Source organism: Blennius ocellaris (genome assembly GCF_963422515.1).
Source record: "Blennius ocellaris genome assembly, chromosome: 19".
Taxonomy (NCBI): domain Eukaryota; kingdom Metazoa; phylum Chordata; class Actinopteri; order Blenniiformes; family Blenniidae; genus Blennius; species Blennius ocellaris.
The window spans coordinates 6108760-6166259 of NC_137668.1; the positions used below are offsets into that span (position 1 = coordinate 6108760).

The 57500-nt window shown below is 45.0% G+C and overlaps 2 protein-coding genes across 2 annotated transcripts in view; both read left to right on the forward strand.

The window, feature by feature from the left end:
• Positions 1-1296, forward strand: part of phex (phosphate regulating endopeptidase homolog, X-linked) — a 22587-nt gene extending 21291 nt beyond the window's left edge. Inside the window, exons 21-22 of the mRNA XM_080515410.1 lie at positions 328-404; positions 504-1296. Coding sequence (XP_080371536.1) covers positions 328-404; positions 504-606 — 180 coding nt within the window. The 3' untranslated portion in view covers positions 607-1296. The remainder of the gene's footprint in view (positions 1-327; positions 405-503) is intronic.
• A 13549-nt stretch (positions 1297-14845) lies between these two features.
• On the forward strand, positions 14846-49729 carry ptchd1 (patched domain containing 1; the record flags this gene model as incomplete). The annotated part of the gene is given in 5 exon segments (XM_080514666.1): positions 14846-14875; positions 14877-15299; positions 37535-38249; positions 47801-48531; positions 48626-49729. Coding segments are annotated over 5 exon segments (3003 nt in total).
• Between the last annotated feature and the right edge of the window lie 7771 nt (positions 49730-57500).

Below are 57500 nucleotides of genomic sequence, written 5' to 3' on the forward strand. Positions count from 1 at the left end.
GCGTCTGTTGTCTCCATGGCAACAGACTCATCTCCTCCATGAGGTGCCTCTCTCATCCGCCTTGTGTGGGACTTTATTTCACAGTTCGGGGATTTATTTGGAAACAGCTGTAACTTTGTCTCCATGGAAACTTGGGGAAACCCAATTTTCTGAAAACACCATGTCACCGTGAAAACGGCAGAAATACAAGTAAAAAAAAAACAAATGCTCAGACTCCGTCTCCGTGGAAGAAGCGAAGAGATGGACGACACCGATGTATCAAATCAAATATCAAAAGCGGAGGTTGTGCTGCTGAAAAGCACCTTGACGTGACGTGTGACTCTGCAGGTGAGGTGTAACAGCTACAGGCCAGAAGCAGCTCGAGAGCAGATCCAGAGCGGCGCTCACAGTCCTCCAAAATACAGGTACATCACGCACACACACACACACACACACACACACACACACACACACACACACACACACACACACACTGGTTAACCCTCGCCGTGCCCCCCCTGCAGGGTAATCGGCGCCATGAGTAACTACGAAGAGTTCCGGAAAGTCTTCAACTGTCCCGAGTCGTCGGCGATGAACCGGGGAGCCAAGTCCTGTCGGGTGTGGTGACCTTTGACCTTTGACCTCTGACCTTTGACCTCTGACCAAAGCTAAAGTTATATGCTGGAGGTTTGTTTATGTCCTGCTGATTTGCAGGGGTTTACACTGAGGGAGCAACGGAGCCACACACACACCCACACACACACACACACACACACACACACACACACACACGCACACGCACACGCACACGCACACGCACACACACAGTGATGGATAGATGCGTTCGGGTGAGAGCAGAAAGTTTACACGATGGAAGAAGTTTCTTTCCAGTTTACACTCGTCGCAGTAAACACATCTGTTCTGACGGACCAGTGTGGAGGTTTTGTGACCTCTATGCATACTGTACATTCAACTAGATAGATTAAAGGATTTATATATATATATATCAGTGTAAATAACTCCGGATGAACCGAAGGAAATCAGCCTTCCTCTCCCGTCACTGTCGACCCAACATCACGTCACGTTCAAGTCTTTTATTCCCTTTTTCTTGTTGTGTATTTTGGAAAGAACTGTGTTGCAGATGTAAACTGTGTATCAGGAATATATTTATAACGATGTGTCTGTGGACTCTTGAGGAACTCGCTCGTGTCAAACGTTTGAACAATTCTAAAGCGTTTGCCGTTACTGAAAGTACAGTGTGATGCATTTTTTCAAGGCGTCGGCCAGGAAGGTGGAACTTGAAATGTTGTTTCATGATTAAAAGACGAACCTGACTCCTAAACAGTGTTTATGCTTTGTTTGGCATATTTAGCAACTTTTAAAGAATTAAATCACTATATTGTCTGACAACAGCACTTAATGTGTTAAATGTATATGACCTTTTATAGAAAGCGATATCTTTTAGGAATTAGATCCAAAACATTTATACATTTTGGTTAAATTCAATTTCATGTTGGACGGATTTTGCTTGTTTTTGACAAATATCAAGGTTTGGAAGGTGGAAGGATGGACAGAAAACGTAACTTAACATTACGCCCTCCAAAGCTCTGAAGTGGTTAAGGACTCTCACCTCGCAGTGAGAAGATCCCTGGTTTGAATCCCGTTTGAATTGGTGCCTCGAAATTTCCTCTGTGGGTGAACGTGTGTCTGTTTCTCTGTGATTGAGATGCAATTGGTAACTAATAACACGATACGCAGCCTCACCTCTCTGCCACAGTTGATAATGCGCTGCATAATATATATATAATCAATAAATGAATGTGATGACGTGGACGTCTACTAGTTCCATTTTTAATCGTCAAACGTCACAAAAACTCAAATGGGTATGAAATGGAAAAAGTATGCTATTAAATGTGTCATTAATTCATTAAAAAAACATAACTATCAATCTCTCTCTCTCTGTCTCTCTCTCTCTTTCTCTCTGTCTCTATCTCTGTCTCTCTCTCTCTCTTTCTCTGTCTCTCTCTCTCTATCTCTCTGTCTCTATCTCTGTCTCTCTCTCTCTCTTTCTCTGTCTCTCTCTCTCTCTGTCTCTCTCTCTCTCTTTCTCTGTCTCTCTCTATCTCTCTGTCTCTATCTCTGTCTCTCTGTGTCGCTCTCTCTCTCTCTCTCTCTGTCTCTATCTCTCTCTTTCTCTGTCTCTCTCTCTCTCTCTCTCTCTCTCTCTCTCTCTCTCTCTCTCTCTCTCTCTCTCTCTCTCTCTCTCTCTCTCTCTATATATATATATATATATATATATATATATATATAATTACATTATGAAAGGATCTTGTTAATACAACTTCAATAATGTAATTACCAGCCAAAAATGTAGGAATTAAATACTATTAAATAATAATAATGATAATAATAATAATGATAATAATAATAATATTAAATACGTAAATGATTGTCATTAAAATGTTATTACAACATTGGACCAAATATTGTCTGACACTTTTGTCACGTTATTATTTTCATTTCATTTCATTTTATTACTTATTTCATTCATTTAAAACAACGCAACAACAGCATTTCATATGAATGAAAAGGAGCAGAAAGAAGTCAAACTTATAATGTCTGCCCCTTATCAACACTAAATCATTTACAGTTCCAGTTCATTCACATGCAGCCGTTTTTTTTCCAAAACATCAAACACAAAATTGATAATTTAACAAGTTTGTTAAATACATCAATGGATTTAGAAGTTTTAATTTTACAATCAACACTGTTCCACAGACCGACTCCTTCCACTGAGATGCATTTTTCCATTACGGCCGATTGAAACTTGGGTTTTGTAAAAACCTCAGTTCCTTTCAGTTCATATCTACTTTTTCTCTTGGCCAATCTGTTTTGCAATTTGTTCGGTAAAATTTCCAGATGAGCTTTAAACATGGTTTTTAGAAGGTTATACTCCACTAAATCTTTAAATTTCAGTGTTTTTAGTTGTCTAAATAAAGGATTAGTATGGTCTCTGTAGCCACTTCCACTGGCGACTCTAATCACTCTTTTCTTTAGAAGAAAAACTGGATTTATGTAGGTTTTACAGGCATTTCCCCACACTTCAATACAATAGGTCAAATATGGAACAATCAATGAGTATACAACAACATTCCATTTAGAATTGCCAAACATTACTGGCTTCAGTTGATTTAAAATGTCTAAAACTATTATTGGATGTATTACATATCAAATGGCCAAAATGATGACTGTATTTTGTTTAAAACGACTAAAAGTGGGATGTTATTATCTTGACTAGATTCAGGATGACCCTAATTATTACTTTATTGCATCATGACATTCAATATATTTCTCTATCGACTTTATTTCATTTGCAGTTGCCAAAATTATTACATCATTGATTTTATTACATTAAAAATGGCCATAATTATTACAATGTTGGCTTTACGATGTTAATTACTATGTTGCTATTATGGTATTTGTCATTATTACATTATGATGGATGGAAAGTATATAATTTGTGTCTTTATCACATTTACAATGGCCAAAATGATTATATTATTGTCTTCATTAGAATTAAAATATCATGTCACATTGTTGGCATCAGTTCCATTTAAGAAAGCCCGAGTGAGTATATTGGTGGCGTTATTACATTGAAAGAGCCCCAGATTATTACATTGGTGATGATTATTACTGTAGGAATGACTAAAACTATTCCATTACTGTCTTTCTTAGATTTGAAATGACCAAAACCATTACAATATTGGCTTTATTACATTGTAATTGGTCGATTTATTACTCTCTTGGTTGTATTACATTTAAATTGGCGGAAATGATTGCAGTATTTGATTTAAAAAGGGATGCATTTCTATGTTATTTGCTTTATTACATTTAAAAGGACCAAAGTTATTATATTATTGTCATTACTGGATTAAAAACTGGGCCAGATGAGTGCTATTGGCTGCATTTCATTCAAAATGACCTCAGAGTCGGTTGTTTTGGGCTCCAGCACCCTGTAACAAAGTGTTATAAAGCACGATAAAAGAAATGATTCCCTTTCCACTGGTGAGTCGAAGAGACGGACTGTCCGGGACGACTGATGGGCGTAAAGAGACGCTATCTGATCCATCGATTTCCCTCCGCGCCCGCTCTTCCACTCACACGTCACATCTCCGTCATCCACGTCAGCTGTTCCCATGGCAACGCCTTGTGTTTTTACAGGCGCCTCTCGAACCTGCGGGGGGGTAATATTAATGACTCGTATCTGTGGCAACGCCGGCTTCTGTCTCATCAATTCACACCAATTAGCGAGCGAGAGCAGCCCGGTGGCCCCGGTCGGCCCCGGCTCGGGACCTTCTGGACCGGGGGCTCAGCCGGGCTGATTACGGAGACCAAGATGAAGAGTGAAGGAGATGGAGGATAATGGGCGGACTTCTCCTGTTAGTAGATGTGTGAGCCCGCTGGCAGCCGCTGCGTCGCGCCTCCAGTCATCATCAGTGGCGGCTTCGATCTGGACAGTAATAAATAGACAAAACGGTGGCGCTCACTTCCGTTTCTCACTCGCACCGTCACGTCTGGACGTTTACATTTAAACATTGAGGTCCAGGTGACGAGGCGCAGGCCTCGTGGTCGACACAAACGTGTTTACCCGGCAAAGACTTCAAGTGAAAATGCTAAACTTTTGTTGTTTTACGATTCTTTGTTTACGCGGCAAATGTGCCGGGAGCCGCTGGAAACACAACGGCTCCCAACGTGGAAAGCGTTGGGGAAACACTCGGGCTCTGCCGCCGTGGCGGAGACGAGACGTTCTGCCGACTGTTTCTCTGCTTTGTCAGAACGTTGCCATGTAGACACCAAACTTTCCTGAAACACAAAATGCAAAAAATACGATGCGTTTTCACTAGAAACGGTGTCTTGTCAACGGGGCCTTAAAGTCAGATGTCAGCTCCACTTCTTTTCCTGCAAACAGGAGTTTAGTGAAATAGTAACCAAGCTGTTCGTCACAAGGTTGTGGCATAAACGGGGCTTTGATGTACCTTTGCACAGAAGACTGCTGTGTGTTTGTGTGACTTTTATCACTGTGGATGTTGCAGAGTTCCATTTGGTCCCATAGGGGCAGTGATTCCCAGACCAGAGGGGGCGCCAAAGAGTGCTTTTGCAAAGAGTTCTTTGTTTTATGGGATATCACTTTTTTTTTTTATAAAAAAAATTTATTTAATAATTTTTTTAATTTAATAACATGTTTTTATTTAATAAAAAATTTTTATTTAATAAAATTTTTTTATTTAAGAAAAATGTTTTACTTAATAAAATGTTTTTATTTAATAAACATTTTTTATTTTATACAATTTTTGTATTTAATACAATTTTTTTATTTAATACAAATGTTTTAATCCTTCACCAAACACAGTTTCTTCACTTTTTGTGCATAAATTTTCTCTATTTCAGAGCAAACTGACCTGATTTCCACTTGTGAATCAGGTGTGTGTGTGTGTGTGTGTGTGTGTGTGTGTGTGTGTGTGTGTGTGTGTGTGTGTGTGTGTGTGTGTGTGTGTGTGTGTGTTGGCAGAGCCGTTAGTAACCAGCTCCCGCCACTACCTCATGGAATCGTGATAAATCTACTCCAGCGTTGGACGTAAAAACGACATCCGGGGTGTTTTGTCGCCTCCCAGTCGCCCCGGAGAGTCAAAGACTGAATCCAGCTGATCAGCAAGGGGGGGGGGGGGGGGGGAGAAAAAAACTAAACACTGAGAACAATAAGATTGTAATCTGTAAAAGCTGGTGTTAAATGGTCAAATGTGTTTCCTGTGCTCCACCTGAAGCCATTACGGCTCCTCTCGTGTCAAACGTTTGCTGTGATAACGATCCACAGACCTGCAGCCTGGGTTTATTATTAGACATTTTATTGAACTGAACCCACCACCGCTTCTCTCACTTTAATATATTTATGTCAACGTCCTTTGTCTTCCCACAAAGGGTCAATATTTGTGTTGGCTCGCGCTGCACTGGCCACAGAAACACTGCAAGCCTCCAGTTTTGTCCTCACAGCTTCATGTGAGGCCAACGCAATAAAGCCAATCATGTGACTATTTTAAATTGAATGTTTGAATAATTTTAAGTGTAACAAAATCAAGGTAATAATTTTAACCAGGTTAAATGCAATACAGGCAACGGGATAACAACTTTAGCCATTTATATATAATAAAGCCAGTAATATAATAAATGTAATCATATTAATCACAGTGATATGATCATTCTGTTAATTTAAAATATAATAAAGTCATTAAAATAATACATTTTGGCCATTTTAAATGTGATGAAGCCAATGATTTAGTGAATTTTAAGCAAGTTAAATATAATAAAGCCAATAATGTAATAATGTAGGCCGTTTAAATGCAACTAAGCCAATAATATATACATTTTTAGGCATTTCAGATTAAATAAATCCAATAACGTGAATATTCGAACCATTTTCAACTCAATAAAACCAACAGTCTTTTTAGCCCTGCAATAAAGTGAATAATATAATATATGTTAGGCCATTTTAAGTGGAAATCCACACTTTATAAATGTGAAAATATCAAAGGTAAAATCATAACAGTTAAATGTATGTCGTCTGAATGTTTGATATTCATCTTAAAACCCCAACTTCATCGTTTTCACTAAAGACCTCCCAGTCCGCTCTTCAGGTTCCTGAGCTGCCCTTCTCTTTCCGTCCCACAGGGGGCAGCAGAATCCATCTCAGGACCCTTTTTTGTTTTCAGAGCCATTCAGATTCAATCCAGCCTCTTTCTGGATTCACACCCTCGCCTTTAAAGCTAATCAGGTTTTCCTCGCGCGTTGCTAGAATCTCCCAGTGTTCCGGCGGCTTTTCTGGCTCTTCCTCCTCCTAAACATGTGAAAAGAAAAGCAGAGTGACGGTGCAGCGCCGTCTCCTCCTCCCACCCCTCCGCTCCGCTCCTGGCCTGTAATTCTAATCAGATCTCGGGGAGGCCACGTTTAGCGCAGCATCCTGCCCTCATGAGCTAATGTAGCGGTGACATTTCAAAACGATAAACGCCACCGCGGGAAGGACAGAAATAGAAAAGACCATAAAGACGGTGGGATTAAAAGGACGGAGCTTCACAAACACCCCCAGAGGCTCTGAATTACCACAAATACCTCACTGGAATCTTCACAAGTCAACAGTTCTTAAGGGCTGCCTCATCATTTTCCAGCAGATTCAATAACAAGCTGATTATCATTATGATTGGTTTATCTTCAAGGTAACTTGTCCTCAATGTAACTCTACAAAACACACACACACACACACACACACACACACACACACACACACACACACACACACACACACACACACACACACACACACACACACACACATACACAGGGTACCGATTCTTTTCAAGATGCACATTTCAATGATTAAATGTTTTATGAGAGGGAGTGCAGAGACGTGGCCTCAAACTCAAGGAACCAGAGGGAAACCTCAAGTATAGAAAGCACATCTACAAAAATAAAAAGATAAAAAAAAAATAATAAAAGTCTTCCAGATGAGCAAGTTGGACCTTAAAAGGAGAAATCTGAGTTGGTAACCCGACTGGACAGTTTTACTGACAATGGCTGATCCTCAATATGTGTTCAATATCTTTGGATTGAAAGGATTTTCCTGAAGATATATGAACTGTAGATAAGAAGCTTTATTGTGTAGGTGTTTCTCCTGATTCACAAACAGTGTTTGACGTGGTCGTTCTCGACCACTGCTCCAACTGGAGCGAAATGGAATATGAGCTCCAGCTCAACATTTAATTAAAAGTCATCTAGAATCTTCTTAATGAGGCGGAAATCAACTAACCTGTGGTGTTCCACAGAGCTCAGTGTTGGGACCACAATTATTTATATTTTAACATTAGGACAATGTGAAATGAGTAAACATTTCTTACATTTCAGATCTCTTTTGTTCAGGAAATTATATGAAATATTTGGTTACACAAGCAAAAAGTGAAATTGGTTGTGTTTAAGAAAAAATTGTTTAATATTATTGAAATATCTTTAAGTGAAAACAAAATTTATGGTGTGTTTTAGTGATGAAAAAGCTTAATAAAATGTTTTTTTTAAATTAACAGTCAGCAGTTAAATTAGATGTTTTATTCTTTTTATTCTGCATTTAAGCAGAAGTTAAATGCTTCTTTTTCTTTTTTTTTGTACTTTTATACATTATTTAATGGTGTGTTCATGAATTATTTTTATATCATTTATTTTTGATATTTTACCTAATTAAATTATTTCCTCATCACCTGACATGTTCTCCAGATCATAGCGTCATTGAGGAGTCGGTATTTAAAAGGCAGAAATGCAGTGGATTCAGCGGGACTGTATTTAAAAAGTGTAAAAAGTGTTGCAGCGTTTCTGTGACTCAACACAAGTTTGGTTTTTGGGTAAAAGTGAGGAAAAGGTCTCACTTTGCACGTTTCCGCTCCCTCTCTAACCAAAAACCAATTCAATTTCACAAAGTAAGCATCGGAGCCATGGCAACTAATTTTCATTTCATAGCAGAAGTGCAAAACACTCTTTTCTTGTCGCCTACAGGTAAAAGTAATGTTCCCACACTCTTTTTTTTTATACAAATGTCACATTGATTTTAGAGTTTACCAGCAATTACAAGGAAACACACGTCTCTCATTTCTGGGCCATTTGGAGGAACGGCAGTGTTTAAAAGCTTCAATCTGAAAGGTGAACATTAGCAAACTGAATGGGCTCCATCCTGGCATTTGTGCATAATCACTGGCACTGACATTCAAAATACTTTCCCTGCATTTCAGGTTTGTCCAAGGTTGACAAAAGTGTCAATCAGACACTTGGAAGACGCCAATCGGCTTGTGTCAAAAGTTCAAATGTTCGCCCGCAGGCAGACGAGAGAGCGCTGGTGATGTCAGCGCTGTGGAGATTCTTTAATATTAATGAGAATATCAAAAATAAGACAGACTGTGGATTATGTTCTGACATTAAAATGACTCAAAACACTGTAGTACCAGTGCCAGCCTATAGGTGGTGCAGGAGAAACATCCAGGAACAACAGTGGAGAAGAAGACAGAGGATCAGCTGGTTCAACCGAATGGAATCAGCAGCTTCAGCGTCACCATCTGAAACATGGAGTCTTCTTCTTCTTCTTCTTCTTCTTCTTCTTCTTCTTCTTCTTCTTCTTCTTCTTCTTCTTCTTCTTCTTCTTCTTCTTCTTCTTCCTCCATTTTATGACAGTTTGCAGCCATAAACTTGCATTACCACCATCTGCTGGTTCTATCTATCTGTCTCTCTGTCCACCTATCCATCAATCTATCCCTCCATCCATCCATCCATCCATCTAACCCAGGGGTGTCAAACATGAGGCCCGGGGGCCAGAACCGGCCCGCCAGAGGATCTAATCCGGCCGCCATGGGATTATTATTATTTTTTTTAAAGTATAAAAATGGAAACTGACAGATCTAAAAACACTAGCAAAAATGATATTCAAAACCACCCTTGGTCAGAGTTTCACCCCCGACATTAATGCATCTGTGGAGGTCACGCAACGCAACACCTTTCACAATAAAGGTGTCCAATTTATGTGAAGTGATACTTTAGACACGTAAACTCAAAACAATTTCCAGATGATGACAAATTGTTTTAATCCTGAATAAAAATACGATATCCAGATACAGGTGACTGAGGCTTTTTTTTTTTGGCGAATATAATAATATCTGATTTCCTTAAATATGTACATTTCAGAATAGACTGATAAATTCTTGCAGATGCAAAAGGATCAAAAGAAGGAAAGACTTTGCATTTGTCCATATCTGCAGTTTAACCTGTTATGTTTGATTTGTTGGGCCTCCAGAGGTCAGATCAGGTGGATGTGGCCCCTCAACTGAAATCAGTTTGACCCCCCTGATCTAACCTCTCTCATCGGCAGCCAGTGTTGCCAGACCAGATTGACAGTTTCCAGCCCAATCACATCTCAGAACCCGGCCATTCCAATAAAGACCAGCCCAAACAACGAAGTTGCACGTACCATGAACCAGCCCAATGTAATCCTGTCCCGCCTGACGTAAACAAAAATAACCCAGTTGGGCCGAAAACCGCCCAATCTGGCAACACTGTCGGCAGCTTTTTTTGTCCCCGATAACTGTTCTGGCTTCTTCTTCTTCACTGGATTTCAAGCGGCAGCAGGCATCCATGAGGTGACACTACCGCCCTCTGCTGGTTCCACCTTCCCTACCATCCCCATTGCTCAGCAAAAGAAAAAAATAAAGTTTAACTGCTTGGCAGTAATGCTGAGCCTTGCTACATGCTACATGCTACATGCTACATGCTACATGCTAAACAGGGCGGTGGAGGTTCGCTACAGCGCATCGCCTTCGCATATCGTTTACGTATGGAGTATAAAATAGTCCTTACATCATTTAATAAAAGAAATTGGTAGTATTAGTACTTGTACTGGTCCATTAAAAAAATAAAAATAAAACCTGGTACCTTCAGGGGTAGAAGTTGATGTCCTGAGTAAATCTGTGCGTCTCCTTCAAGCTGGCAGCCATGTCCTGTCCACCATAACTGGGGATGGATGGATGAATAAATAATCCAGGAGGAGGAGGAGGAGGACTGGAAGTGAAAGGACAGACTCCTTATTAATGGATGGACTTCACCAAAACAGATGGACCAGGGGACCTGGGGATGTCCACCATGTCCACTCGCTCTCATTATGGAGGGACGACGTGGAGACAGACGGACAAAGATGACGGGGGATGAAACGCAAAGGGCAGAAAGAGGTGGAAAGAAAGAGGTGTGCGTGCCGGAGTGGACGGCCGGGAGGATTTTCTCCTCCGTCTCCCTCCGTCTCCCACTCCGCAGGGGCAGAAAATAGCTTTTCATAAAGGATTTCAGTCTGGCCACCTTCCTCCTCCACATTATTCTGATTCCTATAAATCATTTAGCGACACTAATTAGTACTTGTGTGATCAGGAAACTGCCCCCCCAGCCCTACACTCTTCCTTCTTTCTCTCTTTTCTTTTTTTCCCTTCCATTTTCTGCTCTGCTCCTCTTCCTCCCCGGGGACTCGCTTACTCATTCCTTCCTCCACCACTCATCTCTCTCCGGGCTGCTAATGGGGATTAAAGGGCTAATTGAGGCCTAATTGAATAATGGATTAAAACATGTGTGCGGATGTTGTTCCCTTTGTGTTTTTCCATGTTTTTCAACAGTTTTTTAAATTTTTTTGTATTATTCTTTGCGGGCGGCCGCCGGGTTTCACGGCAGTCGCTTGTTCACGTCTCCACCCAGCCGCCGACGGCTGAGTGGCTTAATCAAGACCTTGGAGACGGTGGTTATTACGAGCGACGCGCTGATGGATGCTCCTCGAGTTGAGCGTCAGATTTCGTCACTTTGAACCGCTCTCGACTTTTCCTCCCCACAAAACAGCGTCAACACTTGTTCATCTCACGACGTTGTAATAAAACGGCTGAAAACCTTTCGTTGGTGTTCATATTTCTAATTCTTTAAGCAAAACCAGTTAAGCTTGGCAGTACTTTAAACTATGAAAAGAAAGGAAATTGCCATTCATTCACTGGGGAACAGAACCACGACGCTCAGCAGTTTTCTGTAAGTTGACATCATTTACCCAGAGACAGTGTGATCCTGGTCAGTTGCTCAACATAACGCATCACTCATCGTCTCCTCTGCAGGATGTGCTTCTACTTGACTGATCTGAAAGAGGCTGCAGGAAGTTACTGGAATATTTTGAGCCTGAATGTAAAATGTTCCTTTTTTTTTTTTTTAATGAGATTTTTTTAGATTTAGATTAGTCGGCTGCACTGAAAAAATCTATTCTGGCCCTTTGGGAATTTTATATATTTTAAATTTGGCGTATTTGATAGATTTTACAATGTACTTTTACAATCCTGCTCATTATTATTATCTTTCATCCGAACTTGTACCGACTGGTGTTTCTGAGCCTCTCTGAGCTCGTTTGTTTGTTTGTTGTTGTTGTTGTTGTCTACTTTACATCGCTACAAGCTTCTGTGGATGTCTCAGACTCTTCATCTCCGGTAAATAAACTATCTGTAACACTGTGCTTAACTTCAACAAGGTCTCACTCATCGTTTGTTAATTATAGTATAATAAAAGGCGAGTTATTTTCTTGTTCACCTTTGCTTATATCTGCGTGACGTCATTGAGACTGTCGTCGTTTTTCCAGAGAGGAACGGGAAACATGTTGCTTTTGGGCCGTCAGTTTACACGACGATGCTCAGAGTCACTGAAATTTATGGTAAACGCCTGACTGCGTCTCCATGGAAACGGGGGGTAAACACAAGTCCCCTGAAACACTACTGTTTACGAGAGTGTAGAGTAAACAGTCGTTCTGCACATGCTCAGTCGAGACGATCAGAACAAAGTTTCCTCCAGTGTCATGACTTCCCGTCCATATTCTCCTCGACTTGGTACTTTTATTTTGACAGTCACCGATATTTATGTATTGTTTACATAGGTACAATGATGTTATTCAGGATTGATTTATAAAGGTCTCCAATGAGACAATGTACACAATATGATATATAGAAATATAAATGAAACATAGAATGTCCACTATACAACCTCTCTAACCTCTACAATACATCATACAGAGTTGATGACGCATGATTATTGCACAGTAAAATAGTTATTTGAGTCATTGCACACGGTCCATAAAAATATCATCATTAGTAATGCTATTTGCAGCGAATTATTTTTGCTCAATTCACTGAGAAATTAGCCGTCACATAGTGATTTCAGTGGAAATCCTGTATTCCCTCCGCCACACGTTAACCCTCCCTTGTCCCTGTCATACATGCTTCAGCCACTAGGTGTCACAATAAACATTATCATGATGCTACGAGCACAACAAAACCAAGTTATCAGAAATACACAATACATATTCAATGTATTCACCAGTTTTGGAAGACAAAAGTGAAACTTTGAAATACTCTGAAACTGACTTCATGTTGGATTTTTCTCTTTTTTGTATCCACATTAATTGAATTTCTCAGTTATAAAGATTAAAAAGATGTTTTATTGACATTGATACGACTATTTATTCATCCGATGTCGTTTCTGATCATCTAGCATGTCCCTCTTTATATTACTGTTCCCTTCTTTGTCGTTTGTCATCGTTTTTTGTGGCCTAAACATGATTAGTCTCTGGCTGTATTCTATTAGTGATGCAGTTTCATGGACCATCGATCAGTTTGATCATCTTCCCGTCCTGGTCTTGTCTTTGTCCCGTCCAGTCTCCACTGGCTGTAAATGTCAGCGGTCAGTCCTTTGAGCCCGAGCTGCACGGACGACGCCGTAAGACTGAAGTTCGGCTGATTGATGACGAACGTGTCCTTTTGATTTGATGTGGCTGCTTTTGCAGGTTTAATCAATGTTGTGCAGGGCCGGGTGATATTTGTCACTGATGTGCTATTTTCATTTGGAAGGACCGGTGGATCGGTGGGTTGGTGGGTTGGTGGGTTGGTGGGTCGGTGGGTGGGGGTTTTGGTTCTCAAGCATTCTGGATTCTCCATATCTGGCTCCTTAGCCATTAGCGGCCATGTGCAGACGGAGCAGCGCCGCTTTGGCTATTTGATTTCACACGCAGACACAGAGAGGAGTGTGATCTTCATCCGTCTGCACTCATTATTATCTCCTCTTCCTCTTCCTCCCCCCTCCCTTTTCCTTTTAATGTCACTGTATCAGACACCTCCACACCAGAAGCAGATTGGGAGTCAGCAGGTATGTGTGTGTGTGTGTGTGTGTGTGTGTGTGTGTGTGTGTGTGTGCGTCTGTGTGTTTTGGGAAAGGGGGATGGGTAGCATCACCGTTGTCATAGAAACCAGAGCTTGGTTAAAAAAACCCACACAACAGTAATTTGTCTGGTTTCTATGGCAACGGGCTACACAACAGCACGAAAAAGTGACGCCTCATGCGCAGCGTGGAAATGCGCACGGTGAGAAAAGTCGCACCTGATGAATGACGTACACATTAAACGTTAAACGCATTTAGCAGAAGAATTGCGCGTTTCTATTTTCAGAGTTCGGCGCGTTTCTGCGCGACTGTTCATCCCGTCAACACTTTCTCGAAAAGCGCCTGTGGATTCCTGGAAATCTTCCTCGCCGTGAGTGGCGTTCGTTTCTCCTCCGCATCGGAGCGCCGGCGGAGCGGCGGAGAGGCGGGGCCGGGAGGGCGGCGCGAGCCGGGGAGACGACACAGAGAGAGAGAGAGAGAGAGAGAGAGAGAGAGAGAGAGAGAGAGAGAGAGAGAGAGAGAGAGAGAGAGAGCCCAGTTTGAAAGCCGGTAATTAGATAGAGGCGGCGCGAGGAGTGAAGAAGTGAAGAAGCGACACGGAGAGGAGCGGCTGTATGTCGCAGAGGAGACCGGCACCGGCATCCGCTTCTGGGAGTGCGCGTGCACACCGCGTCACCTTATACTGCGACTTCCATCCATCCCTCCCTCCCTCCCTCCCTCCCTCCCTCCCTCCCGGCTCGACCACCAGCAGCTTGTTGCAGGGTGGAGCTGGACGCGCGGCGTCTTAAAAAAAACAAAAACCCCACCTCCGTCACCCGGCGAGCGTCTCGCGGCGAGACCCGTCTCCTCCGGGGGGGGGGGAGACGTACCGGGGGAGGCTGTTCCGCTCTTCTCAAGTCGCATGAGTCCCCCCCACATCCGTGCCGCGGGGCGCAGGACGCAGGAGGATGGCACGTGGAAGTCAGGCGGAGAAACGCTCCACGTAGAAGGCGTCGTCCCCCCACCTTGAGTCCGACCCCCACCCCCTCCCACCCCCACCCGGGGAGGGGACGGGGAGCTCCGGAGCCCACCCATGCGTCCCGCAGCCCCCGATGCTCGGCGGTGCTCTGGGGCTTTGCGGTCGGTGGGAGAGGCTCGAGCCGCCGCGGCGGCGGCCGCCGCGCGCCGGTACCGGTAGGATGCTGCGCCAGGTGTTGCACGCGGGCCTGAGGACGTCGTTCTACGCGCTGGGCCGGTTCGTGGCGGGCCACCCGGTGTTCTTCGCCTCCGCGCCCGTGCTGCTCTCCATCCTGCTGGGCGCGAGCTTCAGCCGCTACCGCGTGGAGGAGGACGTGGAGAGCCTGCTCGCGCCCAAGCACAGCCTGGCCAAGATCGAGGGCAACCTGGTGGACAGCCTGTTCCCCGTCAACCGCTCCAAGCACGCGCTCTACTCCGACCTGCAGACCCCGGGCCGCTACGGCCGCGTGATCGTCACCAGCCGGAAGGGCAGCGTGCTGGACCCGGTTCACCTGGACACGGTGCTCCAGGTAGGCGCGCGGCCGGGCGCACGGCGCGTGGCCCGTGACGCACATTCAAACACCCTCCAAACAACCAGCGGCTCTTCTTATATGTCATTCTTACAGACGTAAATACTTATAATCTTCAAAAAATATAGGTGTGATTAGTCATATAAATCTATATGATTCCTTAAGAATTCATCACTTGGAAGTTTTTAATAACGTTCAATCTATTTTTCATTAAAAATACGTGTATTATGCATTAGGAGGAGACGCCGAATCTTCAACATCAATAAGTTATTATATCTCGTCTCCACCCTCTTATTGGAAATATAACTTCATCTTGTGCCACTGATGCAGCTTTTAATTTAAAAAAAGGAAGAAATGGGTTATAAATGATCAAACACTTTTAATGGGGAAAAGAGACATAAACGTTCTTCCTCCAAGATGCATCTCAAAGATTGAAGTCTTTGAAAAATAGAAATAATTATTCATAGGAATCCATATGATGGCATCAGAACTTTTGAGTTGAACTTTTTAATAACTTTTCACTCTTCCATCAAATAATTCTGTATTATGCATGAGCAGATGATGCTTAATCTCCGTCATATCATTATACTGTCTCCATATTAAACCCACTTGTTGCTGAGAAATGTGTCTTTGTATGTGTGCCAACGATGCCAGTTTTGATACCAAAAAAATGAAAGAAAATTGGTAAAAATGATAAAGAAATAAAAAAAACCCCATTCAAATAAATCTATATGATTGAATAATAAGCATTTGGATTGAAATAACTCTACTTTTTTAAATTAACTTTTAACGTAATTTTCATTCTAAATGTATTGTGAATTTTCAACATTATTAGCTACAGTATATTCCTACATATTGTCTCCATATTAAACCCACTTATTTCTTTGAAAACCTTTATCTACCTGCCACACATATGTATGTGTGTGTCAGTGATGCCAGTTGTAATCAAACAATTGGGTAAAACATTGATCAAACACACAGGAACGGGTTGGTTGAGGTCATTCACTCAGATTAAATGAAAAGAAGTTGAAGGGTTAAAGTTATTTCTGAGTATTTTCTGTGGACTTGTCACTTTATAGTCGGATTTAAACCGACTGAAAATGAGTAAGAGCAACATCAAATAAAGTGAATAAAGCATGAAAATAAACATGGATAATAAATCGTACACTTTAAAGAAATATATTTGGACCGACAATCATTCAATCATTCCTGAAACATTTCCTAATATCCAATCCAATCATATATTTGCACATTTAGAATCAAGAATTAAACAAAGTTCTCTCCAGCTCATCTCTGCAACACACTAAAATATAATATAATGAAATAGTCAAGAAAACACACACAGCATTAAAAATACAATGAAACATCATGCATGAGTCTAAATCCTGCTTAAAACAGGAATAAAACTGTGATTTAAAAGCCACATCCTCCTGTGTGTTTTGTGGTTTCAGGGGCTATGAAAAGAGATTAGTTTGCCAACTTTACTGGCTTAATAACCTCTTTTTTTTTTCTTTTTTTTTTTTTTACATTTTATTGACAGTAATATCAAAGCAAACTTCCTTCTCATTACATTGGATACATACATGGAACATTTCTGTGACTAAAAGCTTTTAGGTGAGGTGCAAACGCTGAATACGGAGCAACAGGTGGAATCAGTCATTTAAAACAGTTTTTCTTTCTTTGTTTAGCTTAGTTTTTTCAGTGTCACTCACTAGTATATTCTCGTGTATGTGTGTATATATATATATATATATATATTTCATACTTCACAGTTTCATAGATCTTATGGCTTTATTTTTAAAAGTGATCCTAATTTTTCATATTTAGGATAATTAATTGACCAACCCAGCTTTATGGTCTTACAGGGACTTACAGTGGACGTTAGATAAAAGGTTTTAAAAGAGTCTCCATTCAAATATGTGTAAGTATGCGTATATGTGTATAATATGTTCATAAGTCTTGTTATCGCAGCAAATTCAACACAATTGATGAAAAAAAGTCTATAAGAAGGTAAAAATTAAATCCAACTTCCTGAATTCAACACTTTTTACTGCATGAACAATAACAAATACATTACAGAAATATGACTTTATTGGGAAAACAAGCCTCGGGAATCCAAAAAGAATATGAGAACTAACGTGTAGCAACGGCCACAGCAGATCTTTTTGGAACCATTTGGTCTGTTGAGGTGAGTTGAAGTGTTTTTCTTGGCTGCAGCGTCAGCATCAAACTTGTTTTTGGTCCATAAATTGCTGTATAGCACAGTGGTGGAAATGGCTCCGTGTCACGAATCCAATGAAAGTTTGAAGACAATGTTGGGGGAAAAAACTGCAGAAATTGGAGTCTTGTTGAAACATCACAGGGAAAATGAAGATGTGAGAAAACATTCAAAACGCCTCATAGCCGAATGAAAAAGTGGAGGAAGCTGAAGTTGTAGAATTGTACAACAACAACGAAGAAGATTATTCCTGTTGAAGCCATGTGACCCTGAAAAGGATAAACGGTATAGAAGATGAATGGATTTCTGTTAAAGGACACATCGCTGGCTTCACACATCAAGGATAACAGGGACATTCTTACACTGAGAAATATGACATTTATAGCATTTTTTTAAAGGCGTGAATAGAAAAATCTTGTTACATTGCTTCAACCTTCTTTAAAAGACTCTGCTTAATGTATGTCAACACATTTCCAACAGACTTACTTTGAAGCTACTTTGAAAATACATCATATGTTGTCATATATGTTTTTCATTGAAAGCATCAGAAGGAGCTCCAGAAACATCTCAGTTGTTTTTTTTCGCTCGCCGAGATTAAACCAAAGCTGGACAGGCTGAGGTCACAACTGTGCCACAGGCCCTTTGACCTTTTAGCGGAAATGATGTAGCGTTATTAATACAATCTGAACTGAACTGGTGTAGCCGAGGGGTCGGCAAGCTTCAACACTCAAAGAAAACACGTTTTCCACTGGGTCACAGGTCCTGGGACTACAGCGTGGTGACGCAAGCGTTACTCGTTGTTCACAACCCCGCCTCCATTTTAACCGTACTCTCTGTGGTGGGACCGTGGGCTTTGCCTTACCGTACCATCTCAGCCCGATTCGCTCCGGCACATACTGCGGGGTGGAACCCAGGCTCATGGAGCCATAGCAGAAGACTGAAGGAGCCACATGCAGCTCTGGAGCCATGGGGGGGGGGGGGGACGACTCCTGAGTTAGCCTCAAAAGCAGGATATGGGCAAGTGTAAAGAGTCTGGACTCATCAAGTGTAATTGGATCAAACGAAAAGCATCTCAACACTGGGTACACTTAACACCTTGACTTAGTCTCATTCCCTTCAAATCTTGTTCTTGGGATGCTCTGGTTTTTGTCTTTCCTCGGTCCTGACTCTGTCTTTCCTTGGTCCTGACTCTTTCTTTCCTTGGTCCTGACTCTGTCTTTCCTTGGTCCTGACTCTTTCTTTCCTTGGTCTTGACTCTGTCTTTCCTTGGTCCTGACTCTGTCTTTCCTTGGTCCTGACTCTTTCTTTCCTTGGTCCTGACTCTGTCTTTCCTTGGTCCTGACTCTTTCTTTCCTTGGTCCTGACTCTGTCTTTCCTTGTTCTTGACTGTCTTTCTATGGTCCTGACTCTGTCTTTCCTTGGTCCTGACTCTTTCTTTCCTTGGTCCTGACTCTGTCTTTCTTTGGTCTTGACTCTGTCTTTCCTTGGTCTTGACTCTTTCTTTCCTTGGTCCTGAGTCTTTCTTTCCTTGGTCCTGACTCTGTCTTTCCTTGGTCTTGACTCTGTCATTCCTTGGTCCTGACTCTTTCTTTCCTTGGTCTTGACTCTGTCTTTCCTTGGTCTTGACTCTGTCTTTCCTTAGTCCTGACTCTGTCTTTCCTTGGTCTTGACTCTTTCTTTCCTTGGTCCTGACTCTTTCTTTCCTCGGTCCTGACTCTATCTTTCCGTGGTCCTGACTGTCTTTCCTCGGTCCTGACTCTGTCTTTCCTCTGTCCTGACTCTGTCTTTCCTCTGTCCTGACTCTGTCTTTCCTTGGTTCTGACTGTCTTTCCTCGGTCCTGACTCTGTCTTTCCTTGGTCCTGACTCTTTCTTTCCTTGGTCCTGACTCTGTCTTTCCTTGTTCTTGACTGTCTTTCTATGGTCCTGACTCTGTCTTTCCTTGGTCCTGACTCTTTCTTTCCTTGGTCCTGACTGTCTTTCCTCGGTCCTGACTCTGTCTTTGCTTGGTCCTGACTCTGTCTTTCCTCTGTCCTGACTCTGTCTTTCCTTGGTTCTGACTGTCTTTCCTCGGTCCTGACTCTGTCTTTCCTTGGTCCTGACTCTGTCTTTCCTTGTTCTTGACTGTCTTTCTATGGTCCTGACTCTGTCTTTCCTTGGTCCTGACTCTTTCTTTCCTTGGTCCTGACTCTGTCTTTCTGTGGTCTTGACTCTGTCTTTCCTTGGTCTTGACTCTTTCTTTCCTTGGTCCTGAGTCTTTCTTTCCTTGGTCCTGACTCTGTCTTTCCTTGGTCTTGACTCTGTCTTTCCTTGGTCCTGACTCTTTCTTTCCTTGGTTTTGACTCTGTCTTTCCTTGGTCTTGACTCTGTCTTTCCTTGGTCCTGACTCTGTCTTTCCTTGGTCTTGACTCTTTCTTTCCTCGGTCCTGACTCTTTCTTTCCTCGGTCCTGACTCTATCTTTCCTTGGTCCTGACTGTCTTTCCTCGGTCCTGACTCTGTCTTTGCTTGGTCCTGACTCTGTCTTTCCTTGGTCCTGACTCTGTCTTTCTTTGGTCTTGACTCTGTCTTTCCTTGGTTCTGACTGTCTTTGCTTGGTCCTGACTCTTTCTTTCCTTGGTCCTGACTCTGTCTTTCCTTGTTCTTGACTGTCTTTCTATGGTCCTGACTCTGTCTTTCCTTGGTCCTGACTCTTTCTTTCCTTGGTCCTGACTGTCTTTCCTCGGTCCTGACTCTGTCTTTGCTTGGTCCTGACTCTGTCTTTCCTCTGTCCTGACTCTGTCTTTCCTTGGTTCTGACTGTCTTTCCTCGGTCCTGACTCTGTCTTTCCTTGGTCCTGACTCTGTCTTTCCTTGTTCTTGACTGTCTTTCTATGGTCCTGACTCTGTCTTTCCTTGGTCCTGACTCTGTCTTTCCTTGGTCCTGACTCTTTCTTTCCTTGGTCCTGACTCTGTCTTTCTGTGGTCTTGACTCTGTCTTTCCTCTGTCCTGACTCTGTCTTTCCTTGGTTCTGACTGTCTTTCCTCGGTCCTGACTCTGTCTTTGCTTGGTCCTGACTCTGTCTTTCCTTGTTCTTGACTGTCTTTCTATGGTCCTGACTCTGTCTTTCCTTGGTCCTGACTCTTTCTTTCCTTGGTCCTGACTGTCTTTCCTCGGTCCTGACTCTGTCTTTGCTTGGTCCTGACTCTGTCTTTCCTCTGTCCTGACTCTGTCTTTCCTTGGTTCTGACTGTCTTTCCTCGGTCCTGACTCTGTCTTTCCTTGGTTCTGACTGTCTTTCCTCGGTCCTGACTCTGTCTTTCCTTGGTCCTGACTCTGTCTTTCCTTGTTCTTGACTGTCTTTCTATGGTCCTGACTCTGTCTTTCCTTGGTCCTGACTCTTTCTTTCCTTGGTCCTGACTCTGTCTTTCTGTGGTCTTGACTCTGTCTTTCCTTGGTCTTGACTCTTTCTTTCCTTGGTCCTGAGTCTTTCTTTCCTTGGTCCTGACTCTGTCTTTCCTTGGTCTTGACTCTGTCTTTCCTTGGTCCTGACTCTTTCTTTCCTTGGTTTTGACTCTGTCTTTCCTTGGTCTTGACTCTGTCTTTCCTTGGTCCTGACTCTGTCTTTCCTTGGTCTTGACTCTTTCTTTCCTCGGTCCTGACTCTTTCTTTCCTCGGTCCTGACTCTATCTTTCCTTGGTCCTGACTGTCTTTCCTCGGTCCTGACTCTGTCTTTGCTTGGTCCTGACTCTGTCTTTCCTTGGTCCTGACTCTGTCTTTCTTTGGTCTTGACTCTGTCTTTCCATGGTTCTGACTGTCTTTGCTTGGTCCTGACTCTTTCTTTCCTTGGTCCTGACTCTGTCTTTCCTTGTTCTTGACTGTCTTTCTATGGTCCTGACTCTGTCTTTCCTTGGTCCTGACTCTTTCTTTCCTTGGTCCTGACTGTCTTTCCTCGGTCCTGACTCTGTCTTTGCTTGGTCCTGACTCTGTCTTTCCTCTGTCCTGACTCTGTCTTTCCTTGGTTCTGACTGTCTTTCCTCGGTCCTGACTCTGTCTTTCCTTGGTCCTGACTCTGTCTTTCCTTGTTCTTGACTGTCTTTCTATGGTCCTGACTCTGTCTTTCCTTGGTCCTGACTCTGTCTTTCCTTGGTCCTGACTCTTTCTTTCCTTGGTCCTGACTCTGTCTTTCTGTGGTCTTGACTCTGTCTTTCCTCTGTCCTGACTCTGTCTTTCCTTGGTTCTGACTGTCTTTCCTCGGTCCTGACTCTGTCTTTGCTTGGTCCTGACTCTGTCTTTCCTTGTTCTTGACTGTCTTTCTATGGTCCTGACTCTGTCTTTCCTTGGTCCTGACTCTTTCTTTCCTTGGTCCTGACTGTCTTTCCTCGGTCCTGACTCTGTCTTTGCTTGGTCCTGACTCTGTCTTTCCTCTGTCCTGACTCTGTCTTTCCTTGGTTCTGACTGTCTTTCCTCGGTCCTGACTCTGTCTTTCCTTGGTCCTGACTCTGTCTTTCCTTGTTCTTGACTGTCTTTCTATGGTCCTGACTCTGTCTTTCCTTGGTCCTGACTCTGTCTTTCCTTGGTCCTGACTCTTTCTTTCCTGGGTCCTGACTCTGTCTTTCCTTGGTCTTGACTCTTTCTTTCCTTGGTCCTGAGTCTTTCTTTCCTTGGTCCTGACTCTGTCTTTCCTTGGTCTTGACTCTGTCTTTCCTTGGTCCTGACTCTTTCTTTCCTTAGTCTTGACTCTGTCTTTCCTTGGTCTTGACTCTGTCTTTCCTTGGTCTTGACTCTTTCTTTCCTCGGTCCTGACTCTTTCTTTCCTCGGTCTTGACTCTATCTTTCCTTGGTCCTGACTGTCTTTCCTCGGTCCTGACTCTGTCTTTGCTTGGTCCTGACTCTGTCTTTCCTCTGTCCTGACTCTGTCTTTCCTTGGTTCTGACTGTCTTTCCTCGGTCCTGACTCTGTCTTTGCTTGGTCCTGACTCTTTCTTTCCTTGGTCCTGACTCTGTCTTTCCTTGTTCTTGACTGTCTTTCTATGGTCCTGACTCTGTCTTTCCTTGGTCCTGACTCTTTCTTTCCTTGGTCCTGACTGTCTTTCCTCGGTCCTGACTCTGTCTTTGCTTGGTCCTGACTCTGTCTTTCCTCTGTCCTGACTCTGTATTTCCTTGGTTCTGACTGTCTTTCCTCGGTCCTGACTCTGTCTTTCATTGGTCCTGACTCTGTCTTTCCTTGTTCTTGACTCTGTCTTTCCTTGATCCTGACTCTTTCTTTCCTTGGTCCTGACTCTGTCTGTCTTTGGTCTTGACTCTGTCTTTCCTTGGTCTTGACTCTTTCTTTCCTTGGTCCTAAGTCTTTCTTTCCTTGGTCCTGACTCTGTCTTTCCTTGGTCTTGACTCTGTCTTCCCTTGGTCCTGACTCTTTCTTTCCTTGGTCCTGACTGTCTTTCCTCGGTCCTGACTCTGTCTTTGCTTGGTCCTGACTCTGTCTTTCCTCTGTCCTGACTCTGTCTTTCCTTGGTTCTGACTGTCTTTCCTCGGTCCTGACTCTGTCTTTCCTTGGTCCTGACTCTGTCTTTCCTTGTTCTTGACTGTCTTTCTATGGTCCTGACTCTGTCTTTCCTTGGTCCTGACTCTTTCTTTCCTTGGTCCTGACTCTGTCTTTCTGTGGTCTTGACTCTGTCTTTCCTTGGTCTTGACTCTATCTTTCCTTGGTCCTGACTGTCTTTCCTCGGTCCTGACTCTGTCTTTGCTTGGTCCTGACTCTGTCTTTCCTTGGTCCTGAGTCTTTCTTTCCTTGGTCTTGACTCTGTCTTTCCTTGGTCTTGACTCTGTCTTTTCTTGGTCCTGACTCTTTCTTTCCTCGGTCCTGACTCTATCTTTCCTTGGTCCTGACTGTCTTTCCTCGGTCCTGACTCTGTCTTTGCTTGGTCCTGACTCTGTCTTTCCTTGGTCCTGACTCTATCTTTCCGTGGTCCTGACTGTCTTTCCTCGGTCCTGACTCTGTCTTTGCTTGGTCCTGACTCTGTCTTTCCTCTGTCCTGACTCTGTCTTTCCTTGGTTCTGACTGTCTTTCCTCGGTCCTGACTCTGTCTTTGCTTGGTCCTGACTCTTTCTTTCCTTGGTCCTAACTCTGTCTTTCCTTGTTCTTGACTGTCTTTCTATGGTCCTGACTCTGTCTTTCCTTGGTCCTGACTCTTTCTTTCCTTGGTCCTGACTGTCTTTCCTCGGTCCTGACTCTGTCTTTGCTTGGTCCTGACTCTGTCTTTCCTCTGTCCTGACTCTGTCTTTCCTTGGTTCTGACTGTCTTTCCTCGGTCCTGACTCTGTCTTTTCTTGGTCCTGACTCTGTCTTTCCTTGTTCTTGACTCTGTCTTTCCTTGATCCTGACTCTTTCTTTCCTTGGTCCTGACTCTGTCTGTCTTTGGTCTTGACTCTGTCTTTCCTTGGTCTTGACTCTTTCTTTCCTTGGTCCTAAGTCTTTCTTTCCTTGGTCCAGACTCTGTCTTTCCTTGGTCTTGACTCTGTCTTTCCTTGGTCCTGACTCTTTCTTTCCTTGGTCTTGACTCTGTCTTTCCTTGGTCCTGACTCTTTCTTTCCTTGGTCCTGACTCTGTCTTTCCTTGGTCCTGACTCTTTCTTTCCTTGGTCTTGACTCTGTCTTTCCTTGGTCCTGACTCTGTCTTTCCTTGGTCCTGACTCTTTCTTTCCTTGGTCCTGACTCTGTCTTTCTTTGGTCTTGACTCTGTCTTTCCTTGGTCTTGACTCTTTCTTTCCTTGGTCCTGAGTCTTTCTTTCCTTGGTCCTGACACTGTCTTTCCTTGGTCTTGACTCTGTCTTTCCTTGGTCCTGACTCTTTCTTTCCTTGGTCTTGACTCTGTCTTTGCTTGGTCTTGAGTCTTTCTTTCCTTGGTCCTGACTCTGTCTTTCCTTGGTCTTGACTCTGTCTTTCCTCGGTCCTGACTCTGTCTTTGCTTGGTCCTGACTCTTTCTTTCCTTGGTCCTGACTCTGTCTTTCCTTGTTCTTGACTGTCTTTCTATGGTCCTGACTCTGTCTTTCCTTGGTCCTGACTCTTTCTTTCCTTGGTCCTGACTGTCTTTCCTCGGTCCTGACTCTGTCTTTGCTTGGTCCTGACTCTGTCTTTCCTCTGTCCTGACTCTGTCTTTCCTTGGTTCTGACTGTCTTTCCTCGGTCCTGACTCTGTCTTTCCTTGGTCCTGACTCTGTCTTTCCTTGTTCTTGACTGTCTTTCTATGGTCCTGACTCTGTCTTTCCTTGGTCCTGACTCTTTCTTTCCTTGGTCCTGACTCTGTCTTTCCTTGTTCTTGACTGTCTTTCTATGGTCCTGACTCTGTCTTTCCTTGGTCCTGACTCTTTCTTTCCTTGGTCCTGACTGTCTTTCCTCGGTCCTGACTCTGTCTTTGCTTGGTCCTGACTCTGTCTTTCCTCTGTCCTGACTCTGTATTTCCTTGGTTCTGACTGTCTTTCCTCGGTCCTGACTCTGTCTTTGCTTGGTCCTGACTCTGTCTTTCCTCTGTCCTGACTCTGTCTTTCCTTGGTTCTGACTGTCTTTCCTCGGTCCTGACTCTGTCTTTGCTTGGTCCTGACTCTTTCTTTCCTTGGTCCTGACTCTGTCTTTCCTTGTTCTTGACTGTCTTTCTATGGTCCTGACTCTGTCTTTCCTTGGTCCTGACTCTTTCTTTCCTTGGTCCTGACTGTCTTTCCTCGGTCCTGACTCTGTCTTTGCTTGGTCCTGACTCTGTCTTTCCTCTGTCCTGACTCTGTATTTCCTTGGTTCTGACTGTCTTTCCTCGGTCCTGACTCTGTCTTTCATTGGTCCTGACTCTGTCTTTCCTTGTTCTTGACTCTGTCTTTCCTTGATCCTGACTCTTTCTTTCCTTGGTCCTGACTCTGTCTGTCTTTGGTCTTGACTCTGTCTTTCCTTGGTCTTGACTCTTTCTTTCCTTGGTCCTAAGTCTTTCTTTCCTTGGTCCTGACTCTGTCTTTCCTTGGTCTTGACTCTGTCTTCCCTTGGTCCTGACTCTTTCTTTCCTTGGTCCTGACTGTCTTTCCTCGGTCCTGACTCTGTCTTTGCTTGGTCCTGACTCTGTCTTTCCTCTGTCCTGACTCTGTCTTTCCTTGGTTCTGACTGTCTTTCCTCGGTCCTGACTCTGTCTTTCCTTGGTCCTGACTCTGTCTTTCCTTGTTCTTGACTGTCTTTCTATGGTCCTGACTCTGTCTTTCCTTGGTCCTGACTCTTTCTTTCCTTGGTCCTGACTCTGTCTTTCTGTGGTCTTGACTCTGTCTTTCCTTGGTCTTGACTCTATCTTTCCTTGGTCCTGACTGTCTTTCCTCGGTCCTGACTCTGTCTTTGCTTGGTCCTGACTCTGTCTTTCCTTGGTCCTGAGTCTTTCTTTCCTTGGTCTTGACTCTGTCTTTCCTTGGTCTTGACTCTGTCTTTTCTTGGTCCTGACTCTTTCTTTCCTCGGTCCTGACTCTATCTTTCCTTGGTCCTGACTGTCTTTCCTCGGTCCTGACTCTGTCTTTGCTTGGTCCTGACTCTGTCTTTCCTTGGTCCTGACTCTATCTTTCCGTGGTCCTGACTGTCTTTCCTCGGTCCTGACTCTGTCTTTGCTTGGTCCTGACTCTGTCTTTCCTCTGTCCTGACTCTGTCTTTCCTTGGTTCTGACTGTCTTTCCTCGGTCCTGACTCTGTCTTTGCTTGGTCCTGACTCTTTCTTTCCTTGGTCCTAACTCTGTCTTTCCTTGTTCTTGACTGTCTTTCTATGGTCCTGACTCTGTCTTTCCTTGGTCCTGACTCTTTCTTTCCTTGGTCCTGACTGTCTTTCCTCGGTCCTGACTCTGTCTTTGCTTGGTCCTGACTCTGTCTTTCCTCTGTCCTGACTCTGTCTTTCCTTGGTTCTGACTGTCTTTCCTCGGTCCTGACTCTGTCTTTTCTTGGTCCTGACTCTGTCTTTCCTTGTTCTTGACTCTGTCTTTCCTTGATCCTGACTCTTTCTTTCCTTGGTCCTGACTCTGTCTGTCTTTGGTCTTGACTCTGTCTTTCCTTGGTCTTGACTCTTTCTTTCCTTGGTCCTAAGTCTTTCTTTCCTTGGTCCAGACTCTGTCTTTCCTTGGTCTTGACTCTGTCTTTCCTTGGTCCTGACTCTTTCTTTCCTTGGTCTTGACTCTGTCTTTCCTTGGTCCTGACTCTTTCTTTCCTTGGTCCTGACTCTGTCTTTCCTTGGTCCTGACTCTTTCTTTCCTTGGTCTTGACTCTGTCTTTCCTTGGTCCTGACTCTGTCTTTCCTTGGTCCTGACTCTTTCTTTCCTTGGTCCTGACTCTGTCTTTCTTTGGTCTTGACTCTGTCTTTCCTTGGTCTTGACTCTTTCTTTCCTTGGTCCTGAGTCTTTCTTTCCTTGGTCCTGACACTGTCTTTCCTTGGTCTTGACTCTGTCTTTCCTTGGTCCTGACTCTTTCTTTCCTTGGTCTTGACTCTGTCTTTGCTTGGTCTTGAGTCTTTCTTTCCTTGGTCCTGACTCTGTCTTTCCTTGGTCTTGACTCTGTCTTTCCTCGGTCCTGACTCTGTCTTTGCTTGGTCCTGACTCTTTCTTTCCTTGGTCCTGACTCTGTCTTTCCTTGTTCTTGACTGTCTTTCTATGGTCCTGACTCTGTCTTTCCTTGGTCCTGACTCTTTCTTTCCTTGGTCCTGACTGTCTTTCCTCGGTCCTGACTCTGTCTTTGCTTGGTCCTGACTCTGTCTTTCCTCTGTCCTGACTCTGTCTTTCCTTGGTTCTGACTGTCTTTCCTCGGTCCTGACTCTGTCTTTCCTTGGTCCTGACTCTGTCTTTCCTTGTTCTTGACTGTCTTTCTATGGTCCTGACTCTGTCTTTCCTTGGTCCTGACTCTTTCTTTCCTTGGTCCTGACTCTGTCTTTCTGTGGTCTTGACTCTGTCTTTCCTTGGTCTTGACTCTTTCTTTCCTTGGTCCTGAGTCTTTCTTTCCTTGGTCCTGACTCTGTCTTTCCTTGGTCTTGACTCTGTCTTTCCTTGGTCCTGACTCTTTCTTTCCTTGGTCTTGACTCTGTCTTTCCTTGGTCTTGACTCTGTCTTTCCTTGGTCCTGACTCTGTCTTTCCTTGGTCTTGACTCTTTCTTTCCTCGGTCCTGACTCTTTCTTTCCTCGGTCCTGACTCTATCTTTCCTTGGTCCTGACTGTCTTTCCTCGGTCCTGACTCTGTCTTTGCTTGGTCCTGACTCTGTCTTTCCTTGGTCCTGACTCTGTCTTTCTTTGGTCTTGACTCTTTCTTTCCTTGGTCCTGAGTCTTTCTTTCCTTGGTCCTGACTCTGTCTTTCCTTGGTCTTGACTCTGTCTTTCCTTGGTCCTGACTCTTTCTTTCCTTGGTCTTGACTCTGTCTTTCCTTGGTCTTGACTCTGTCTTTCCTCGGTCCTGACTCTGTCTTTGCTTGGTCCTGACTCTGTCTTTCCTCTGTCCTGACTCTGTCTTTCCTTGGTTCTGACTGTCTTTCCTCTGTCCTGACTCTGTCTTTGCTTGGCCCTGACTCTGTCTTTGCTTGGTCTTGACTCTGTCTTTCCTCGGTCCTGACTCTGTCTTTCCTTGGTCCTGACTCTGCCTTTCCTCGGTCCTTACTCTGTCTTTCCTCGGTCCTGACTCTGTCTTTCCTCTGTCCTGACTCTTTCTTTCCTTGGTCCTGACTGTCTTTCCTCGGTCCTGACTCTGTCTTTGCTTGGTCCTGACTCTGTCTTTCCTCTGTCCTGACTCTGTCTTTCCTTGGTTCTGACTGTCTTTCCTCGGTCCTGACTCTGTCTTTGCTTGGTCCTGACTCTGTCTTTCCTCTGTCCTGACTCTGTCTTTGCTTGGCCCTGACTCTGTCTTTGCTTGGTCTTGACTCTGTCTTTCCTCGGTCCTGACTCTGTCTTTCCTCGGTCCTGACTCTGTCTTTCCTCTGTCCTGACTCTTTCTTTCCTTGGTCCTGACTGTCTTTCCTCGGTCCAGACTCTGTCTTTGCTTGGTCCTGACTCTGTCTTTCCTCTGTCCTGACTCTGTCTTTCCTTGGTTCTGACTGTCTTTCCTCGGTCCTGACTCTGTCTTTCCTTGGTCCTGACTCTGTCTTTCCTTGTTCCTGACTCTGTCTTTCCTTGGTCCTGACTCTTTCTTTCCTTGGTCCTGACTCTGTCTTTCTTTGGTCTTGACTCTGTCTTTCCTTGGTCTTGACTCTTTCTTTCCTTGGTCCTGAGTCTTTCTTTCCTTGGTCCTGACTCTGTCTTTCCTTGGTCTTGACTCTGTCTTTCCTTGGTCCTGACTCTTTCTTTCCTTGGTCTTGACTCTGTCTTTCCTTGGTCTTGACTCTGTCTTTCCTTGGTCCTGACTCTGTCTTTACTTGGTCTTGACTCTTTCTTTCCTCAGTCCTGACTCTTTCTTTCCTCGGTCCTGACTCTATCTTTCCGTGGTCCTGACTCTGTCTTTCCTCGGTCCTGACTCTGTCTTTGCTTGGTCCTGACTCTGTCTTTCCTCTGTCCTGACTCTATCTTTCCTTGGTTCTGACTGTCTTTCCTCGGTACTGACTCTGTCTTTGCTTGGTCCTGACTCTGTCTTTCTTTGGTCTTGACTCTTTCTTTCCTTGGTCCTGAGTCTTTCTTTCCTCTGTCCTGACTCTGTCTTTGCTTGGCCCTGACTCTGTCTTTGTTTGGTCTTGACTCTGTCTTTCCTCGGTCCTGACTCTGCCTTTCCTCAGTCCTGACTCTGTCTTTCCTCGGTCCTGACTCTGTCTTTCCTTGTTCCTGACTCTGTCTTTCCTTGGTTCTGACTGTCTTTCCTCGGTCCTGACTCTGTCTTTCCTTGGTCCTGACTCTGTCTTTCCTTGTTCTTGACTGTCTTTCTATGGTCCTGACTCTGTCTTTCCTTGGTCCTGACTCTTTCTTTCCTTGGTCCTGACTCTGTCTTTCTGTGGTCTTGACTCTGTCTTTCCTTGGTCTTGACTCTTTCTTTCCTTGGTCCTGAGTCTTTCTTTCCTTGGTCCTGACTCTGTCTTTCCTTGGTCTTGACTCTGTCTTTCCTTGGTCCTGACTCTTTCTTTCCTTGGTCTTGACTCTGTCTTTCCTTGGTCTTGACTCTGTCTTTCCTTGGTCCTGACTCTGTCTTTCCTTGGTCTTGACTCTTTCTTTCCTCGGTCCTGACTCTTTCTTTCCTCGGTCCTGACTCTATCTTTCCTTGGTCCTGACTGTCTTTCCTCGGTCCTGACTCTGTCTTTGCTTGGTCCTGACTCTGTCTTTCCTTGGTCCTGACTCTGTCTTTCTTTGGTCTTGACTCTTTCTTTCCTTGGTCCTGAGTCTGTCTTTCCTTGGTCCTGACTCTGTCTTTCCTTGGTCTTGACTCTGTCTTTCCTTGGTCCTGACTCTTTCTTTCCTTGGTCTTGACTCTGTCTTTCCTTGGTCTTGACTCTGTCTTTCCTCGGTCCTGACTCTGTCTTTGCTTGGTCCTGACTCTGTCTTTCCTCTGTCCTGACTCTGTCTTTCCTTGGTTCTGACTGTCTTTCCTCTGTCCTGACTCTGTCTTTGCTTGGCCCTGACTCTGTCTTTGCTTGGTCTTGACTCTGTCTTTCCTCGGTCCTGACTCTGTCTTTCCTTGGTCCTGACTCTGCCTTTCCTCGGTCCTGACTCTGTCTTTCCTCGGTCCTGACTCTGTCTTTCCTCTGTCCTGACTCTTTCTTTCCTTGGTCCTGACTGTCTTTCCTCTGTCCTGACTCTGTCTTTGCTTGGTCCTGACTCTGTCTTTCCTCTGTCCTGACTCTGTCTTTCCTTGGTTCTGACTGTCTTTCCTCGGTCCTGACTCTGTCTTTGCTTGGTCCTGACTCTGTCTTTCCTCTGTCCTGACTCTGTCTTTGCTTGGCCCTGACTCTGTCTTTGCTTGGTCTTGACTCTGTCTTTCCTCGGTCCTGACTCTGTCTTTCCTCGGTCCTGACTCTGTCTTTCCTCTGTCCTGACTCTTTCTTTCCTTGGTCCTGACTGTCTTTCCTCGGTCCAGACTCTGTCTTTCCTTGGTCCTGACTCTGTCTTTCCTTGTTCCTGACTCTGTCTTTCCTTGGTCCTGACTCTTTCTTTCCTTGGTCCTGACTCTGTCTTTCTTTGGTCTTGACTCTGTCTTTCCTTGGTCTTGACTCTTTCTTTCCTTGGTCCTGAGTCTTTCTTTCCTTGGTCCTGACTCTGTCTTTCCTTGGTCTTGACTCTGTCTTTCCTTGGTCCTGACTCTTTCTTTCCTTGGTCTTGACTCTGTCTTTCCTTGGTCTTGACTCTGTCTTTCCTTGGTCTTGACTCTGTCTTTACTTGGTCTTGACTCTTTCTTTCCTCAGTCCTGACTCTTTCTTTCCTCGGTCCTGACTCTATCTTTCCGTGGTCCTGACTCTGTCTTTCCTCGGTCCTGACTCTGTCTTTGCTTGGTCCTGACTCTGTCTTTCCTCTGTCCTGACTCTATCTTTCCTTGGTTCTGACTGTCTTTCCTCGGTACTGACTCTGTCTTTGCTTGGTCCTGACTCTGTCTTTCTTTGGTCTTGACTCTTTCTTTCCTTGGTCCTGAGTCTTTCTTTCCTCTGTCCTGACTCTGTCTTTGCTTGGCCCTGACTCTGTCTTTGTTTGGTCTTGACTCTGTCTTTCCTCGGTCCTGACTCTGCCTTTCCTCAGTCCTGACTCTGTCTTTCCTCGGTCCTGACTCTGTCTTTCCTTGTTCCTGACTCTGTCTTTCCTTGGTTCTGACTGTCTTTCCTCGGTCCTGACTCTGTCTTTCCTTGGTCCTGACTCTGTCTTTCCTTGTTCTTGACTGTCTTTCTATGGTCCTGACTCTGTCTTTCCTTGGTCCTGACTCTTTCTTTCCTTGGTCCTGACTCTGTCTTTCTGTGGTCTTGACTCTGTCTTTCCTTGGTCTTGACTCTTTCTTTCCTTGGTCCTGAGTCTTTCTTTCCTTGGTCCTGACTCTGTCTTTCCTTGGTCTTGACTCTGTCTTTCCTTGGTCCTGACTCTTTCTTTCCTTGGTCTTGACTCTGTCTTTCCTTGGTCTTGACTCTGTCTTTCCTTGGTCCTGACTCTGTCTTTCCTTGGTCTTGACTCTTTCTTTCCTCGGTCCTGACTCTTTCTTTCCTCGGTCCTGACTCTATCTTTCCTTGGTCCTGACTGTCTTTCCTCGGTCCTGACTCTGTCTTTGCTTGGTCCTGACTCTGTCTTTCCTTGGTCCTGACTCTGTCTTTCTTTGGTCTTGACTCTTTCTTTCCTTGGTCCTGAGTCTGTCTTTCCTTGGTCCTGACTCTGTCTTTCCTTGGTCTTGACTCTGTCTTTCCTTGGTCCTGACTCTTTCTTTCCTTGGTCTTGACTCTGTCTTTCCTTGGTCTTGACTCTGTCTTTCCTCGGTCCTGACTCTGTCTTTGCTTGGTCCTGACTCTGTCTTTCCTCTGTCCTGACTCTGTCTTTCCTTGGTTCTGACTGTCTTTCCTCTGTCCTGACTCTGTCTTTGCTTGGCCCTGACTCTGTCTTTGCTTGGTCTTGACTCTGTCTTTCCTCGGTCCTGACTCTGTCTTTCCTTGGTCCTGACTCTGCCTTTCCTCGGTCCTGACTCTGTCTTTCCTCGGTCCTGACTCTGTCTTTCCTCTGTCCTGACTCTTTCTTTCCTTGGTCCTGACTGTCTTTCCTCTGTCCTGACTCTGTCTTTGCTTGGTCCTGACTCTGTCTTTCCTCTGTCCTGACTCTGTCTTTCCTTGGTTCTGACTGTCTTTCCTCGGTCCTGACTCTGTCTTTGCTTGGTCCTGACTCTGTCTTTCCTCTGTCCTGACTCTGTCTTTGCTTGGCCCTGACTCTGTCTTTGCTTGGTCTTGACTCTGTCTTTCCTCGGTCCTGACTCTGTCTTTCCTCGGTCCTGACTCTGTCTTTCCTCTGTCCTGACTCTTTCTTTCCTTGGTCCTGACTGTCTTTCCTCGGTCCAGACTCTGTCTTTCCTTGGTCCTGACTCTGTCTTTCCTTGTTCCTGACTCTGTCTTTCCTTGGTCCTGACTCTTTCTTTCCTTGGTCCTGACTCTGTCTTTCTTTGGTCTTGACTCTGTCTTTCCTTGGTCTTGACTCTTTCTTTCCTTGGTCCTGAGTCTTTCTTTCCTTGGTCCTGACTCTGTCTTTCCTTGGTCTTGACTCTGTCTTTCCTTGGTCCTGACTCTTTCTTTCCTTGGTCTTGACTCTGTCTTTCCTTGGTCTTGACTCTGTCTTTCCTTGGTCTTGACTCTGTCTTTACTTGGTCTTGACTCTTTCTTTCCTCAGTCCTGACTCTTTCTTTCCTCGGTCCTGACTCTATCTTTCCGTGGTCCTGACTCTGTCTTTCCTCGGTCCTGACTCTGTCTTTGCTTGGTCCTGACTCTGTCTTTCCTCTGTCCTGACTCTATCTTTCCTTGGTTCTGACTGTCTTTCCTCGGTACTGACTCTGTCTTTGCTTGGTCCTGACTCTGTCTTTCTTTGGTCTTGACTCTTTCTTTCCTTGGTCCTGAGTCTTTCTTTCCTCTGTCCTGACTCTGTCTTTGCTTGGCCCTGACTCTGTCTTTGTTTGGTCTTGACTCTGTCTTTCCTCGGTCCTGACTCTGCCTTTCCTCAGTCCTGACTCTGTCTTTCCTCGGTCCTGACTCTGTCTTTCCTCGGTCCTGACTCTGTCTTTCCTTGGTCTTGACTCAAACTTGTCTTGATCTAGGGATTGTTACTTGCCATGCCAGAACACACTAAAGTTTTAGCTTGTGTTTGTGTTTTTCCCTCCTGCTCTCCTCCGCCTCCTCGGTCTGCTCTCTGGGTGTCATCAGACTAATGCACCTGTGGTTTGTGTCTCCTGGTCAATCGTGTCCAGCAGTCCTCCATATGAAACAGCTGTACCTGCAGAGATGAAGGGCTTCTTCATGTAATTCTCCTCTCTGCCATCAAGAGCTGCTGCATGTGTGGAGCTCAGTAGATCCACTTGATAACGTAGGACAGTTTTTAGTCATTCCTGGTGTGAGGTGTCTCGGGATACTTTGGTCTTGGTCTGGACTCGGTCTTGGCCGCTTGAAGTCTTGGTTTTGTCTAGGTCTTAGAATTATCGGGTCTTAGTCTTGATTCAGTCTTGGCTGCTTAAAGTCTTGGCCTTGTCTTGGTCTTAGGATTCTTCGGTCTTCGTCTTGACTTGTTCTCAGCCCCTTAAAGTCTTGGTCTTGGGATGCTCAGGTCTTGGTCCGGACTTGGTCTTGGGCTCGTTGGTCTTGACTACAACACCACTGACAACATTAATAAACTCACACAAGCAGCTTCGTGGTTCGGTGAAGCTCCAGTGGGCAAAAAGCCAAGCAGAAAAATACAGCAATCAAACGCTTGAATACTTGACAATTTAACCTCCACGGCCTTTAAATCGCAGCGAATACACGAGAAAAAGAAGCTGCGCTTTAAAAACGAACCACTCACAAACACACTTACGGGAAGATAAAGGTCAGCGTGCGTTCGCAGCCGGTCCTCTTCCTCATTCCCAGTGATTGATGGCCAACCAACACAACAACAAGGTGCCGTTTGAAATAACCCCGACAGCATTTCCAATTACGCAGGCGAGGATTTTAATTACAACGTGGCGTTAGCTGCAGCTCTAAGGCCTCGCCGTCTGCGTCCTAAACGGGAGTTATGAGTATCAGCTCCACACCCATGCAGCAATTAGCTCAACAATTTGATGAAGCTACGAGGGTGTAATCAAAGCTTCAGCACTGTGTGTGTGTGTGTGTGTGTCAACAGACCCAGTGAAACCGACCTTACATAACAGCGTGTGCTCTTTCAGAGATGCTGTAACGCTCCCTTTCGCTGTCTCTGCTTCGTGTTCTTACATTTTCCCCTCAAAAAGCTTTCCAGTGTTCCTCTGAGGATCGCCTTTTTTTGCGTGCAGAAGGCTGCAGCATGTGTCTGAGAGAGCGAGAACAGCAGCGAGACTCGAGTTCCACTCGCGATGCGAGTGAAAACTGTGAGTCACACCCATTGACTGCGTTGTATTATCAGCTTGTCTTCGTTAATAAATCAGCACACTGGAGTTCTTTCCCTGTAAAGAGTTCGCGGAGAAACGTCGGAGCTCTGAGCCCAAGGGCCAATAAACAAAAGGCAATCGGGGCAAAGCGGTAAAAACAACTTTAACGTTCCTTCTGACGTTGAGTACGCAAAAATGCAAGTGCATACATGAAAGCAATAAATAGTTCTGCCGCACATGATGCGGTCGCAAAAGTGACCAGCTGGAACAAAATGTTCTTGCTTTGTTGTACTAAGTATCTATCAATCAAACTTTTACAGCCCTTTCCATGGTTATTGCAATTCAAAGTGCTTCACAGATGATTGACACCACACTAAACCGAACAAGCAAAGATAAGAATGATAAAAAAAAAAGCATAAATAGGAATTTTGTGAACATTGCATAAAATCTCTTTTCAGGTGACAAAATGGAAATAAAAGTCACGTAAAGAAAATAAATGAGAAAAACTGTTGAACTGACAGGGAACTGATGTTGAAAGCAAAATGAATCAGAGCAATTTGATTAACCTCGTTCTCTTCAACAATCGGTTTGTGTTTTTGAAAAACCCACAGCAGGATCTCAGTATTTTCATTTGGGAAGTTCTTCTTGATTAATGTCCACGTCGAGGATATGAGAAAAGGAATTAGGACCAGTAGATGTGCAGGGAAAAAAAGTTATTTTCTCACCAGAAAATGGTCAAAATTAGCACAGTTTATGCGATGTCTTTAAAGTTGTTTGAAAAAGAGTATTTTCTATTAAAATTAACCATCTGGGTGCTTTACAAGGAATCTGCATATAATTATGTCCATCAGTCTCCACAGGGACGATAAACCAACGGATCTAGTCTCTGTGTATTTATCCCCGTGTTGTTTACATGCCTGAGGTTCACTTCCTGGAAACGTAACAGTGCAATTGCATATTACCCCCCAAGTGGCCCTCCGAGGGGTGTTATACATCATTTCTATAACAGTAATCAGTGTCTGCTAATCCAGGAGATACAGAAGATTTAAATTGATTCCCTGCTGGGTTTTGAAATCTTTTTTTTTTTTTTTTTTTTGTACCACAATTTTTATTCACCAGAATGGAGGCTGGGCTAAGATCTGTGATGCTTCAACTTCACTTCAAAATCCCCCCCGAAAACCTTTCTTCTAACTCTAACCCTTCTTATGGTAAAACATTGATAGAATCAAATCATTTTATAAGTCAACAAGCATAAAGACATTGTCAAGCGCATAATGTTGCTGGATTCATTAAATGAAATAAAAATCGGCTTGAAACGGGTTTGTTCTTCAATGGCTTTTATTTATTAATTTTTTTGCATTTTGTGAGCCGAAATTTATTGGTCCTCCGTGGAAATGTATTTTTCCTGAAGGATGGTTCAACAAGGAACTTGGAGGTCATTTACAGAGGTACACAATACGTCAAATTTGAGGTTCAAGGCAGAAAATATCTTCGATTAAACACTAATATGTGTTCCCACACCTGGAACGACGCCCCAGAAGTGAAGAAAGTGTGTCCTCTCTCTCCCTGGCTTGTTCCAGGTTTTAAAAAGTGTGTTGCTCCAACCAGCCAATCAGAACTCAAACCCTATATAGTGTCATCGGGGGTTTAGCCAATCGCAATCAAGGTAGGCTCCTCCCTTTTGACTCCTCCCACAGTCAGGCAGCTCTGCTCTGGCACATGGCACCACGAGAGGAAGTACTTCCTCCTCTTCCCAAGATGGGCGTGTGTGGGCGGAGCCAGTCCAGCTCACACAGACACAGCAGATTCTGAATGCAGCTCCTTGGATCCAATGTTCAAATGGAGGGAAGTCAAGGAAAATTGGATGGATTTGGACCAATAAACTGTGACTACAAGGTTTTTGGACCAACGAGACCATGTGAAAGTGTTGAAAAGCAGGATTATATCACCCTTTTAACTCTCACATCCACAGGTATGAACAGCTCTTTGGCAAAATCGACAAACAGTCCTTGAATGCGCAGGTTTTTGGAAGAAACTATTTGATTCTGGAGACTCACAATCGTTCTCTTCACACTCCGAGGCGGTAGACGGCTTTGTGCTCGTTCAGCGTAGCAGGATCCGCCGCGTTGCTTCGTAACCAGCCCCGTGGAGGCGGCCATTATGGTCCTCCTGCCACGCAAATGAAGGAGGGCTGCGAGACTCCTATTGTTAATCTGTTGTGTGAGACTCACAAAGACGCTACCCCACACACCTCTCTTCCACAGGGAAGGAGGCGAGTGAGTCCTTAATGTGCGGCATAAAGAAACTTTTTTTTTATTGTCACTGTAAAATATCCGAACCAGAATAAATGGTTCTTCAGCTCACGCTCAGAAAATAGACAATAACGACAATGGCGGCCTCTAGTGTCATGACTCTCATAGTCCATATTATCCCGGGACTTAGTAGTTTCATTTTAGTTTATTACGTTTATTTTAGTGGAAAGTTATCTGGAATAACAATCCAATTTGGTCGTCGTGTTCATGCAAATATCTGCACACTCATTATTGCTAATGTTTATAGCGCATTGTTCTCTGCTTGCAAGGCTTCATTATAAAAACAAACAACATCACTAACTCGTGGCCCTGGCATGCTAAATACATAGTTTTCAGCCTTTCTGTGGAAACTGGTATTGTTTTCCAAATGTTGCTGTGCAAACATTTGCTTTGCTCAGATGAAAACACAACAATGTGTTTTCACTTGAAACATTGTGGCTTCAACGGAGCTCCAGAGCGAAAAAGAAGGAAAAATGCAACTTTTCTGAAACGATACTGCACATGAAGATACGTTCATTGTAAACATTCTGTTTTTTTGCACATATTGCACAAGTAAATCGGCAACAATATCAATAATGGATTAACAAGTGTTTTCATTCTTTAGAATTTAACGGTACTTCTCCAACAAACTTTACATGTAATGAACTATCATCTGGGTCGTAAATGGGGAAAAGAATGATGCCGTTTCTCGTGGATCGTTGCCTAAAATGCTCTTTCTTGTGCTTCGCAGCTCCACAGGCGGATCTACCAGATGCAGGTGACGGTCCCGGCCACGGGCCTCAACAGCTTCAACTACTCCTTCTCCTACCTCTGTCTCCCCGATGACAAGAACGTCTGCATCATCGACGACATCATTCGCGCGATGGAGGAGATCCAGTCGGCCCGCGGCGCCAACCGCTCCGCGCCCGTCCTGCGCTACCCGATCACGCAGCTGGCGGACGGCCGGCAGGCGTACATCGGCCACCAGCTGGGCGGAGTCACCGGCTGGGGCCCCGGCGGCGCGGTCCGCGCCCCGGGGATGGGACCCAGGGGCGAAGGCGTCCGTTCCGCCAGGGCGCTGCAGCTCACCTACTACCTCCACGGCCGTGGCGGTCTCATGGACCGGGTGGCCAGCCAGTGGGAGAAGGCCTTCTGCGCCGAGCTGCAGCACTTTGCGGCGCTGCACCCGAAGCTGGGCCTCTACCCTTCCACCTCCTCCTCCCTGAGGACGGACTTCCAGTTCTCGTCCGTGCTGGCGCACAGACCCCTGCTGGCCAGCCTGGGGGTGTGCGGCGTGCTGGCCGTCCTCTGCTGCTCCATGAGGGACTGTGTGAGGTCCAAACCCTGGCTGGGCCTGCTGGCGCTGCTGTCCATCACGCTCTCGGGCCTCACCGCCGCCGGGATACTCAACCTGACGGGGGCCACCTACAACTCCACCTACCTGGGCATCCCCTTCGTCATGCTTGGTAAGTTTACCCCCGGAGTGTTACCCAAGAATACCTTTACATGTTTGACCCCTGAAGTCAGCAAAGCATGCAAATTATATGTAGCAACTAGAGATGGGCAAATGAAGCTTGAAAGCAGATTCATGAACCACTTTCTATATGTTTTGAAGCCACTAGATGGCACTGTCTGTTCAATAAATGTTTGAAAACACACTTCATTGACAGTCTTTCAGCCTCTATCTTCAAACCAAGAGTGCCACCTGGTGGAGTCAGAAAATATAGAAAGTGGTTCATGAATCTGCTTTGAAGCGTCATTTGCCCATCTCTAGTAGCAACCATTCATACTTATTGTTGGCAGGTTATTTAGTTTATTGCATTATTTGGACACGTGGTAGCGGCAATTAGGCGGGGGGAGGGGGTTAGTATGATTTCTCAAATAAACATAAAAAAAAAGAAAAAGAAAAACCAACTAAACTGCAAGTCGATAGACTGTAGAGTTCTGTTCTTGTCAGTTCACTCCTGCTTCACCTGTGTCGTAATATTAGCAACTGGGGACATTGAAAAAATGTCATTACGGTGTAACGGACCAACGTCACACGAATCTTTGCCATTGAGAGCTGAAGAGTCTTATTCTGCTCATCACCATGAGCGGAATAAAGATAAACAAATCTCGGGGTCCAGAGTTTGGAACAGAGAGCTGCTGGAGGACGTGAGCTCGAGGTGAAGAGGAAGAGCTCAGAAAAGTTCTATTGATGGCGTCCAGGAGATGGTCGGTGTATAAGAGAAGGACGTTGATCCATTGGGAGTTGCCAGATTTCTGTACAAACTTGCACGAAGCAATGAAACACGGATTGACTCAGAAAAGGGATGCTTCACCAATTATACACTCATATCCATTCGTGTAGGTGTGAAATAAAGCTTATTCAAGTCTATTTGACGACTTATTGTCAAAAGAATCACGGCAGGTTCTTGAAAGGGCACCGATGATTATAGAGCGATATAGTAGGTACAGTTGTGCAAAGAGGAATAGTTTTGTTATATTCTATACGCCGCCAAGTCCAACAATATAATTGTTTTTTTTTTGTACAAACATGATTCAAAATATAACATTTTAGACACATCAGTGCATGCTACGCTCATGTGTACACTGAATGGTATCAAAAGATAGTCACACCCCATGTAAAATCTACATTTTATTGCCTCAATTGGTGCACTCGAAGCAGAGGCAGCCATTTTTCCAGTGCTTAGCTTAACTATGTAGCATATGTGGAAAGTTGTTTGTGCAAAAATAGAAGAAAAAATGAAGAAAGAAGTTTCCAAATATGACAAATCTAGACACATTATGAATTCATGCTCCTTTCTGTTTGGAGCAGGTCTTCCTGTAACGCACAGAACATGTCTTTTTTGGGGGGGGATTTGTTGTATTTGAGCACAGGGACATCTTAGCAAGAACAACAAGGAGAAGATAAAAGCTGGAGAGAAATCAAAGGAAAGTGGCAGGTGGGAGCAGCAGTGATCGTTGTCATTTGCTTGTATATCACAGACTGCCTGTGCTCACAGTCTGCAGACGCAGAAGCCTGCGGCTGAATGCAGCTTCAAAGAAGACAGATCATCAGAATGACTGACGTGACGGGGCATGAACTTGACTCTGCGAGTGGGAGGGCGGTGGCTCCAGCAACACAGTTCTGGTTCAGGGGCAAAAAAAAAAAAAAAAAGGGTTTCAAAGGGTTTTTTTTTTATGTTGCTGCTGTTGAATCTGGATCCAGAAAGTCTCAAACTATTTTACATGTCAGACATTTCTCCACATTTACGGTGAAACCTTTCCCACCTACCCAGCGTCTTTATCCGCTTTGTCCGGACTGAGTTCACAGGAAGGGAAGCTTTTTAGAGCCGACACTGGCTGGAGGACGAAGTCCACAGTCCATCACAGAAAGATGGCCACCGATGTACAGCGTCAGAAAATTCGCAATTGCTGACTCACTATACGGTGTGACTTTTTTTGTCCTCTGAAAAACAATAGAAAAATGACGTGACGATCAAAGCGACACCGGCGCTGCACCAAAAGAAGCCGTTCAGAGATTCTCCACGTGATAAAATGTTGTGCCACGTCCATGTTATCCATCTGCTTCTATACTCAACTGGTCTCCACATACACATGGATGCGTCATCGGCATACGTAGACGACGAAGAGGATAACGTTGTTATTCGTCTATACTGAGGTCAGTTATCGTTGTTATCGCCTTCGATTCAGAGGAGAGAAAGAAATACTGCCCAGTTAATCTGAGGCCCCATTTATGCAACGTTTCAGGTGAAAATGCATCGTTTTGGTTTCAGGGAAGTTTTGCTTTTGCTCAGAATGAAGCCGGTAACAAACGATACGAGGCTGTTTAAAATCACACATCTTTCGAGTGCGTAACTTACCTTTCATGCATGTTTTTGGAAGGATTTCCAAGAAATGCTCAGGAAGAACATGCAAAGTCCACACAGACGAGGCCTGTCCTGCATCCGAACCCTTACACCATGAGGCAAAATGCAAACCACAGCACCTCCAGGCCACCATGTTTAATCGCTGAACATGAAATAAAAAGATCCGTCTGCATGTAAAATCATCACCTGAGCTCCAGTTCCTGTCACACGCTGTTGCGTCATTTGATATTTTCATGCACATTCAGTCATTTCATCAACAATTCATGATCATGCTTTTTTTTTTTTCTTCACCTAAATAATAGATATGAACACAAACTATAAATAAACTTGAAGCTTTCTTGACTATTTTCTCTTCAATCACAAACCATCCGGGTGCTGAACTACAGTCAAAAGACACTCAATTTGCATAAAATGTCAAATTCATCCAAATCAGATGCAATGTCAGAAGTAGCTGCATTTCTGGTATTGCCTCTTCTTCAATCTTTAACCTTCGGTAAGAATGACACAGTTTCTCCACATCGCTGTGAATCCGAAAGCCTCTGGAGCCAAAGCATTTAGTGAGAGTCGGGAGTGAATCCGTGTGGGCTGCAGCAGCCTTCCCACGCAGCAATGTCACCGGTTTCAACTGTTGCTAACAAAAGTCGCAAAACTTCCACTTCTTTTCTCAATAGTCATAAAATCTCATACCAGCAGAAATCAATTTGTGTCAATATCTGGAGTACTTCCTGCAGCCTTGACTTGGAGGGGAAAAAAACAAACTCCCGATGAATCAATTAAAGACTCAAGAAGTTTTTGAAAAAGATGTTCTTGGAAAAACAACCAGGAGACAGTAACAGGCTGGATGCACATCAAACCTGCTTATGTTGGTGGGTTTTTTTTAACAGCTCATGCTTGCGGGGCTGCAGCCTCTCTCTAGATCAGGGGTGTCCAAACTCGGCCCTGGAGGGCCGGTGTCCTGCAGGTTTCAGTTCTCCCCCTGAGTCTAATGATGATGTCATCATCAAGGTTGTGAAAAAAGCCCAATAACAAGCCCCTCATTGCAATCAGGTGTGCGGCAACTGCACAGCAAATTTGAAATCATAAATTTAACAGAGTTGAAATGAACGTTTTTTTCAGGATTTATATGGGAACCACTAGTCCAGCGTTAAATTCACGCTTTGTAAAGTGTTAAAGTTATGAACACTTTTGCAGTGTTAATAACAAACACTAATACATTTATTGGTTAACCCGTTGGCATTGTTAAAAACAAACACTTGTAGTGTTGGTTGAGAAACATTTTTACAGTGTTATGAACAGACACTTATGGTGTTAAAATACGAACAATAACCAACACAATTTTAGTATTACCAAGCGAACTTGTAACATCAGTATTGATGAAAATACACTAAATCACTCGGTAGATACTGAGGGTGACGTAACTAATCAACTACTCAATTGTTTAAGTCACACTTAATGGTGTAAATTCTACACTTGACAAGTGATTATTATAATACTGATACAGTGTGCAATGCCTTCTGAAACAAACACATTTAAAAGAGATGGGATTTGTGTAGTGATGACTCCAAAAATAACCGCAGTGGAAAATAGCCTTTTATTTTTCCATTTAAACGAGGACAACCATATTGGCGAGCGAAGCGTCTCTACCTCAAGTGTTTCTTTCAGTCACAAATCAACAGGAACACCATGGCTGGACGACACGCCACACAAAACCCTCCTCGCTCCTGGTTGCCCACCCACAACTAATAAACTGAACTAAACTCGATGAATTAATTATCTACACGAACTAAGGAGCATAAACACAACACAACCACACACACACATTACAAACCCAATATAACCCCAAAATAATAACATCTAAAACACAACGAACAGAAACTCCCATGATGCATTGCTGTGGTGAGCTCCGTGAAATAGCCCCCACCTGAGGGATCAGCTGCCGAACTGGCCGGCCAGGACTGCCAGGAGTCACTCCAGAGGAAGAGTGAGCTTGTCTGGGCTCTGAGTGTTGGGCAGCACCACCCTCGCCACCCTCAGCGCAGGTGAGGCAAGGGGACGGTGGAGAAAAATGGCCGCCTTCAAAATCTGGTAAAAGCTCCACTTCGATGCCCGGATGGTCAAAGTAACACTTGTAGTGTTAAACGCTTTTAACTCCGCAATTTGACAGTCGCACTGTAAGTTTTACCTCCAGCATAGAGGTGTTTTGACTCAAACTAACGCCAGAGCCTCGACACTTTACTGGAATACGGCTCAACACTGGAATTGTAACACTTGTGATTTTGCTGTGTGGGAGAGAGCTAAACCCTGCAGGACACTAGAAACTATAGCTCATATCTTAAGTGTGCCGTCGTGGACACGGTCTACTGCAATATAGGATTACTATAAGTTATCATTGCATGTACCAATATGTACTATAATATGTTTAATAGCACGTGACTTCGCTATCAAAAGTACCATATTATTGTGGTATTATGTATGCATCAGGGCTTCATGATATTTGGTAAATAAAACACCATATATGCTTATTGTTCACAGGTTACTTAATTTATTATATACTGTCAATACTTTTTCGTTGTTGTAATTCTTGGACACTTGGTGGCGATAACTCGACACAGCCTGTTTATGTAGAGGGCCTAGATCACAGGTAGAGGGAGGATACACAGTTCTCACCAGACAGACGACAGAGATACAATGTGCACGTTCGTCTTTTGCTTTCTACAAAAGACCATCTAGACTGACTGGAGCCACCTGTGTGCTAACGGCAATGACTTCACACTGAGTAATATTACATTACAATCAGCGCTTAAGGGCGTGTTCACAGTTCCCTAATTGATCTGGGAGGAAGTTCTCTTCGGGGAAAAACCATTTCATTTGAGCAAAGTGAACATGCCACCCAACTGTGAACCGGCGTACAGAAGCGATCTCTGGTCAACTTGGAAACGTGGGTCTCGGTTTGTTTACAAACGATCTTTCTGGCGGGCGGGGCTGGAGGACGTTATGTAGAGCGCAGTGCATTCTGGGGAGTAAACAAACAAAGCTAACTGCACGAATCAGAAGAAGCAGACGCAGAAAGGAAAAGTTGGAATAAAAGTTGTGGGCAGACGTGGCGTAGTGAGAAAGAAGTAGTGAGGAAGACTCTCATTGATAGCTGGTCTGAAGATATATGTATATGTCCTGTTTGTTTGTGGCTCCCGGGGTTGGAGCCGATCCGGTATCTGATATGAACGTAATTCATGGATCGGAAATTTCTGATTCATGAAGCCTCGTCTGTGCTTCTGCTGAAATGAGTCCACATGTGTTTCCCTGCCGCTGCTGTGTGGAATGTGGAATGGATTTGGACTCATTACGTCAATGAGTATTGAGTCAGGAAATCCATTCCACGGTTTGCAGCCAGCTTAGCATGGTAGGGAAGTAGACACATGACATGTCGATGTTTGGATGGATTTTATGCTCAAAACACCATAAAGCATTGACGTGGATGTTTGCAAAGTCACTGTACAGCGAGATGGTCGCTCTGCAGCCAGATCTCACCATTTTAATACGCCAACTCGCCGAGGAGAACGGCACTGACCGCGGCATCAAAACAGCATCAAAACAGCACCTCCACCTAGCAGGCGATTCACACCTCCATGAAGCTGCATCCTCCTCTACGCTAAACTCCCTGAAAATAGTCCCAATCATTTGTGTTGCATTAGAGCTGGAAACATTCTGTTTGTGCTGCGTTGCTAAAGAATTGTGAGGTTTTAAAGATAGAACTAGTTTATTATGAGAGGATGACGTCACACAGACCCCCACATTGTCCAAAGTGAATGAAATAGTTTGTACTGCTTTCTTTTCTGACCTTCCACTAGGTCAGAAAAGACCTAGTAGAAGGTCAAGTTGTCTTTTGAGAGAATACATGCAAACATTGTTACATTTCATACTTTACTGTAAAAGTATGAAATTACTGCCTCATAGAAAATCAACAATAATGACAATATTAATATCCAAGCAAACGTGTGACTGTGTGACATCTTCCAGGCGGTTCGGTCTCAAAACTGAATGTGAACGCCGCCCGGACCAAATGAACGCCACTCAATGCACAAACGTGTCATTGGTAGAAGCATCACAAACAGGCTTCATTGTTTGAGGAGTAAAAACAAGCATGAGGCAGATTATTTTTGGAAGAATAACAGATTCATTGTGACAACCCCCCCCCCCCCCCCAAAATGAGACATTTCTAAATTTGTTTGAGCTGTTTGAGAATGACCCAAAGTGAAGAATAAAAATAAACCAATCAGCAGCAGGAACGAGGCGCAGAGACAGTGAAGACGTGTCAGAGTTTGTGTATTCAAAAGAGTTTCTTTCATTTCCAAATTGAATTCCAGAAATTGGTTTCTGTGTCTGGGCCGAGACAAGATAAAGGAGGAGGATGAGGAGATTGAGAAAAATGAGGCAGGAAAGAGGCTGTCAGGCTCCGAATAAACTGCAATGAGGAGAACTTACAAGGAAACAGAGAGCAGCCTCAATGAAATATCCCTTCAAATTCCGGCCCAGATAAGGATTCGCCGAGCAGGAAACGAAGTTAAGCTGCCGTTAGGAGGAGGACAGGCGGCCGGGGAGGAGGATTCCTCAGAGTGCGAGTGGGCAGACCCAAAATAGGTGGGAGGAAGAGCGAGGCGAGGAGGGAAGGACGTGGAGGAGCGATTGGATTACGGGAAGAAAGCGGCGTTTTGCATTTCTCTCGTTCAAGCGTCAGACGGCGTTTCTCCTCGTCGCTCGTTAGCCCTGAAAGCGAGGAACATTTAGCGGCGGGGTCGCAGGACGTGGCTCGTTCCGTAAACTCTCCGGGTGTGTGATTGTGTGGAACCGTGTTGATGGCTGAAGAGGAATTCGGCTGTGATGAGAGACGAGTTTGATTGGCGTCATGCGACCACAGCAGTGTGTATTGTGGTCTTGCTGGTACCCCGCAGCTACTCTGACATGTGCTCTGTTTATCCAGATCATTTCAAAGATTTATTTTTCCAGTTTGACTAAAAGTACACACAGAAATCACCCCCCCCCCCCCCCCCCCCCCCACCCACCACCACCCGGGACTGAGGGACTACTTACCCACTGACCTACACACTCACAATATTCATCCGCACGCACACTGTTCTGTTTACATGCCTGCGGCTGGAAATTCAGCAGCGTAATGGCAAATGACTCCAGGGACCATTAAGAACCCAGTCATACGTCATTTCCAGAAGAGTAATCAGTGTCCTGTGGGCCCACCGGGTTTAAATTGATTCCTTGTCAGATCTAAACATCAGGGCTTGTTTCAATGCAATTAATAATCAGACGGACTGTGGACGCTGCACTGAATAGACGGCGGGATGTGTGCGTTCTCCAGACACGGAACAAAGGTGGTAAAAGACTGAACTGAGTAAAGCGGAAAGTCCTTTGTCTTCTTGGATCTGATCGCTTCTAGGTAAAAATATCGTCTGGTGTGCATCTGATGGGCAGCATCGTGAAATTCAGGCCCCGTTTACGCTACGTTCCCTGCGTTTCCACGGCAACGTTTTCAAAAATGATGTCTGTTCCCACGGAAATGGCAGGAATCCTGGAAACGATGCATGAGCATGTAGGGCCACGAGTCGGCGCTGCTGCATGTTTCTGTAGGTTTGTTGCATGTTGTCGAGAATAATACAGTATAAACATTAACAATGTTAATTATAAGGTTCATCGCATTAACGTGGTCAATGTTGATGTTAACATGAACGTGACGATCCAAGTGATAATTATACTCGATATAATCTCTTTTGTGAAGTTTCTGAATAGCTCAGTTGTGTCAGTGAATCAACGCGCTCATCTGAGAAACTTTGCATTGTTTAAATGTGAAGAAAAAGTCTATTTTGAAGCGCAAACTCTTTTTGTTTTCGCCAATGAAGCAGGCCGACGGGTTTTACTATTTGAAATCCATTTGATGACATAACAGCCGTGTCAAGGTCTGAGAGTGTTTTGACAGAGAAAACATCATCTCCTCTTTTCATCATCTTTTATGGCCCAGATGTCATCTACACACACACACACACACATACACACACACGCACACACACACGCACACACACCTCGAGTGTCAGTGAGTTGTGCCTGTGCTGAGGTGCTAAGTGTTTTCACCACAGTGAGGTCAGTGGGTGGGGGTGGGGTGGGGGTGGGGGGGGGGTACGTGTGACGTTGGTGACTCAGTGATACCATGGCAACCACTGAGGGGGTAAAAAAAAAACACACCCATCTGTTGCACATATATGAGCGTGTACGTACGCGCATACACTAATGGCTGGAGGCTCAATGGGTTGACGCAGCATGACTGTGCATTATTATGCACTGTGGCGACGCCTCACATATAGAACTATTTAAGATTTTTGATAGAGCCAGCTGCTGAAACCCTCATGAAACATTGACTTACTACCGCTATCTGGTACAAAAATGTACATACAGTACCTTCAAAGAGGGAAGTCGATTGAGAAGGCGTTTTTGTCCCGGTGGTTTCGATAGCACCATTTCTCTATTACAGCCTGGAGAGGAGCTGTGTATTCTCAAGCTGCAGGAGTTGCTGTGGTCGAGTTTCTCAACCCAATAAAAACTGGCTGTTCGTGGCGTCTTACATCCGCCAATTGAAACAGTTCCACTCCAAACAGGATGGAGGTGTGATATTATGCAGAGTGGGACAGTCCACGAGCCAGGTCCAGGCTCTTCTGCCACGTCGTGATTCATCGAGGTGTGTTCACGGCGGCAACGCAGGCGCACGTTTGAGGGGAAACGGAGGGAGTCTCGTGCTGTGTCTCTAGAGCTCTCGCAGTTTAAAGGTGCATTATTGGACTTTTCTCGGCTGGTTGTGTTTGCACTGTACAGCATACAACACTGGCTCTTCTGTGTTTTCCACCGACTCCTGAGGTAAAGTGAATGGCTCTGAAGTGTAACAAGGAAGGAAGGAAGGAAAGGAAAACTTTATTGATCCCTTTGGGGAAACCGCTTCTATGCATTTAATCATTTAAACTCCACAAGCATGTGCGAGGAACGGTGGGGCTGCCGCGTGGAAAAAGTGACCCGTTTAAGGAAGCATTGATCGGTGTCGCAAGCAAAACTGTCACGGAGATCCATCCTAACCGACTGGTTCTGTGTCCCAGGTCACGGGCTGTTCGGCTCCTTCGAGATGCTCTCGTCCTGGAGGCGAACGCGCGAGGACCAGCACGTGAAGGAGCGCGTGGCCAGCGTCTTCGAGGACGTCATGCTGCGCTTCTCCGGCTCCACCATGCTCCACCTGATGACCCTGGGCCTGGCCGCCTCGCCGCTCACCAACATGGAGGCGGTGCGTCTCTTCTGCCGCACCGCCGCGCTGGCCGTCGCCATCAGCTACGTCTACATGCTGTCCTTCTACAGCTCCTGCCTGGTGTTCACCGGCTACCTGGAGACCGGCTACAGGCACGGCTGCTTCTGCCGCCGGGTCCCCAAACCCGACCGGCTGGACGCCAAGCCGGCCTGGTACCGCTGTCTCATGTACACTCGCTACCAGGACGAGGCCCAGACCGCCAACCCGCCGCACGGGGTGGCTCACGCTCACGCTCACGCTCACGCTCACGCTCACGCTCACGCTCACGCTCACACGCCAGAGCCCAACCTGACTCACGTGCACACGGCGGACAACCCGGGCGTCCACGGACACGTGGCGAACTCCACGCACTCCCATCCGCTCGCGCACTCCACGGCCAGCGTGGACCCCCATCCGCTGGACTCGCACCTTCTGCTGGGCTGCGTGCGGCGTTGCTACGGCGACTGGATCACCAACACCTACGTGAAGCCTTTCGTGGTCCTGCTCTATCTGGTTTACATCTCCTTTGGACTGATGGGCTTCCTGCAGGTGAGACACAAGTATACAAGCACACAGGAACAGTCTGAGAGAAGTGGTATTCTCTACGCCGCCGTGTAACTGATGCTCTGCTGTTTCTCCACAGGTGACGCAGGGTTCAGACCCCAGCGCACTGGTTGCCATGGATACAGCAACAGTATTGTACACCCGCGCCCAGCAGCGCTACTTCAGCTCGTACTCTCCCGTCATCGGGTTCTACATCTACGAGAGCGCCCCCTACTGGAACGCCTCGGTGCAGCGGGACCTGCTGGAGTACGCCAAGGGCTTCCAGCGGATCAGCTGGCTGGAGGCGTACCTGAACTACCTGTCGGACCGCAACCAGTCCACCAGCCAGCCGCGGGAGAACTTCACCCGCACGCTGCGCCACGCCTTCCTGCGCGAGCCGCGCTTCGCGCACTTCGCCGACGACATCATCTTCGCGGAGCGCGGGCAGGGCGAGGAGCCCGACGTGGCGGCGTCGCGCATCTTCCTGGTGGCCAAGACCACGGAGAACAAGCGCGAGGAGATGTCGGTGCTGCTGGACACGCTGCGGCGCCTGTCGCTGACCTCGCGCGTCCGCTTCCTCATCTTCAACCCGTCCTTCGTCTACCTGGACCGCTACGCGGCGGCGGTCAGCTCGCCGCTCCGGCACTCGCTGCTGGCGGTGCTCTTCCTGCTGGGCCTGTCGTCCCTGGCGGTGGTGGAGCCGCTGGTGTCCGTGTGGCTGGGCCTCACCCTGCTCTCGGTGCAGTTCGGCGTGCTGGGCTTCATGACCCTGTGGGGCGTGGAGCTGGACTGCATGTCCGTGCTGTGCCTGATCGCGGCGCTGGCCCACTCGGCGGACTGCAGCAGCCCGCTGCTGTGCGGCTTCGCCTCGGGCCGGGGCGAGAGCAGGACTCGCTGGGTGAGAGTGGCGCTGGAGCGACACGGCGTGCCCTCGTTGCAGACGCTCATCTGCTACAGCGCCGCCCTGGTGCCTGTCGGCTCCGTGCGCTCCAACCTCACCCGCACGCTGTTCCGCTGCCTCACGCTGACGGCCGGCTGCTCGGCGCTGCACACGCTTGCCTTTCTGCCCACCCTCCTCACCTTCCTGCCCCCCTCCAAGAGCCGGGGCCACCGGCCCGGGGGAGGGGAGGGCCAGAGACAGGAAGTGGAGTGCGTCGAAATGAACGACAGCACCAGAGTGGTGGACCAGATCACCACCGTTTGAGAACCGGGACGGTCGTGGTTGAAGTCGAGCTGCTCCTGAGGCGTCTGAGCGGAAAGAAAGAAAGAAAAATAGAAGTGCAAATTAAAAGTAGCAGAGAGTTAGAACGTTTGGAAAGACGCCCGGAAATCCCAAGGAATCTCTTATCTTTATGTTCACTTGCTTCTTTTTAGTGCTGTTTGGCATATGAACGAGTCTTTTTCTTTTGATTGTTTCACCTGAACGAGTCCCTCACCAGTGGAGGATCAGCCTCTGTAGGATGTTGTCACAGAGAAAGTGCCACGTTTCCCCCACTAAACCTGCTTCAGCCGTCTGTTCGCCATAGCAAGTTGCACAAAACACAACTACAGAGACACGAGGCGATCATCTGTATGACTCGAGTATTTCTACTTTAATGCTGGACAAAATAAAAAAAAAGTGAGGAAACACGGCCGCAGCGTTTGTCCTTTGTCGTTCCGGACGGTGTCGATGGGAGGAGAGAGAACTAATAGTCGCCTCACTCTTCTTTACAGGGCAATTTCATTCCAGGCTGCTCATTGGGACGGGGACTGCACGGGTTCAAAAACAAGCATTCTCAGTTCTTCTTGACTCCGAATTGCCGTTTTTGTGCGAATGTGTGCGTCTGTATAGTTTTATTTTGACGGATTCAACCTCTTGAGGTCGTCCTGCCTTCAACGGTCGGCTTCCAGCTTCCTCACGGTCCTGACTTGGGTAAGATTGACAGGAGAAGATAAACACTTGGCTGTAAGGTGTCGAAAACCTCAAAGGAAGTCATTTGACGGTGGAGACACATTCAGTTCTGGTCCATTTCTGTATTTCTGCTGGAGGCGTTTTCTCTGGGTTGTTAGATTCCCTCCCATAATCCAGAGAGGTGCGTCTTCAACTGATGAGCCTGTAGTTCTGCGTTTGGTGTTTGGCTGTACTGGACGACATCATGTGACCACGTGATCACAATAGAATATGCGATGAATACAAACACGTAGATTTACGCGACATATCCTGCAGCTCTGCTTTTCCCCTTGAACTCCCTCCCAGTGATGTTAGCTTGTATAAAATAGGTGAAGAAGATGGAGTTTGATTAGTGTACAAATAAAGAAACAATCATTTGGCTTCAGTCGAAGCAGATTTCCAATAGATGCCGACTATATCGAGTTCATGTCTGACTTATACAGAAGATTTTTTTCATTTTCTCCTATTTCTACATCTTGATGCTGCTTCTTTCGCTCTCTGGGATGGAGCTGATAATGACTTTTCACTCTCACAATGGTCTGGGAGCCGCTTCATTCATCAGAAACTGACGTCGGCTCGTGTTCCCGCCGCTCTTCTTGATCTGTCCGTCACATCAAACGAAGGTATTGTTGTCTCAGCCTCCTGCAGGTAACGTTTCGCCCGTTTCTTTTTCTCTTCCTCTCCCCCCCTGAATTCATCTTTGTGCTCTGCAGGTCTGCGTGTGGGAGCGCTCGCCATTGTCACGCTCTTCTCCGCTCCGACAATAGCCTGAATGGGAAGTATTGTGAACGCTCGGTTGCAGCCTTCAGGAAGACAAGGATACCGGCTTCCCACCCAGGAAACGCTGCCAAACGGCTCATGACGGGGGGGGGGGGGGGGTCACCCACCCCGACTGTCGTCTTCTGTAAACGTCCACAATCACAGGGCCCAATGTGCTTCTTTCGAAATGGAAGTGACAGGATTACAGGACAAACGGGGAAGATTCTCTGTGCGGGCCTTTTGGAAAAGTGTGGCTGAAAATCAAATAGTGATCAAACGAAACTGGATTTCTCTCCAGAACCGACAGCCGATTGGCTCACGCTCAAGCTGGAGCCCCCTCTCGGGCTAGAAAACACAGTCGATGCCGTTGGCTGCCAGAAACCACCAACACCTCCTACGCTGGACGGTGCCGTCAGTCCAAAAGCATCCTCCGCTGCTGCTGCTGCTGTTCGGTTTTTACAATCTAAACCAGCCAGTGTGGGAGCGGCGGGCCGGCGGGGGGGTTCGAGCTGATCGCTCGCAGTCACACATTAAGTCCCACATTAAGCATGCAGCGACGACGCACAGCGCGCAACAGATAGCGACATTCAGCGCGACCAATCCAAGGTGGCTTTGTCACTTTGAATCCGATCCGATCGCTCAAAGAGCTGAAACATATTGTTACCATTCAGTGTGACTTGCACGTCGCGGGGATTCGATTCTCTCTGAATAATTGGCCACAAGTCAGCTTTGGAACGACAGAAAGTATTAAGTAATAGTGTTTTGTACATCTGCTCACAGAGACGACAATATCAGCTACAATGGCTGAAAAGAGATCAGCTGTGTTAGTATCTATAAATAGAGCAAACCCACGGAGTAACGTATAGTAATTAGCCGGCATGCAGAGCTGGAGACGCTGCCAGATGTATGTGGGCAGGAGCACGAAGGACGTGGAGGGAGAGATTCAGCTGCAACTCGGCGCCGCATGTGGTTCAAGTTAACATCGCCAAGAGGTGCAAACCGGAGAAAACAAACGATCCTCGGAAACCTGCTGCCCTCATGATTCCGAGGACAATAATTGAAGAAGACCGAGCCGTCGTGAAAAGAAAAGGCTCCGTATCTGCACGTCAGCCTATTTGTAGCTCTCGTTTCAACAATACGTCAGAATATAAACAATATGTCACACAGAAACCCAGCGAAGCTAAAGCGAAACTGCCTAAAACAAATGTACGTAATAATTAAAAGATCTAATTATAAAATGTTCAGATGGTTTGGGCCTGGGGGTCGTTTTCCACAAAACAAGTTCAATCATAAAGTATCACAACTTATAAACTCGTGAAGTAGTTTTTCTCTACGTACCTTCATAATGTTTCAGAACTATAACTATTTAGAATTAATTCTGCAGGTTTAACCTTTTTAAGCTTATTTAAATAGATTTCATTTGGGTAGTTTGGTTGTTTTAGACATTTCTTTCTTGTCACATTTGCAACTATTTTAGCTATTTGACCTGTTTTTTGCTCGATTGTTGACAAACCTTTCCCCTAACTGATCCGTTTTAGCAGCTTGTAGACTTTTTTAATGTCAATTTTTGCAGTTTTAGCCAGGAGTCTTTTTGAAAATAAGAAAACAGAATGAAAATTGTTCTCCATGTAACTTTCAGAACGCTTCAGAGCACCAATACAGTGGAACCAGCAGTCATTTCTTGACACGTCTTTCTTATGGAAACAAAACCACACATCTGTCCACAGCCTTTATCAATAAATATCCTGAAAAAAATACAAGCTGCACAACAAAAAATTTGCATTTTACTTTTGTTATATGGTTTTTATCATAAACGGTAAAAAAGAAACGTGTGTAATACTTCCTCCTGGTTGTGTGGCGCTTGTCTGAGTGTCACAGGAAGCACTCAGTTATTAATAGCGCTCCCTGGAGGTTACAAGCAGAATTCAGGCTGTATTGAATGAAGAAACCCCCCCCCCAAAAAAAAAAAACAATAAAAGAGGAAAACATAAGTAACAATGGCCTCTGACTTCCTGTTTGGTGGTCACACCTGCAACCTGCTGATCGAAAATCAAACATTTTGGAAACAAATGATGAAAAAAACAACAAGGAGATGTAAGTATCTTCTACTTCAATGGGTGTGTAGTTATGACAATGTCTATTTGCAACCAACCAACCAGACAAATAGACATGCTGGTCAGCTACTGACCATCAGTCCAACCCAGCAGCAGGTCCAGGGCCGGAGAACCAAGAGGACCGACAACGTGTGGAGTCTGAAGTGGCCTCAAGGTTCAAGGGCCACCGCTGGGAGGAGCACAACAAAGAACTCATCTATGTAACGTTGCTCTCCTCTTTTATGCATAATTTACTGGAAGAAAATTAAAAAGGTGCATCAATAATAGAAATCGTGAAAGCTTTATGACTTATGGATGTCATGAAATGTCATCGGCACACATTTCTACGTGAATATAAATTATGAACAGTTGTTTTAGTTGTTAATGAAGGATTATCTACGCGCCAAACAACACGTGGCTCTTCGGCCCTTCTGTAGTGGCTCCCTGAAGTGTCTGTGTTAATATTCTTTTTTTAAATCTTGTTTTTTTAACACAGGCCTCAAAATGTCTTCGTTTAAAAGGTCAAACAAACAAACAAACAAATAGATAGATAGATAGATAGATAGATAGATAGATAGATAGATAGATAGATAGATAGATAGATAGATAGATAGATAGATAGATAGATAGATAGATAGATAGATAAGGTAAAAAGGTTGATTTGTCTAAAATGAGTAAGAAGAGCACTAAAAAAATAGTAAAATGGATGATAATGTCAGAAATGCTTAAAATCCACAAGAAAATGTTTAAAAAAAACAAAAAACATTCCAAATGGCTAAAATTGCTCGAATCAACTAAAAATTGATAAACAAGCCTAAAATAATCAAAACTGCAACACAGGTTGATGGGTTCACATTCCTTAAATGGCTTGAAGTATTAAAAAAGGAAGAAAAACAATGAAATACCCTTCAACAGAAGATGAAACTGCTGAACACAGTTAAAAAAAATAATATGTTTAGCGTAATAAATAAATTGTCCTGTTGACACGTCAATGAAACTCAGGACAGACTGTGTTATCGCTATTTTAAAGGTAAAACTGATGATTATTTTCAGTGGAAAGTGACCAAAGCATCTCTTTTTGGTCATAAAGGTTGTAAAAATCTTGCCGGTGGTGATTTGTGACTCGATTGTGCGACGACACCTGATGACATCAGGGGACCTGCTGCAGCTCCGCTCCACTCATCTGATGCTGTTTCCCTTCAATGTGAACCAACAAAGGCAGAATGACACTGGAGCCGCAGTGGAGGAAAGACAAGAGAGTCAGTGTCGTCTCGAGCGCCCTCTTGTGGCTCTTGTGTGGCCCGCCGGTAAGAAAAGCAGAAGAAAGGACAAAAAGGAGAAAAGAAGACGGAAGAAAGAGAAATGGGGGGAAAAGGGACAAAAAGAAAAATAAAGAACACAAAATTTGAAGATTATAGGGAAAGAAAGAATAAGATTAAAAAATGTCAAAGGAAAGAAAAGACAAAACACAAAAAGAAACTAAAATAAATACTTTTTTGTTGTTGTTTTTTTTTTTTTAAAGAGAAAATAAAAAAGAAAGGAAAAAAACCAAGAACAAAAAAATGTCTACATAAAACTGCTCTAGCTATTAGGCAGTGGTGTGCAGTCAAAAATACTCAAACAAAAACGAACATCAAAGGTTTTGTGCAGCATTTTACAGCAGGATGGATTTACAGTTTTTCTCCATTGGTTTGGCTCATTTCTTGAAACAGAAATTACATTCTCAAAACTGTAAGATCATTTGGCAAAACAGGCTTACAGTTCAGCACAACACCATAGTTCACTTGCCAAAGGTCATATCTCTCCCAAAACAGTTAACTCATGCTTCAAACGAAGTCCCTTTCTCATATAAATAGTCAAGGCCCCCAAACACAAGTTTCCTTCTCAATTGCTTTGGCTCATTTCTTGGAACAGAAATGACATTCTCCAAGCTCTACATGCATTTGCCAAAATAGCCTGGATGGTTCAGCACAACACCACGGCTCACCTGCAAAAGGTCATATCTCTCCAAAAACACTTAACTCATGTGTCAAAACGAAGCCATTTTCTCATATAAATAGTCAATGGCCCCAAAATGCAAAGTCTCTTTGGCATTGTGTAAGCACTGTTGGTCAAAATGTTTAGATGTTTTGTCACTATGGCAGTGGACCATGGAAATATCACTTATGTCACATTTCAATCTTGGTCCAGACCAGTGCTTCTCAAATGGTGGGGCGCGCCCCCCTGGGGGGGCGTGGTGGGGTGTCATGGGGGGCGCGAGGCGGGCGCGAGGCGGCGCGACTTTCAGTATTAGTGTCTTTATTCATGCTTGAACAATAAAAAAAGGGCCTCCAGCCACTAGGTGGCAGCAGTGCTCAAACTAATCAACAGGCTGCCTGTTCAACCAGTAGAGTAGAAGAAGTACTACACATGAACACCGGTGTACAGAGCTGGCGGAGGAGGAGGAGGAGGAGAGGTGGAGAAGTTTCTGACAGGAGTAAAAAGAAAAAAGGATGAGGCGTCAGAGGAAAAGAAAACAGGTGAGAGTAAACATAAAGCTAGTAAGAGCAGGAGATATGACGATGCTACATCGCCCTTGGGTTTACCGTGAACACGTCGGAAACCAGGAAACACCCGTTTGTGTTTTATGCCTAAAAACTCTGGCAGCGTCGCATGAAACCAAATAAATGAAGACGGCACCTGGAGACCATACACCTGGAGACCATACACCATACACCTGGAGACCATACACCTGGAGACCATACACCTGGAGACCATACACCTGGAGACCATACACCTGGAGACCATACACCCGTTATGTCAGTAAGCCACTGGAGTTGTTTCATCGTAAACTCGATGAGTATGGCCAACAAGCCGGTCATTTTGTCAGCGCGGCATCAGTAAACAAAGAAGCCCTGTTAGCCTCTTACAAAGTTGCCCACCACATCGCAAGGTGCAAAAAACCCTCACACCATAGAGATTTATTTTGATAATCAGGCGATTGTATGCAGAATGCTGGTGCCAGCAACTCATACAGTGGTTTATACAGATAAATAAATACATATTATCAAGTTCTCAATGGTAGTACAATTCGGGGGGGGGCGGCCCTGAAAAAAATTCTGTCCTCTAGGGGGGGCCTGACAGAAAATAATTGAGAACCACTGGTCCAGACCATTCACTGACAATGAATGGTGACTGTAATTGATGCCTTTTGTCGAGCTACCAGAAATCAAACTGTATCAAACGGAACAAAATGATGGACCTACACTGTCATGGAAATTGTTACTGTATTTGTATTCACAAACATAAAGTAACTGCCAAACATCACAGTAAAAAGAAAATGTATACAGCAAAATATACTGTACTGTAAACACATCAACACAAAAAAAGGAGAATTATATGCAATATCGTTCACACCAGTAACTCCACCTCAATGGTCGTCCTCCTCATCCTCAATCTCATGGTCGTCCTCTCTCTGCTGTCTGTCTGGCCACAGATTTTCATCCACATCACACCTAATGCTCTCCCTTGCGATGCACCGCTGGAAGAATCTACGTGCATGCCGCAACCATCCCCTGCATTGATCTGCTGTGACATTGTCCCAGCAAGCATCCATTGCTTCAAGCAGGGACCTCTGGTTCTGAGCCCGATGCTCATCCACCCCCCACCTCCAAGCAGAGAACAATTCCTCAATTGGATTGAGACATGGGGAGTAAGGTGGTAGGAGCACCATTAGCAGTGACCCAGGCCCTGATGAGCGGGCCGCGGTGGAAGCTCACATTGTCCCACACAACTACAAACTTGGACAAGTGAGGCCCTACCAAACCTCTCTCATTTTCTGGGATGAGATCTGAATAAAGGTGATCCAAAAAGAACAGGAGCTTTTGAGTATTGTATGGGCCAAGTGTGGGAATGTGGGTGGCCACACCATTTTCCAAAATGGCAGCACACATTGTTATATTGCCCCCACGCTGGCCTGGGACCTCCACCGTGGCCCGGGGGCCAATAATATTCCGGCCACGTCTTCTTCCTTTTGCCAGGTTGAAGCCGGCTTCATCCACGGAAACAAGGGTGTGAGGAGTCTCATTCCCCTCCAATGCCATTATTCTCTACAATACAGTGCAACAAAATTCACCTGAGTCAATTTATCAATCAGCAAAAGATATTCATATCATGTAAGGTGATGTTATACATGGTATTATGCTCCTGACTAA